The 56,552-nt window shown below is 38.9% G+C and overlaps 2 protein-coding genes across 3 annotated transcripts; one reads left to right on the forward strand and one right to left on the reverse strand.

Moving 5' to 3' along the window:
* Nucleotides 1-10,000: 10,000 nt before the first annotated feature.
* On the reverse strand, nt 10,001-11,723 carry LOC110681443 (paired box protein Pax-6-like). 2 transcript variants are annotated; one of them, XM_021857205.1, is made up of 5 exons: nt 11,609-11,723; nt 10,934-11,386; nt 10,645-10,867; nt 10,438-10,578; nt 10,001-10,320 (listed from the first exon to the last, which is right to left on the reverse strand). In XM_021857205.1, the coding sequence occupies exons 2-5, from the start codon at nt 11,372-11,374 to the stop codon at nt 10,220-10,222; spliced, it is 906 nt and encodes a 301-aa protein (XP_021712897.1). In that variant the 5' UTR covers nt 11,375-11,386; nt 11,609-11,723; the 3' UTR covers nt 10,001-10,219. The 2 variants fall into 2 exon arrangements, with proteins under 2 accessions (XP_021712897.1, XP_021712896.1); XM_021857204.1 differs by having other exon boundaries at nt 10,001-10,323.
* A 130-nt stretch (nt 11,724-11,853) lies between these two features.
* On the forward strand, nt 11,854-29,502 carry LOC110681442. The gene is made up of 4 exons (XM_021857203.1): nt 11,854-12,122; nt 27,958-28,628; nt 28,695-29,079; nt 29,140-29,502. Exons 2-4 carry the CDS (start codon nt 28,007-28,009, stop codon nt 29,360-29,362), a joined length of 1,230 nt encoding a protein of 409 aa, XP_021712895.1. The 5' UTR covers nt 11,854-12,122; nt 27,958-28,006; the 3' UTR covers nt 29,363-29,502.
* The last annotated feature ends 27,050 nt before the right edge of the window (nt 29,503-56,552 follow it).

Raw genomic sequence — 56,552 nt, forward strand, 5'->3', positions numbered from 1 at the left:
GATGTCGGTTTCTGCGTAGACTTATCTGTACTTATCTGGTCGCTGTAATAGGTTAATACATATAATTTTGATACAATTAAAGCAAGATCAGTATATTTCTCACCATTTTTGATGAAAACCGTTGAAGCTAGCGATTTAAACCCACAGAATAAGCACCACCGTGATGAACGAATGTTTACATCTGATGGTGGCGGTGGGTCGAAAACTAAAACATATCGTTTGCTGAAATCATGGCTTGCTTTTTCGACCGGTCGAAAATTGAAACATGGTGTTTTAATTTTCGAACAATTTTAAACGTATAATTAAATGTATTTTTGCTTATTAAAATTAAAATGTTCGGCTTAACAAATTTTATTTAAAATATCGTTTAACTACACATGCAGTTCAACAAGTGTTATGTTACAGAAGACTTTACATTTTCAATTCAAAATTAATCCAAAAGAATCCATTTTACAAAGACTCAAATTCCTTTTGAAATCAATCAGCCAAATCATCCCTATTTAAAGGAGCCCTGAATAAAGATTTATAGATTAAATGCAATATTGATATTACGAGCTGCCTCTACAGTGAAATCCATAGCGACATAAAAAAATATTTTAAATCATGATATTTTTATATATATTTCAAGAAAAAATCCTTAAATAGGAATTTGCTATAGAATTATATGGGAAAAACCCCTGGAATTCTTACTACAATTCCTCTTGAATTCTTCCAAAACCCCTCTGAGATTGTTCTTAGTATTATTTTTGATGAATCTCTTAGTTCTGGAAACCTCAGTATTGTTGAAGATATCGTTCTGAGATTCTTCCAAACAATTTTATAGGACCCTTACGGTATTACTTCTGGAATTTTTCTGGACATCTCACTGTGATTCTCCTAGACATATTTTTGGGATTCTTGCAGAAATCCCTCTGTGATTTGTGCGTGTATCTCCTACCGAAAATCCATATGCAATTCTACTGGATATTTTTAAAGGATTCTTCCAAAGATTTCCTAGGGCTCTAATAGAAATTCTTCTGGAATTCCTCCGAACTCTGAGATTCTTCCGAAAATGTTTCTAAGATTATACCTGGGATACTCCTGGGATCCTTACGAGAATGCCTCACGATTCTAAGATGCTTTTGGAAATCCTTTTGTAATAATTTCGAATATCTTTCTACAATACTTTCGAAAATCCTTCTGGATATCTTATAAAAAATCCACTGTGAATTTTTTCGTCACTTCTAGGACTCTTCCGAAAATCCTGTTGAAATTCTTCCGGATATCTTTGGAGGAATGTTTTTTCGGAAAACCTTAGCGGATACTTTCGCAAATATTTTGTTGATCCTCTGAATACTCCCTCCTAGTTTTTTTTCGGGGAATTTTTCATAAGTTCTTCTGGAATAGGGTCCTAAAGCCCTGTCCCAATTTTAGTGCCAAATGCTTAAGTTTAGGCCAATAATATTTGTTTACTCAATTTTCTAATGTTTTCCGTTGGTTTGAGTCTAAAAAACGTTTTTTTAGATTTTGTCACACCCCTTGGCTTAAACTCAAATTTTGGGTGCATTTTGTTTTCCGTGTCCCTTCCGAAATGTCAGATAGGAACAACCCCAGTGTTAAAACTAAAACCCCTGTGGTGATTTTGTCGACTAAGCGAACGTCAAACATGATCTTAAGTGTCAAGGTTCATTTATGGACCCAATTTTTAAATTAAAGTTTAAACATGATATAGCCGTTATTTGAGCAAGAAAAATTGGTAAAGTAGTTGCAGTGAGATGCTCTTTCGTGTAATTGAATAAAAACAAGATTTCATTAAAAATTTTAGGACCCAATTACTTCTAGGATACTTCTGAGCAACTCTCCTTGATTATTCTTTCGGTGTGGTATCAATCCACATTGTTGGAACCCTATGCTTTCTGTGGCGTTCTGATAACTCTTAGCGACAAACTACTGGTCAAATAAAGTGAAGATGAAACCCAATCTTAAATCAGGCAATCAAGTAGGCATTGCACAACCAACATCTCATTCTTCCAGTAACGTCACAAGCAGGGTGTCATGCTTTAGGTGGTGCTCCCGTTTGCCCACTTCAATTCCAAACTCCACATTTGGCGAATCCTGCCAGTTATTTTATTCGAGTTTTTTTTTCACGGAACCATTATAATTATCTGTGAGCAAACGGGAGTCCACTATTTTTTCAGATACCGCCTAAAAAAAATATACATAGTATTTCGAATAGAGAAAAGTGAGCCGTGTTTTAAAGAAGAAAGGAAAATAAGTGAAAAAAGTGTGATTGAAGTCTTCCGGAGTGCTGTTAAGTGTGGATTGAAGATTATTGGCACTGTGCTTGGTTTTTGGCATGTTGACTGCTAATGCTCTCATCCTGGGTAGGTTATTACCGATAAACCGGAATGTGGTAGCCGATTTCCGTAAGTAAATTAATGTTTTCCCGTATGTTTGTAAGAAGAAGTGTAGGGAGAATATGGCAATTTTTGTTTTCAGAATCAAAACAGTAAATGTTTCGTTTTGCCATGTTTTCTGAAAAGCAATTAAAAACAAAACGTCAAGTAGTGAAAATAAACGCAACAGATACTTGTGCGTGCAAGCGGGCTACTTGGATGCGTTTTTCTAACACGGCATGCCAACACACGTGTCATCAAAGTTCGCTGGAAGGTAGAAAAAAAAACAGATTGTTTGCGGTCACACTACGAACTTCTTCGTTTACTCTTCTGCACCTACCGAGCGCACAGTGGCCGAACTCCATGCATATATTTGTCAAAAGTACAAATCTTAAAAACAAATTAAGTCATTGACAAAACATTATTTTTGAAGGCAATTTGGTGGAAATGGTCGCTTGAACAGAAAAAATCGATATTTCCGGTACATTGGACTTTTTGCCGTTACAGAATTTATTTGGCAACTGATGTTGAAAAAAAGCTATCTTTAAGACAAGTCTGATAAACTGATGGTCTAATTCACTGTTCAAAAAAATTCTTTTCTTCGCACAAAAAGATAGATCTTACGCATTTTTTCAATAAGATGCATATTTCACACTACTTTTTTGAAACCGGTTTTGCTAGAATTTGAGATTTAGTGCAGAAACAGCAGATTCAAATGAACAATATTCACGAATTTTGAAAAAATGGTCAATTTTTGACTGACATCTCTACAGTTAACATGAAAAAAAAATCGAAATATTCACCGGTCAATCTGAAACTTTGGGGAAGTCATATAAGAATCAAAACAACATCGAATGAAAATGAAAAACAAATAACAGATGTATTATTATGTAAAATCAAAGTCAGATTTGCGTCTTATCAAAAAGAAACAGTTTGCTATATTATGTGGTCTATTATGTCTAACAAAAAGTGAAGAAAAATAAATACTCGTTTTTTTGTACACAGCCATTCGCGCAACAAACGTTGGATTTAAAAGTGCGTTGCAGATTTTTCAGGTAGATTACCAACACAATAAAGCAATGTTGAAAAACAAATGGTAAATATGAAAATGTTCAAGAAGATACATGATATGAAAAAAATCGACTGAAAAAAATAGGAAAAAACTTATGATCAGATCTTTTCTGTAAAAGAATGACACAATTTTATTGTTGCGACGAGTATCACAAGATTGTTTCTGAAAAATGTGTTGTTCAAATTGCTATTGAGACTGGTGGTCGCAAATATATTTTTTGCATGTGTTGTAGACTTTGCTACCGCGACTGGTGGTCGACAATTTATTCTTAGCATGTGCTATAGACGTTGCTAGCGCGACTGGTGGTTGCAAATTTGTCCCAAGCAATGGTGGTATACACTCGCTACCACGACTGGTGGTCGCAAATATGTTTCTAGCATGTATTGTAAACGTTGCAGGTGCGACGGGTGGTCGAAAATTCGTATCAAGTAATGGTGGTGTTCTATCGCTACCGCGACTGGTTGTCGTAAATATGTTTCTAGCATGCGTGGTAGACGTTGCTAGCGCGACTGGTGGACGAAAATTCGTCCCAAGCAATGGTGGTGTACACTTGCTTTCACGACTGGTGGTCGCAAATATGTTCCTAGTATGTGTTGTATACGTTGGTAGTGCGACTGGTAGTCGATAATTCGTATCAAGCAATGGTGGTGTTCTATCGCTACCGCGACTGGTGGTCGCAAATATGTTCTTAGCATGTGCTGTTAATGTTGCTAGCGCGACTGGTGGTCGCAAATTCGTCTCAAGCAATAGTGCTACCGCGACTGGTGGTCGCATAATTATTCATAGCAAGTGTTGTTGACGTTGCTAGCGCAACTGGTGGTCGTGAGTGTATCCAAAGAGTATAATATGTAAGGCCAATGATGTTTGTAGTAATTTAAATTTACCATCAAATAGATCAAGATGTGATAAACCAAAACAAGTAAGAAAATGAAACATTGATTCGAGTGAGTATTTCCGTGAAATTACTGCGGATTATGCTAAGAAGATGAAAGTCAAACGCTGACTTTACTTTGTTGAACATGCTTTGCTGTCCATAATAGCAATGTCCGAAATTAGTTCGTCTTCGAGGGAGTCGTAACATAGAATTAGCTCTCAGGTTTCGGAGACAAGCACTTATATCAACCTGTTCAAGAATAGCGGGGCAGTCGGGTATCTCCCTAAGATTCATTCAGAAATTCTTCTAGAATACAAATGAATTTCTTCCAGAAATATTGGCTTAAAATTTACTAAGACATCCGGAAGAATTCCTAAACATTTTCCGGAAGAACTTTACGAAAGAAACCCGGAAGGATTTCCATAAAAATCCAAGAGATTTTCCTGGATAATTCCAAGAAAAAGTCCCAAGAAGATTTTCGGAAGAATCACAGGATCAGAAAGATAACTATAAAAATTTCAGAAGGATTTCCGAAAGAAACTAATGGCCAATTTCTTCACCTTCGCTTAGGCCGTAAACAACGTTCATCCATATGGTTAGGTTTAATACCTAAACGGTGGCGAAGAGTTGTAACGATTCTGTAGTTAAAGGTTGTAAAAACTAGCTCAGATAAATTTATTTGCGATATTTTCTGTTTTTGAAGCAAAATGCTGTTCCATACTACAGACTTAAAATAATAGTGAAACGTGATAAAACTTAGATTTTATCATCATACTCAATAGTTTACAGTTCAATTTTACTATAAGATAGAAATTTCTACATATTTCGACTGATTCATGCTCATTAAATGCGTTCAAATTCATTGTGAGTCTTAAGTGTTCGGAATATGAATCAAAACGGTATACCTAGCAGCGTGAGTTCAAGTCTCGCGTTCAGTATCATAAGGACGTAACTGCAATGATCGATTTCTCTTCATCGATTTTTTCTTTAGTCAATTTAAGCTTCGTGTACTAATCCAAAGAGAAAATCGAGAAAGAGAAATTGATCACTGCTCTAGATACGCCTGTATGATACTAAACGCGAGAAGTCAAGTGTGTGCTAGAATAAGGGTGTAAGTCACATGATCGATTTCTCATCATCGATCCTCTTTTCTGTGAATAAAAGTGACAAGATGCGGGTTTGTCAGTATTTTTTCGTCTCAGGACGCAAGAATGAATCGCTGCCTTATAAAACCTCTGGGACTCTACCGAAAATCCTGTTGGAATTCTTCCAGATATCTTTGGAGGAATCTTTCGGAAAACCTTAGGGGATTCTTTCGGAAATTTTTCTGGTGTTCTTCTGAATACTCCCTACTAGATTTGTTTTCAGAGATTCTTTCATAAGTTCTTCCGGAATTACTTCTAGGATACTTATGCGCATTCCTCCTGGATTATTCAAGAAATCACTGTTTGATTATTCTTTCGAGTATCTCCCTAAGATTCTTTCGGAAATAATTAATTAGAAATTCAATTATTAGAAGAATTATTCCTCTAAAATACTAATGGATTCCTTCCGGAAATCCTGCTGATACGCTTAAAAATATACTTTATAGATTTTTCTGGATTTATTATGGAATCTTTCTTGCTGTTCCGTAAAACCTTCTGAGATTCATCCGGGAATACCATGTCATCCAGATTAGGGTTCCTAGTACCGACCTCTTTTGACGAGTACCGGTTTTACGGTACTGTAACTCTCAGTACCGGTAGTATTGGTAAAATACCGGTACTGGAAGATTTTTTGCTGTAAATATAAAGCATACAGCATTGGACAAAAAATTTTCAACTTTTTCAATGTCGCCAATAAACACAATTTTGCTGTAGCTTATTCTTCGTTTTTATGAATTATAACGCTAACAAAATATCGTCCTTATATGATAATTAGTAAACCGTTTTCTTTACAACTCTTGGAATGTGTTGAAATTCAAATTCTATCGGGCGAGGTGGACCATATTCATTGAAATCTGTCCTTTATCCATCCTCAGTTAACCATTTTATAGAAAATTCGCAAAAGTTGAAGACTTATAAGGGCAAATCGCTCAAAGTTTATAATTTAAGGACTATTTTCATGTTATCACCTTGCATTTAATGCATAAAAGCATGTTCAAAGATCAATTTTCAACTACCATACGTGTACGTATTTTTGTAAGAAAGCTTTAAGACACGGAGAAAGCTCTTTCTGTGTCTATTCGTATGTTACTCTACTTACTGCCCATGCATCGTGAAGGATCAACAATTATATCGCTTTGAACTTAAGAGATTCGTAATACACTAATTATTCCGAACGATTTCAATTCGTTGGTAACCAACTGCTGAATCATTTACATTCAACAACTTCTCCCGTAGTTATTTTTTAATGTATCAGAAAATGTTTTTAACGGAAACAAAATGCAAACAATGAGCGTGCTTCTATCGTTTTTATGTACGGAGATAAAAAATCCTTAGTGCTGTTAGATGTTTATTCGAATAAGCCTTTATGTAATATGTTCCTTGATCGACCTAAGATGGCAATCAACGAACTTTACCAAACATATGTGCTATTTATTGAAAAAAAATCTATTGTTTTAAACGATTTTTCATCAGTACCGAAAATACCGGTACTCAATGCTTCCCAGTACCGGTATTTCGGTACCAAAACTTGGTCGGTATTACCGGTACTTTCAGTACCGGTACTCCCGGTACCAAAACCCTAATCCAGATATCATTTAAGAATTCTACCGAAGGTTTTCCTGGGATTTTACCATAAATCGTGCTGGTATTCTTCCGGAAATATCATTAAGATTCCTCAGAAAATAATTCTAGGCCTCTTCCGAATATCTTTCTGGAATTCTTCTGAATAGCCTTCTTGGAATTTCTTTGGGATTATACAGTGAAACCTTCCATGAGTCGATATTGAAGGGACCATCGCCTCATGGAAATATCGAGTTATGGAACAGAAATCCTTGGGAAAGCTTTTTCGAGGGACCATCGCAGTAACCATGAAATTTTATTTCTAGTATGGTTCCATGAGTCGATATCGAGTCATAGAACATCGACTCATGGAGGTTTAACTGTAGTAGAGTTTCCGGAAGAATCCTGGGATGATTTGTGAAACAGTCACAGAAAGATTACTAAATGAATTTTGGGAGGATTTCTGGCAGAATTACTTAAGGATTTCACTAAAAATCTGAAAGAGTTCCATCAGAATTTTTGAAAGAATTACTAATGGATTTTTTTTTATGTATTTCACAGTGGTAGCCGAGAGAATCCCAGGAGTTATTTCGGAAGAATTCCTGAAAGATTTTCAGGAAATTCCCATGGTTATTGGAAGAATTCACTAAGACATCCGGAGAAATTCCTGAAAATTTTCCGGAATAATTCCAAAGAGATGTCCGAAAGAACTCCAGAAAGATTTACGCGTGAACTTCAAACGGCATTTCCGGAACTATTTCAGAGTAATTTTCATAAGAATATTAGAACGATTTCTGAAAGTCCCAGAAAGCTAACCCGAAGTTTTCTTAAGGTATATCTATTTGAATTCAAGAAGGATTTTCTGAAGATTCCACCCAGGAATTTAGAATATTTCTAAGGAAATTAACAGATAAATCACAAAAAAAGAAGAACCACAGAGAGATTGTATCAGAGTTCAAACGGAATTTCAAAATTCTCCCTGACAAATTTCTGAAAAAAACTAAAGCAGGAATACCGTTATAATTGAAGAAGGATTTCTAGAAATGGGTCAGTAGGATTTCCAAACCATTTCTGAGGAGTTTTTAAAAGAGTTCCTGAGATTTTTTTTTTTTGAAAAATTACGGATGGATTTCCGTAAAAAAAATTGTTAAATAAATCCTCTATATAAATCTGGAAAACTTCAACAGTATTTCCGGAAGTATTCCAACAAGAATCCCAAGAGTTTGAACGGAATAATCTGACAGTGAAAGAATGGATTATATATTATAGTTCCAGACGGATTTCCTGACGGATATTCCTGAGAGAATCTAAGAGGGATATAAAAAACGTCACAGGGACATCCGCGAAAGATTTACTGTAAAATTTCAGAGGGTTCAATATAATAATTTCGGATGGATTCCTGGAAGAAATCCTGAGGAATTTTTGTAAAAAAACCCTGAAATATTTTGGAAAAATCTTCAATAGATATTCAGAAGAATCCCAGATCTTTTTAAAGAATCCCATCTCTCTGGAAAGCAACAATAGAAACATTTGTGGCAGAATTCCAGGGAATTTTTACGGAAGAAACCCGGAAGGATTTCCATAAAAATATAAGAGGAATTTCCGGGATAATCCAAGAGAAAGCCTCAAGAAGATTTTTGGAAGAATCACAGGATCAGAAAGATAACTATAAAAATGTCAGAAGGATTTCCGAAAGAAACTAAGGGCCAATTTCTACACTTCCGTTTAGGCCGTAAACCACGTTCATCTATATGTTTAGGTTTAATGCCTACTTAAGCGGTGGTGAAGAGTTGTAACGATTCTGTAGTTAAAAATTGTAAGAACTAGCTCCGATAAATTCATTTGCGATATTTTCGGCTTTTGACGCAAAATGCTGTTCCATACTTTAGACTTAAAATAATAGTAAAACGTGATAAAACTTAGACTTTATCTTCATACTCAATAGTTTACAGTTCGATTTTACTATAAGATAGAAACATCTACAAATTTCGACTGATTCACGCTCAATAAATGCGTTCAAAGTCATTGTGAGTCTTAAGCCTTAATGAATATGAATCAGAACGGTATAGCAGCGTGAGATTAAGTCTCGCGTTCAGTATCATAAGGACGTAACTGCAATGATCGATTTCTCTTCATCGATTTTTTCTTTAGCTAATTCGAGCGTGTGCTTGAATAAGGGTTCAAGTCGCATGATCGATTTCTCTTCATCGATCCTCTATTCGGTGAATAAAAGTGACATTGTTAGCATTTTTCATTTCAGGTCGTTAGGCAGCAATCATGCGTCCTAAGGTGAAAAAATGCTGCCAAACTTGCGGCTTGTCGCCTTTATTCACAGAATGAAGTATCGATGAAGAGAAATCGATCATGCGACTTACGCCCTTATTCTAACACACACTTGAATTACTGGACCGGGCGAATGCTTTCGACTGTTATTTTAAATTCAATAACTTCGTGTACTAATCCGAATAGAAAATCGACGAAGATAAATCGATCACTGCTGCAGATACGCCTGTATGATACTAAACGCGAGAAGTGTGCTGTGCGCGCGATCCAAACAACGCGTCAACTTTTGCAACACAGTGGGGTGAAATGAGATGTAACTTGTTGTATTTACAGACGAACATTTATGATCCAAAATAGTCTGAACAAATCCAAATTGCAATATATAGGTTGGAACTATCAGTTTGGTGTCAAAGAACGAATTGTAGAGCAGATTGAGTCGCACAACTTTGCTTATGGGAATTATGAAATTTATTACGCATTTTTCAAAGTAAACTGACAAAATACAAGAGAAATCTCACTACCTTTTAACTTATTTGCTCTTTAAAATGGAATTTTTTGCAAACTTTCCGAAACAGAGAGAACTTACATGAACAAATCTATCTTCGGCCTTTTAATCCAAAATCATCAATTCTCAATTTTTACAGATATCAATCTTCTTTAGAATTTCTTTTGAACAAATCAAAAACTTAGCTCTGTTTTCAAATTTATTGTATTCGTTTGTAAGTGCAATTGAGTCCTTGGTCTAGATCGATCTTCCACAGCCCTCAAAGTCTCGCTCAGAAGTAGTTGACGAGTCGCTCCAACCTGTTTAAGAAACGAAAAAATCCCCATTCCCAAATCTAACGACACCCCAAAGTTTGCCAGTTTGCCATAATACCACAGTTGAGAAATTTGTCATTTACCTGATCCGTCACCATCGCATAGTTACCTGTATCCTGGCTTCCGGCAGCTGGATCCGCTCCGAAAGCCGTTCCCTCGCAAACACGTCCGGATAGTGGGTCCGCTCGAATTCTGCTTGGTGAAAAAGGGCAAGCCGTAAGTTAAAACAAAAAATGTTCCATTCTTTTTATGGTCCTAAGCGTCCAAGAACACGCTCTCGAGGACCGACTCGAAATAGCCTATAGTTACCTCGTTCCAAGTTTTCAATCTGTTCGTTGGTGAATGAAGTGCGATTGCGCTGCAGTTTGCGCTTGAGTTTGAGCCGCAGCTCCGAGTCTTCGTCGTCCTCCGAGGAGTACTTGTCGCTCATTTCCTCCAATCCGTGGGTAGCTAGATGGTAGTAGGCGATGATAAGTTATATTGAAGCAAATCAAGTTATTAGAAGTCATGGCCTACCTGGTTTTGGTTGTTGAGCAGCATCTGTTGGACTCTTCAGCGAGAGATGAGAAATGGGGTGCGATGAAAAGTTAAATTGGCCTCCTCCGATGTTCTGACACCAGGTCCAGTGGCCGCTTGTATTGTTAAATAGTTTGATCTTTTCATAAACTGTATCATTGCTTGGGGTAGAAGTTTCCTTATTAGACGCTAGATTGCGAAGCACCCGGTTGATTGATGAGACCTGCAAAGAGTAAGACAATCTAGTTAGCATTGGAAGACTTAAGATATGAAGACATCTGGATCTTACACTCGGGATGTTATCATTGTTGCAAACGCCCTCCGACAATAGTCTATCGCGAATCTCCCAGGCGAAGATACTGGGGCACTCAGCCTTGTAGTCGGAGATCTTGGACACTACGGAGGCCGTGGCAACTCGGGGTTTGCTCCCACCGATAGCCCTCGGTTTGATGGAGCCCGTTTCGTAGTATCGGCCAAGAATCTTGCTGACGCACCCATTGGAAACCTGGAGAATGCGTGAGATATCGCACGGCCTAGCTCCAGAGTGGGCCAGTTCGACAATCTTCTGGCGCGTCGAGTCCGGCAGGGGACGCCCATTGACGTAGACACCCCCCAGCTGGTTAATGCCGCTGTGGCCAGACGCGTTGCAACCGAAGATAGAATTAACGCTCTGGATGTTGCTCTGGATTTGCATTGTTTGCTGCGAAAGAACGTATGATTCGCACAACATCTCTTTTAGATTCTACGCAATAGACACGCGACAGAAAATTTTCAAATTATTAACGGTTGAACGAACAAATCGATTTTTCAAGAAAGGCAGAAAGAGTTGATGTACAGTTTGAAAAATCACATGCAATCATGAGCCGATCAATTTTGCAAACGATTTGTATCGGAAATCAATGCAATTTTAGGCGAAATTTTGAAAATTACTTGAATAAATTTATTCAAACCACGTGCAACCTACCTTGTGCAAAAGCGAGCTGCGAATGTGCTGCCTACCTCCAGGAGTACCACAAGCGAAATGTTTGCAAGCGCGCTTCTCCACCTCCCACGATCACAGTAGGCCAGCGCATGTGTAACGCATGGCACATGCTCACTGCTTCGTTGACAGTTTGCATTGCTTCCATCTCGCTCCCACTCTCCATCCATCCCGCTCCCACCCACAGTGTTTTGTATGGCACGCTGCGATCGAACACCCCTGCTCATTCCACGCAATGGCCATCGAAAGAAGATACCACAAAGAAAAGGGCGACGGACGACCGAAGAAGAGCAAGTGAAATTTTTTCTCCAGTCAAACTGAATCGAGTTGCGAGGCGACAAGCCAGAAAGACGGAAGCTGTCCCGAGTTGAGAAGTAAAAAAGGTTTTTATCCGGACAAAATCCCAGTGCAGAATCGGTGCTAGTGAACGGGAAAGTGGTGCAAATCGTAGATGCGGACCCGCAGCAACCAAAGTGCATAGAAAATAGTGGATTCCAAGGCAGGTTTAGTGGATATTTGCGATTGCAAAATCACGGTCCCAATGGACGTGAAAAATTTTCTCCCTACTCTTTAGGACGGTCGAAACGCGCAGCAAGCCAAGCAGCAAATCAAGAAGAAGCCATCATCGCACTCTTCTCGGTTTGCTTGGATTGCAGTGCGAACGAAATGAAAATCGAGAAGGGCGGAAATTATTTGCAATTAGATTTAGTTTCTATTTAGTTCAAACAATGTTTATCAATTCGGTCGAATGTAAGCGTGCAAATGTAAATTCGACCGATTTCATACAGAACTCGAGAAAAGAAAGAAATATAGTTTCGTTACGATTCTGAAAATACTAGCCTGTAGTTTTGAATTAAAACAAATCGATACTATCAATTCTCGTATATACACTATTGCTATACATTCCGGCCCCACAGACAATTTCTACCTTTCATATCCGAATCAAAATGACACATTGTATTCTATGATGATTCTGTGCTATAATATTTAAACAATTCTGGCAAAACTTAGTGTAACCCAACAATGGCGGATTTGGGTAACAATGATCGTGCTGGACCATCCGGCTGGTCTAGTATTGATTTTTGCGCTCCATCGCAGCATCCCAGAAGAATGGTACGCATTGTGATGCTGCCATGACAATGACCATTCAGGAAGATGTGTGTGCGAAAGAGGCAGAGATAGATAGGAGGATGCGTACAGTGACAGTGAAGGTGCTCACGGAGTAGGCGTGAAATTGCTGTTCAATTTGGATGATTGGATTTGAAACTAATCGCATTCAGTGATCATTGCCAAATAATGCTAAAAACGTGGCAAAATTGTTTAATTTTTTTTCGAATTTTGTTTAATATATCTCGACCACTAAATTTTGGAAATTTAGTTTCAATTGGAGCCAAATTTCAGTTATGAAAATACCCAAAAATATATATATTACTTATCAAAAGTCACATTCCAGTGAATTGTAAATTTGTATTAGTTTTATAATTATTTACAATACTATTTTTTTATTTAAACTCTTTATTTTTTGCTCCAAATCGGATAAAGGAACCTTTTAATGTCTTAAATTGAGTTCAATTTAGGATAATAGAAGTAGATAGTTTTCATTAAAAATACCCATGTTCCCAAAATATTTTTGAAAATTTCAAAATAAATGATTTTATGTTACACCATTTCTAGGTAAATTTTAAATTTTAGAATAGCATAATTAGTACATATTCTTGTGATAACGAACTATTTCAATTTAACTACAGTCAAATATCCATAACTTTGTATTTCATAGCTCTATAACGTGTTATAGCATTATAGTAAAGCTTAGTTACCAGGGCAACCTCGATGGCCCTTCAACATAATTTTGTTGAACTTTGTGTTCTATAACTCGATGGTCCCTTTGATCCATGGTTATCGAGTTATGGAGAGCTAACTGTACTAAGCTACTACCACCTACTTCTAAGATGTTGTTTTTTTATAGAAATATTTATTTTCTATATAGAAAAATCGAAAGTCTACACTGACAAAAGGTATAAAAATATCAGGAATTATGTAAAACTTAAGAAATTGATGCAACTATTTAGCAAGACTGGGAGGTTAGAATTTCTTCGGTCGAAGATCTTAATTTGTTCAGTTCAATGTTTTTTCCGGATCCATTTAGGATCCCAAACAACTTTGCTGAATTTAAGCACGATTGGTTTTGTCTACAGTGTGCGCTTCACGATTGAAATTTGTAGGGACGAATGACCCTCGGGTTAAAGTCCCTCACAAACAACAACAACAACATTGAAATTTGTATTAGATTTGATTTCATGCCTTATTGTACTTTTGATATTTAAGATATTTGATATTGAAATCACTGAAAATTCTATTGAAAACAAATCACAACTTTGTTGAAGCAATTAAGCCGCTAAAATAAATCTAAAATGAAGTTATAGGCCTACAAATCACATGATAAATCACTTGTGCTGCAAACACTGATGAGCATGTAAAGAAACCATAGTTATTCATTGACCGTTGCTTGTTTTTTCAGAGTAAACCATTGTAATATTTTTTGAATAACTCTTACTTGCTCATTGATGTTAAATACTATTGCGAAATTTTAAAATTGAAAATTTACTTCTAGAAAGATTCGCGAATCAGGCGAAACTGACAAAATGTACACAATTGAAGAAAATATAATGTTGAAATTGTAGCTCGATTGTCTATTCACTGCACTTGAACTTTTCCGCTATTGATAATTTAACTATTCAAAAAACGCAAATTTGTAGAAGACGAAACTTCACCTCATGCCAAACCACATACTTTATTGATTACGCCTGTGTTTTTGTTTATCAAAGTGATGGGCGCATCTGAAATCTAAATCAAAACACGGCGAGAGTAAACGGCGACACTGCAAACAAAAAATAAACAAGGCGTACATGGCGGGCTTAATTGAAACCAGAATGTAAACACGGCGCAAAAGTAATAGGCGACACTGAAAATAATATCGATTACAGGCTCATAACATTGGGCGATACTGGCATCCTTGAGTGCGTTTAAGGCGAAACCTTATAATATATTTTTTAGTACGAAATAGCTAGGGAAATTGTAGGAGATGTGTGTGGTATTGAAGAAGATTTTAAAACTAGGTTTATGAAATGTGTATTAAAGTGGAAAGGTTAAAGTTTGACTATATTTTCTCCAATTGGGATTAAAAATTGCACATGAGAATTTCATTGGTTATTTTCTCATTGTTATTGATTTGTCAGATAGGCCCTTATCGCGAATCCCTCTCGACTTTCATGGACACTGCAGTGTTGGCTGTTAATGGTTGTCACATTTATAGAGACATGTTAGCACCTTAGCCTCTTTAGGAAAGTTGTTAGGCACATTATAAAGTATGCTATAGGGTTTTGAAGGTTTACAAAAAAAATGGACACTCAAAAATACAAAAAGTTTATTTTCATACCCTTAAAAACTTCAATAGTGATGCACCGTAGACGAAGCCGATCGTGTCTAAATTTTACACAGTTACAATTGGAAAATCAAGATCTTTAACCCCAATTAACCCTTCTACTGGCAGCTTCATTTTTTAACCACAAAGAAATATTCAAACAACGGTAACTTACTTTTGTAGAATTTTTCCACAAGCCCTCGAAAAACTCTTCTATTTTGCGAATCTGTGTCGATATTGTTCATTGGGCATCTTGTTTTGGAGATATTTAGTAATTTCTTGGGGGACCGACGTTTTGCCATAAATCACGTAAATATCTCAGACTACAGAATTTTTCTCATGATCGGATATTCGCTGTACTTCGATGAGAGTCTGTTGTGAAAAAATGAAGCAAAATGGTGCAACCGTTTTTGAGTAATGAACATTTTTGTTTCTGGTACCAATCTGGTCGTATTAAATTCTTGAAAACCTTAAAAAATATCATTTTGTAATTTTAAGATTTCTTGAAGACAACTCAACCGATTTGTATGGTTTTCAGAGGACCTCCTTATAACATAACATTGTTTAGCTTACATTTTAGTTTTTTGATAAATTGACTGACCGCCATTTGTCAAAGAAATTTTATATGAGGAACGTCGGTCCCCCAAGGAACATCTGAATATCTTCAAAACTATATGACCAATGATCCAGACCTGAAAAAAAATAAAACTTAAAAAAAATATCGAAAACAAAAAAAGTTATCGTTGTTTGAATACTGTTTTGTCGTATAAAAGTGAAGATGCCGGTAGAAGGGTAAATGTTTATGCCGAATAGATTGTTTGCATTTAATATTCCAAATGCATACAAATCAATTCGTTCCTCTGATGGGAACATTCGGCAGCCCTGGAAAAGCCAATAGCAAAAATAATCATGTTGCTTCATGTATAGGGGTGTCACCATGATAGTCATTCGATAGAATTGAAATTTAGGATTCAGTCTTATTGTAATTATTTCTGTCATCACATTTCAACTGGAACAGAGCCAGCTTCTAAACTTCGTGTTGTTCTACAAGCATGTTCACAATTATTAGTAGAGAGATTTGACGATGTTTGTATTCGTATGTCTCGTCAAGCACGGAGATGCACTCTCCAGATTTTCACAAGGGCTAATGCCTGTCACAAATGGGCTCGCTTTCTGGTAAGAATCAGCCGTTTTGTCGAATTCGTTTTTGAACCTAGTTTGGAACTGGCGCAACCTGTTCTGAATCACAGTTTCAACCCCAACATGGTTCAGGTTTGACAGAACCACTATTTGCTCGACGTTGGTTTGTTTATGTCACCGAGCCAGTTCCTAAAAAACGAAAACGACATAATTGTCTGTCTAATAGTGATAAAATCTTCGTTTGCCTTAAAAACTGTTCCAACATTGCTTTTGTTTGCTGTAAGAAAGTAAACATAAACAGATTTGCTGACGAGCTTTTTTTAAATAAACTTTTTCAAAAATCTAATCTTGCGATTTAAGGTGAAACAGTTTTGAATCAACTTCTAAGATTGCACTAAAACTTTAAAGGCACAAATCTCGCGAATAAAGCATCCAACAACTGTGCACTTTTTATTTTGGCTTTGTGCACTAGCAGAAAGCTTAAAATAAGAAGATCAGAAACGTTCTCCAACTATTTCTCTAGTTTAGTGCCTTTGAAAACGTAAGTAGGGGCACAAGTCGGCCATTGTGCCAGCCATCTTTGGATTCTGAGATGTTTCACCTTAATTACGCGTATCAGACATCATCCCTACTGTTCGGATCAGGCAAAGAAACGTCCTTGAATCGACTGGTTGGTGATAAGCCGATCAAAGCTGAAATGTATTCTCGTGATATAATTGGTATTTTAAAAAGTGTTACATTGTTAACTTACAATAGTTGTTTCCGTAGCGTACTTGCCCGCTTCTGTTATAAACTCTCAACTCGGGTCTAACCTTAACAACTGTGCCAAGACTGTTTGTAAATGGAAGCTTTAGTAATAATTTGTGTTAATGTAAATATTGACTTACGAAGTTCAATCGCTTCCTTAGCTTTACAATAGTATTCTTGGCTTCACGGTCTACGTTGGTCCGTATTAGCGAATCTAAATTTAACTCCCAACTGGTTCTCTCGCGTTGTGGTTTACCCAACCTACATAGTTTTATACATTTATATAAAGCAATCATTTAGACCAATAGTTTCTTACTTGATGTAAACTGTAATGTCAGCAGAGGCTGAGTAGACTGCCACCGAATAATAGTTAATTCACTTTAATCTTCAATTCGCTTAACTAATCCACAATTTAATTCCTTTGTAGCTTCTCGCTAGTCATCTAAACAATTTCTATAGCTGTCATATTCTATTGACCATCTCTTCAAGTTAATGTTGACGTTTGGCATTGTTGCCCTTCCAGGGGTTCCCAACACCTACAATTGAAATCTTTGACTGAAGAGCATTTCTAGGGATGCCAATTACGTACCATTCATGCGGGAAAATGTTTTCAATGTTGGATATAAAAACGAACTGAAAGCGCGACTAATTATGAAACATTAATGTCGTCTGAAGAAAACTTTTAAGTTTAGGTGTAATAAAAAACTTAATTTCAGAATCGACCTCGATCTGACAACTTGATAATTACCAATTATTAATTTGCTATATTTATTTGTTTGATAGTTTTAACAACAAGTATTGCCACGAGCTCCTAAGAGATACACAGGAAATTTCAAAAGGTTTGCATGGGACTCTCAAGAGATTCCTAGGAAATTCCAAAAGAAGGTTTTTGGGGATTTTGATGTGCCAGAAATTTCCAAAAGGGTTTTTAATATGAGGTTCCTTTAGGTTGTTATAGAAGTGTTTCTGGTCATCCATATACTACGTGGTAATAAACATGACTGACGACAATAAATAAATAAATTAAAGGGGGAGGGCGTTTGTTGATCTGGTCATAAATCACAGTATATTTTTGCATTATGACCATGAGGGAAGTGGGAGGAGGGTTCTGAAATTAAAAAAAAATGACCAAGTAGTTTATAGACAGCTCTTCAAGGGGTTTCAATAGATTTTCAAGAGCTCCTGAGAACTTCTTAAGAATTGCTTAAATGCTTTAAAATTTTCCAGCGGCTTGCAAGCATCGGCTTCAAGTTCCAATTGGTTCCTATGGTGGTTTTAAGGAGGGTTTTGAAACTTAATATATACATCGTATAAATCCTTGGTAACCTCCTGTGGACCTCTGCTCAGCAGCCCAGGGCTGAACAAAAGTAAAAAAATGAAGAATTTAAAACCATTCCTTCTCATGTATTGGATAGTAATGATTAGGAACAATCATTTAAATACTTAAGCGATGTTGCATTGTGAATTTTGTGTAGGAAAAATGGACCAAATGCAATCATTACCGTTTCAGTTTTGAGAAATTACTCTTTAGGTTCATACTACTGTACAAAACTTTTTCGATTCACATTCTAGTAATATTTCGTTTACATGGACACTAACATCATGCGGTAAGTAGGGAATGAAGCAATGTAAATGCTTATTTCTTAAGAGGGTTTTAAGATTCCCAGAAGTATTCAAGGCGTTACCAAGACAATTGAAGTGGTTTCAAAGGAGGTTTGTAAAGATTTTCGAGAAGTTTTGCGAATTTACCAAGGGTTTCGAGTTCACTGTGAACCCTTGAGAACCAATGAGCCAGCCTGGAAGCCATTCGACGATTGCTTAAATACTCTATGTGGAGTTTCTAGAAATGCTTCCACAGTATTTTGGAAGTTCTGCAAACTTTTTGAAGAATCCTTCGAATCTTCCGAACTCCTGGAAAATTATAGAGGCACCATTGAAACTTCCGAGACCCCGTTTAAACAAGTTGGGCCTGGGAACCGTTTGGAAATCTTCCGGAAACACCCAGAGAGTTTTTGGGATTTTTGAGTTTCTGAAACCTGTGTATATCATTTGGGTACCTAAAATATAGACTCCTCTCGCGGTTATCAGGAAATCTTATGTAAACACTGGAACCTCTGAGAACTCATTGACAATCCAACCGGTGGATTACTACAATATCGTATTTCGGTCATCCAACGCTCAACTCTCATTTTTTGTCGATAGTTCCAACAATTCCAGTGAAAGCAATTGTCACTGCAACTCATCGTGGTTTGTTGGAAAATATTGATGCTAACTTTGAACGACAATCGGTTTCAATCGTTTGTAATTCACTGATCGGGAACCTGTTGATAACTCTGAAAAGCATTTGGAATCATTTTTGACATAAGTACGAAAAGTTAGCTTAGAAAACCTTTGCTTTTAGAATCTTTGACATTATGTGGAAACTCCTGGAAAACTATCGAAATTACTTAAAAACCTCCTGAAATTTCTTCGGAAACGCTAGGAAACCTTTATGTTTTTGATAAGTCTTCGAACTGTTTGATGGAACGCCTACAAGTAAATGAAAACCGAATATAGTACTTTACCATTTAATTCCACTAGAATTTGTATCGTTTGATAGATACGCGAGTTCGACCTCGAGGTTGAAGTATGCGATTCAGTCAAATGATACGAACTCTAGTGGAATCAAACGGTATGTTACTAAATTATATTTTCATTAATTACTTTCTCTTCTTGCTAAGTGATTTATATTTCCAATTCTATACTCAATCTATAAAACATAGCATATTTCTACTAAGTTAAGCAGTTCTATTTGAAATCTGGTTGCCATTCACATGAAATCTAACGATTATAATATTTACACAAAGATCAAGAATATGGTTTTAAAGAAGAAAAGCTTTTATCGATAACTCAAATCAATAGACCCCTTTCGGAAGTCATCGTGAATATGGTCGCCATATAGAAATCCATTAGAACGAAGTACGTTAGGCCAAAGCATGTTAGGTCGAAGATCGTAAGGCCGAATGGTCATTAGTAGAATCTATAGATTTTCCTTCGCAAAAATCTTGCTTCTCAATTGAGCACTTCAAACGTATAGCTCTACAGAATGGTCAATATTCAAAAGAAGGAAAAATCTCATACGACTGTGATCATAGGTAGGTATGTATATGAATTTCAACATATATTTTTAGGTGATTTTTGAAAATTACATGTCTTCTCGAGGAGAATCAAACTAGACAGGGCGTGTTACCGCTACACCATGGGTCCTCTCATAAAAGCAGCTTGAAGTCCAATCAATCTATTGTAAGCAATTTTTTATGGCCACGTTAGTTTTGCACATCTTTGTGTGCTTAATTCTAGGTTTCTACGAACCATGACTCAAATTCATGATGGAAACAAATTCCATCAATGTGTGCTACTAATCCAGCATTCTCTAATTATTAATTATATTTGATTCATTTGTCGGTTATACAAACTTTTCATCAGTGTACCTTTCCATTTATTGTACCTTATGACAAGCAACACGCTTGATTTTACAATTTTCACAAAGAAAACAACTGCCATGCTTTCACTTTGTCGTTGCCACTTGTTGGATTTCTTCCCCTACGATAAACAATACTTACGCTCTGTACTTTCAATATAAAATTTGCACAATGCAAAACAATGGAATCGCATAATGTCTCTTCGGCCACTGCAAACGACACGCTAAGAGTCTGTGTTCACATCTGACATTGCGGTGTCTTTCCCCCAAAAACAAACAAGGCACTCTAAGGTTTCGAGTAGACATTTGTACACCACAAAACACGATTGTTAAAATTCTCAATTTTTAACATTTAAGATACTGCCAGAGCTCTCCTCCCCCCACGGCAAACAACACGCTGTAAGCGATCAATCTGACATTTGTACCAATTATCCCCTCTACCGGCAGCTTCATTTTTTAACCGCTAAAAAAATATTAAAATCGCGATAACTTTGTTGTTTTTTTTTTATATTTTTGCACAGTTTTTTCACATGATATCAAAAAACTCTTCCAGTTCAAGATTCCGAGTCGATATTAATCATTGGTGAGCGAGTTTTGAAGATATTCTAATGTTTCTTGGGGGACCGACATTCTCCATATAAAATGTCTTTAGCGGCCATTTTGTTTTTGGTTAATTTATCAAAAAAATAAATAAAATTTGTACTATATATGCCAGGTAATGAGGAGCTACTCTGAAAAACATATACAATTCGGTACAGTATTCTTGGAGAAATCTGAAAATTACGATATGAGGTTTTTTAGAGTTTTCAAGATCTTTATTTGTCCAGTGTGGTACCAGAAACATAAATGCTCATTATTCAAAGACGGCTGCACCAAATTGCTGCATTTTTTCACAACATACTCGTATTGATGTATACTACTTCGCGTTAGAAAATGGGTTAACCACCGTGCGAAGTTTGATTTTTGACCAACATACGGCGGAGGGCATAGATGCGGACTAGGGTGCCAATGAAAATCGATTTTTCGAATTTCAAAAAACTGTAGTGCTCAAAAGTTTTGTCTCCTCGAAAAAAGTTCCCATGCAAAATTTGAGCTCAATCGGACTTCATTAAGTGGACCCCCAAAGCGGTCAAAGTTTGGCTTTTTTGACCCATGAAAAATCTCCAAAGGTACATGAAATTTCCGAAATCGAAATCTTTTTTTTTTTGATGCCAGATATCTTAGAAATGCATGAAACGTCGAGATCTGGTGTTATTTGGAAAAATTTTTTTTTTGAAAAAATCGACCTTTTGGGACTTAGTAAATTTTTGAGTTGGGGGAGTGAATTGAATTTGAAATGAACGATTTGAATTCAATTGCTGAGAAATTCAAGGCAATAGTATTGAAACATATACTATATCATTGTTGGCCATTGAAAGCATATTATATGTGATATTTCATTAGGGTGGTTCATTTACTCTCCATTAGGGTGGTCCTTTTTGTTAAAAAAAATGAATTTTAATTGAATATTGAAGACAATAGTATTGGAACAACTCTCACATTATCGTAAGCCATTTTCTACATTTCATATGTGGTATTTTATTAGGGTGGTTCACTTATTTTCCATTAAGGTGGGCCTTTCTGTCGAAAAATCATAATTTGAATGGGACATTTAAAACAATAGTATTTTATCACCTCTTTCATCATCGTAGGGCATTTCTTTCATTAGATTCGTGATATTTTATTAGGGTGGCTCACTTATTTTCCATTGCTGTTTGCCGAAAATTAAAAAAAATCAAGAATTTTTGAATTTGATCCTTTTTTTAGCACAACAGTATTTTAACACCTCTTTTATAATCGTAGGCCATTGTCTTCATTTTTGTTTAGAGAGGCTTTAAATTCCTCTGAATTCATGCGCTTCTAGTTCGATTTGATATGCGACATCATCGTAGGATACTGTTAACATATTTCATTAGGAAGTTTCTCTCATTTTCCATTAGGGTGCATCATTTTTCGTATAGTTTGAAACCATGATTTCTCACAAAAGTCTCGTCCACTTTCCTTAATTATGGTGTCATTGTATAAATTTCAACCTTAATATCTACAGACCAAAAGATTATGGTGTGGACTACTACATAATATTTGCAGAATGTTCGACGAAAAATGTAAAGGTAACTTAGTTAAAAACAAAAGAGTTTTCTAGAAAGCCTCTCATTGTTAGAAAGGTCCTTTTGAAAAGTTTTGCGTAATATTCATTCGGAATGCAACACTTCACTAAGCTGAACCAGTTCGGAGTCCTCGTCGCATACAAAATCCGCTTGCTACTTCGTGATTTCAGATGCACTCATCTCAGAGCTCAAGCATTGAGCCTCAGTGACCTTTCCAATTTAGTTTTGCAAATTCCGAAGGAAATTCCAGAGAAAATTCTGAAGGAAATTCTAGAGGAAATACCAAAGGAAATTCCAATGGAAATTCCAGAGGGAATTACGAAGGAAATTCCAGTGGAAATTCTGAAAGAAATTCCAGTGGAAATTCCGAAAGAAATTCCAGAGAAAATTCCGAAGGAAATTCCAGACGAAATTTCTCAGGAAATTCCAGAGGATATTTCGCAGGAAATTCTAGAGGAAATTCCGAAGGAAATTCCAGAGGAAATTTCGAAGGAAATTCTAGAGATAATTCTGAATGAAATTCCAGAGAAAATTCGGAAGGAAATTCCAGAGAAAATCCCGAAACAAATTCCAGAGGAAATTCCAAAGGAAATTCCAGAGATAATTTCGAAGAAAATTCTAGAGAAAATTCCGAAGGAAATTCCAGAGAAAATTCCGAAGGAAATACCGAAGGAAATTCCAGAGGAAACGAAAATTATAGAGGTACTTCCGAAGAAAATTCCGAAATAATTTCAAAGCTTCAAAAGAAATTCCAAATGAAATTCCGAATCAAATTTAGCATGAAGCTCCAAAAGGAATTCCGAAGGAAACTCCAGAAGAAATTTCGAAGCAAATTGCAAAGTAAATTTCGACGAAAATAACGTAGAAAATTCCAAATCAAATCCCGAAGGTACCCGACTAAGGGTACATAATAAAATTATATCAGCATATGTTATTATGTTATAAGTTTTTTTCGATCATAGGTTGTTACAAACTTGATGCAGGATGTTGTTAAAATAACTAAAATTATAACAAAAAGTGTATGAATAGTAACATAAACATAACAAAATGTGTTTTAATTCTATCAAAAACATATCAAACCAAGTTATAATGTTTAATACAAAGTATCAAAATTATAATACTGTTCGATATACGATAATATTGTACATTATTGAAATGTATAACTATCTATTTATTTTGTTATAAAGTTGTTAAAAATGAACAAAAAAATATCTTAGAGGGAAATAAAACACATTATGTTATATTTCTGTTTTATTATGTTCTATGGATGACGGAGCCTAACAAAATTATATCATAAAATGATATGCAAATCATATTCTGATAAAATTTTATTATATTTCTGTTACAAGCCTCTAGTCGGGTAGCTCCAAAAGAAATTCCAAACGAAATTCCAAAGCAAATCCCGAAAGAAATTCCAAAGGAAATTCTATAATAATAAATCCGAATGGATTTTTGAAGGATGTTCCGAAGCAAATTCCAAAGAAAACTCGGACGAAAATTGCGCAGAAAATTCCAAATGAAATTCCGAAGCCAGCTCTAAAATAAAATTTCAAAGGAACTTCCGAAGCAAATTCCAAAGGAAATTCCGAAGGCAATTCAAGAAGAAATTCCAAAAGAAATTCCAAAGGAAACGCCGAAGAAAATTTTGAAGAACTGAAGAAGGAAATTTCGAAAGTAATTCCTAAGAAATCCAAAATAACTTCCTGAAGCAACTTACTGAAAGAAATTCATGAAAAAATTCCAAAGGAAATTCTGAAGTAAATGAGATATGAAGTTCCGAAGAAAACAAAGGAATTTCAAAGGATACTCCTAAGAAAATTCCGAAAAAACAATTCGAACGAAATTCCAAAGGAAATTCCGAGAAAATTCAAAGGAAATTCCGATGAAAATTACGTAATACAGTCCAAAGGAAAATTCCGTAAAAAATTCCAATCAAAACTTCTAAATAAAATTCCGAAATCTCCATAGGAAATTCCAAAGGATATTCCAAAGGAAATTCCGAGGAAACTCTATAACAAATTTTGAAGTAAACTTCAAACGAAATTCCGAAAGAAATTTCAAAGAGAATTTTGAAGGAAGTAATAAAGGAATTCCAAAGGAAATTCTGAAGAAAATTTGTTAAGTAGCAACTCAAAGAAAACTGCAAAGGAATTTTAAAGGATACTCCTTAGGAAATTTCGAAGGAAATTCCAAAGTTAATTCTGAAGGAAATTAAAAAAAATCCAACGGAATTTCCGAAGCAAATTTCAAAGGAAATTCTGACGAAAATTGCGTAGAAAATTCCAAAGGAAATTCCGAAAAAATCCAAAGGAAATTCCGAAGAAAATTCCGTTGAAATTCAAAAAAAAAAAATTCTGAAAACTCCATAGGAAATTCCATAAAAAAATTCAAAGCAAATTCCGAACGATATTCAAACAGGAATTTCTAAGGAAATATCGAAGAAAAAATCACAGCTCCAAAAGAAATTCAAAAGGAAACTTCGATGGAAACTTTCAAAATATAAAGCAAATCCCGAAAAAAAATAAAAAAACTGAATAAAATTCTTAAAGAAATTCTGAAGCAAATTCCAAAGGACATTCCGACGACAATTCTGAAAAAATATACAAAGCATATTCAAAGCATATTCAAAAGGGAATTTCTAAGGAAATTCCAAAGAAAATTCCAAAGCAAATCCCGAAGCAAATTGCAATAAAAAAAGGAATTTAAAAGGAAATTTCGTAGAAAATTTCTAAGGAATTTTCTATGGAATATCCAAAGAAAATTTGTAAGGAAATTCTCAAGAAAACTCTGTAGAAATTCCAAAGAAAATTGTAAAGGAAATTTCTAAGAATATTCCGCACTAAATTTCAAAGGTCCAAAAGAAATCCCAAATGAAATTCCGAAGAAAGCTCCAAAGAAAATTTCGAAGGAAATTCCAAAGTAAATTACAATGCTTCGAAAGAAATTCCAAATAATATTTCCAATACAATTCTGAAGGAAGCTCCAAAGATAATTACACAGGAAATTCCAAAACAAACTCTTAGGAAATTTCGTAGAAAAGTCCAATAAAAAAATTTAAAAGGATTTTCGAAGGAAATTCCGATTAAAATTCCAAGGGAAACTCCAAAGAAAATTCCGTTGAAAACTCCAACGAAAAAATCCATATGAAATTCCGACGAAATTTCTATAAGAAACTTTGTTCCATCTTTGAAGAATAAACGAGAACTGATTGTTAAAACTGGAATTGCCTACGTTGTCACAATCGAATCGGGTGTACTATAGCAAGCAGAAGGCAACGTACTTTTGTTTCTGGAATAAAGGAGCCCAAGGCTGAGAACTTTTTTTGCAAATATAAACTAAACACTTTTGTTGCCCTTCATCGTCGCCCACCAAGCTATTGTCATAATTTGAATACGTCAAAAATTATTTCATTCCTTTTTTATCTGTGTTTTGATTATGGCAGTTGGAGTTGTGCTTCACTGAATTCACTGATTATTGTTGTTGGAACGTTTTATTTTAACTATTCAAAAGAAAACCTTAATGAAAATATCTTAACGAAGAGTTGCATGCCAATGAAGAATCATGATTCAAAACTATACAAACAAAGTTGATTTGTTAGATCTGTTGAGAATATTTTTGTTTTTAATTTACAAATTATAAGGGTGATTATGCAAAACTGAGGACAATAGCCCCAATGAAATATCACATATTATATGTTAACAGTGGCCTACGATGACATAGGAGATGTTTAATTACTCTTGTATTTAATATTCCATTCAAATTCTAATTTTTTTTTAAAAGGACCACCGTAATGGAATATAAGTGAGCCTTCTTAATGAAATATCACGAATCTTATGAAGGAAATGGCCTACGATGATGAAAGAGGTGATAAAATACTATTGTTTTAAATATCCCATTCAAATTATGATTTTTCGACAGAAAGGCTCACCCTAATGGAAAATAAATGAACCACCCTAATAAAATACCACATATTAAATGTAGAAAATGGCTTACGATAATGTGAGAGATGTTCCAATACTATTGTCTTCAATATTCAATTAAAATTCTATTTTTTATTTTTTTTTATTTTTTAACAAAAAGGACCACCCTAATGGAAAGTAAATGAACCACCCTAATGGAATATCACATATAATATTCACTCCACCAACTCAAAAATTTACTAATTCTCAAAAGGTCGATTTTTTCAAAAAATTTTTTTCCAAATAACACCAGATCTCGACGTTTCATACATTGCTAAGACATCTGGCATCAAAAAAAAAAAATTCGATTTCGGAAATTTCATGTACCCCCCCCCCTTTAAATCTCCAAAGGGGGGTCAAAAAGCCAAACTTTGACCGCTTTGGGGGTCCACTTAATGAAGTCCAATTGAGCTCAAATTTTGCATGGGGAGCAGCAAAACTTTTGAGCACTCCTTTTTTTTGAAATTCGATGGCAAAATTTTTCCTATACATTCCATTGGCGCACTATAGCAAAGTGACTCGCGACGCGGCGAAATTGATCAAAAATCGAACTTCGCACGTTGGTTCATTCATTTTTAGTCACGAAGCAGTAAATTATTCCGTGGAGTGAATATCCGAAGACGATAAAAATTCTGTAGCCTGAGATACTTACGTGGGTTATGGCTACGCGTCGGTCGCCCAAAAAAAAAATGAAATAAATGCCAGGTATCTTTCCACAAATCAGTAGAAAACTGGTAGGATCGCCATTGTGGAGTTTGGATAATCACCGGGAAAGCAATTACTCTCCGCGCGATGCTTACACAACTTACCCAGGCAAGTGTCGGTTCGCAAGTGGAGCAGCATGAATGCATCTTGTGTGCAAGTGACAATAGTGGTTTACACAGAGATGCCAACCAGTTTGCTGTGATCAATTCTATTGCTATACTGCTTCGCGTCGAAAAATGGGTTGATCAACGGGCGATGTTTGATTTATGACCAACTTCGCCGCGTCGTGACTCGCTTCGCTATAGTGCGAATCTATGCCCTCCGCCGTGTGCATTATGCGCAATATTGAGAATCGAGTTGTGACGCGACGAAGTTTGTCAAAAATCAAACTTCGCACGTTTGTTAACCAATTTTTGACGCGAAGCAGTATACTCTCGAACGCAGTGAATTTTGTATTTCACACATGTTTATTATAAATGCAATCTTGTTGCATGAAACCAATAACTATGGAATTATGAATTTATCGGCTTAGATTATCGATACTGGGAGATTCACTTCGTTTAGACAGTTGTTCAGCTTCTTGGTAGACGAGGGGTCCATTGATTTGAGCCAGCAATATTTTTCGATCATATTCATATTCCAATGATTGATAAAAATATATTTATTACTGAGATTTTGTTTGAATGACAACCAGATATTCGCTTGAATTGCTCACTTCCAACCTGCTTCAATAAAGAACCATTTCCCCGATTCAGGAATCTGTTTCACGCACCTTCCATTCGAAGAATCCTCACCGCATGAGCAATGTCGTCGAAGCGTAAATCACCGCCAAACAAACTGTCAAACGCTGGATCCCCACCGTCCCCATCGGGAGGAGGCGTTCAAATCGAAAAAAATAATTTCCGGAAAATCTCCCTAAAAAATGAAGACCTGATCAAATCGTCCCCGGTGAAGGAACTGAACTGCGCCTTCGACGCCAGTTTCCTCTCGATGCAAAAGATGCAAGCCCAGATGGAACCGAAATACGTCAAGAACGAACACAGCGAATACATTATGAGCCATCATCATGCTCAACAGCAGCAACATCACCATGCCCACCATCAACAGCATCATCCTTTTGGGGGATTTGGAGCGGGTATTCCGGGTGGACTGCATCCGGGACTTGCCATGGACGGAGATTTCCATCATTTGCCATTTTTGAACGTTGCGAGCTACATTTTGAAGGGTTCGGACCCGCCGGGCCTTGGCAAGCAAGATAACTATCACCTAGCGATGAACTTGGACAATTTGAACATCTCGAACAGTCAACAGCAGCAGGATCCGATGGCACAGCAGGCTGCGCCCAGGAAGGTGAACAACTTGATCCTGAACCATTTGAAATCGATCGTGGATAACTTTGATAGCTTGAATAATAATAATGTCAATGGTAAGGTTGATCGTTTGAAGTAGGCTTTGAGATTAGGAACTGATGAGCATTTTTCGGGAATTTCAGATAAAAGTACAACTACTCCGCCACCAGTGGCCATTCCGCAGCAACAGTCAACTCTCGGTGCCAATAAGAACTTAGCCATGGATGATTGTGGACCCGTTCCTCAGTCGGGTGGAATCCCCATGATGAACAACCACAACTCCGAAAAACAGAACTACGAGGGTTTCCGTTCGCGGTTGGACGAACGCCTCAGCAATCTACATCTCAGCAAGCGGGAAATCAATCTGATGCGGCTGAATCTTAGTCTACTGGATTTCCCGAACGAGATTCCACCGAGTTTGTTGAACAGTCGCCATAACAACTACGATCAACGTGGATCGCCGCATGGCGTAGATGATCCGAACTGTAGTTCGTCACAGAATAACATGAATATAAAATTGATAAAAAGGTTCGTTTATTTCCTCAGATAGTTCGATTGCATCCTTCATATCCTTCGTCTACTTTTCAGAAGCTTCAAGGAGTCCCTGTACGAAAAGGAGAAGAACATCAACCGGCTGATCATGTACTTCACCATCTGGCGCGAGATGCTCCTGAAGGCGGAGTTTGTAAGGCTTAGGGGATGCCGCCGTAACAGCGCAGCGCCCGGAAGTGGATTAAAACAGCGCGATACCGCGAACAATGTGATACTATTGATAGTTCCTTGGCTTTGCAGATCTCCAAAAATTCTATGACGGCATACTAACCAATAATGGTTTTGTTTTTAATTTCAGCTCTGAAAATCAATTAACGCCGTTGCGCGCGTGATACTATCAAAGTCTGTGCGGATTCTAGGTGAATCGATCTGATATTTGTATTTCAACATGTATTTGTTTTGTTCGATGATTTTGGAAATGTTTATGGTTCGTAATAGTAGTTTACGCAACAAGTTGCAGAATGATGGTTTTTACAGCACGAGTCGTACATTTATCCAACGAGGCTTTCCGAGTTAGATAATTCCGACGAGTGCTGATAAAATTGAGCTCTGCAACGAGGTGCGTACATATATTTTTTTCACGATTTTGTAGAAGACCACTCAAGGGAGTCATAAATACAATTGGGATGCATTTACCATTATTTCACAATTTCGGTAAATTATTGTGTTATGATCCCAATTAAAACAGTTGTGTAATGAAAAAGCGTTACTTAATAATCATTACAGATGCGTTATGACTGTTACCACACTGCATAATTCAATGCAGGCCGTTTCATGACAGGCTGGCGTGATAAAAAACAGCCTATTACGATGAGCAATTGCAAAGCAATAAAAGCAACAGCAACAGAATTTTCAGTGCTTCCTGACGTAACGGAAAACAGCCTATAATGAACGATAAAGTAGTTTTTTGCGATTTCTAATCGTGAATAATAGACGCATTAATCTGTCATGAAAATTATTCCTGCAGATATTTGCGTGGGCACTCGTTGTACAACGCTTTTCATTATGCTACTCTTTTGAACGATTACACAACTATTTTCAGAAATTGTAAAATAATGGTGAACGCATCTCGATTTCTGATTTTTTTGCAATTTCGTAAAAGGCCACTTGAAGGCTTTCACGAAATTGCAAAAAATGTCGATGCAGAAGTCTATTTTTACAACACTCGTCGTAATTATCCAACTCGGCAAGGAAAAATTTAGGACTTGTACTGTAATAAGTTGCAGAATGATAATTTTTACAGCACGAGTCGTACATTTATTCAACAAGGCTTGCCGGGTTGGGTACTTATTACGAATGCTGTAAAAACGAGTTGCGTATAACATTTTTTTTGCAATTTCATAGAAAACTACTTCATTACGCAACTGGTTTCAGTTGTGCTATGACTATTACGATACTGCCCAATTCAGTGCATTAGAGTAGGCCGTTTCATGACATATTAGCGTGATGAAAGCCCGACTATTAAGATGAGACATTGCAAAATAGTAGTTTACGCAACAAGGTGCAGAATGAAGATTTTTACAGCACGAGGCTTTCCGACTCGTGCTGTAAAAATCGAGTTCTGCACCGAGTTGCGTACAACATTTTTTGCAATTTCATAAAAGGTTACTAGTAATATCAAAACTGTTTTTTCATCAATTTGCACATGGCCGTCCGTATCCATGTTTGAAAAATTAATTGCGAATTCTTAAAAGTAATTCTCCTGATTCCAAAAACTACTTCATGATATTCTCAACATGTATTTTCATGGATAAATCTACAATTGTTTCCTAAAAGCCTTCAATATTTTAAATAGTTTATTCCCCAGAGATGATTTTTTCAGAGATTTCATCAAGAATTTATCTATGAGCTATTGTAATTTATAGCCCAGGCATTTGCCTTTAGTGAATTTGTAATTAACTACTCTATGAAATTGTGCTAGATTTTTTCCAATAATATAAAAACATGCTTTTCAGAGAGCTTTACAGTTCAGGTGTTCTTACATCTGGATAAGGGCATAGCTGTCCCATATGGATTTTCGAAACATGTTGTGGAATAGTATGAGTTGGTGCAGTCCCATATTTAAAAATAAATATATATGAACTTTCAATCCAAATAGCAACGGCAAAACGTGAGTTCAAGTTAAAAAAAATTTCTGACTAGTAGAAACAAAAAAAGTTATCTGTGCTGTTGTGTTAAATGAATATGGCACGGTACCAGAAGAATATGAACATTTGCCTCATTCCCAGCAATACTGGAGTGACCAGGGATCCAGCTGAATGTTACATTTTGTCCTACTATTTTTCTCTCAATAGCTTGTATCCAGGGATGTTTAGATCGACCACCGGCGAGTGCCTCCAGGCAGCTGGCTGAGTCGGTCAGTATGATGTTTTTCGCTTGGCCATTCAGCTTCGATACTGCCATCATTAGTGCAAACGCTTCAGCGGAAAACACACTACATGTGTCAGGTAACCGGTAGCTAAAGTGACTGTCGTTCATAACTATTCCTGCGCCTGTTTGATCACCATATTTTGATCCATCCGTGAATATTTGTTCGTGAGTACGATATCGGACGTTGACAAGTTCTTTGTACTTTTGAACGGCAACGCTGTGGTTTGTTCCAGCCCTTATGGTGCGCTTGAGCTCGTTATCAATGTTTGGTGGTGGAACGTACCATTCTCTATCGGAGGATCTAAGAGTTTCATGAATTTTTGGAAAAGACCATCCCGTTTTTTCCAGAACGAGTCTTCTTGCCCTTTGCACTACGGGGTAGTCGTTCGCTTCTTCATTTTTTTCAGCTAGTCGAACAGCCAAAACGCATAGGCGTTGAATCAAGGCTGAGTAGAAGTCTGTCCATCCAGTCTCAGCCATAATAGATGTTATAGGGCTAGTTTGGAATGCTCCAGATGCCTGTCGAGCCACATCGTTATATATTGGTTCTAAAGTGCATTGCATTGCATCGAAGTTAATGCTCGTAAGTCCTATTCCAAAATAAAGTTTGGACAAGATCAAGGCTGATCCTACTTTCAGTAAGCTGGATCGGCTACTTCTTTTTAATCGGTATCCAAGAATGCGTATGATGTTCAGCCTTTTTCGGCAGCTTTGTTTAACGGATGTAAGGTGTTTCAGAAAGTTGAGCTTGCAGTCCAGTAGAACTCCGAGAACTTTCATGTACCTTGTGTGAGGGATTGGGTTAGAATCAATCTTGATCGCCTTACCACGTTTTCGATGATTTAGGTGGCAGATATGTAGTAGCTTTGATTTTGTAGGAGCAATAGTAAAACCTATATTCGAAGACCATTCGACAGCAGCTGCAACCGCTTTTCTCAATTTACTGCGAATTGTGACATGGTTTTTACCCTTGACAATCAGAATGACATCATCTGCGTAGAGTAGAATTTCAGTGTCACCAGGTATAGCGTTGAAAATTGGTTGCATAGCTACTAAGAATAGTGTGACAGACAAAATGGACCCTTGTGGAACTCCGTTTTCCGCTCTTCTAAGGCTTGACAGTGATCCGTTAGCAGCTACCCGGAAGAATCTGTCAGTAAGGAAGCTAGAAATGATATTCATCAGTCTCCCTGTAACCCTCCATTTTGTCAAAGTGTGAAGGATTTCTGGTCTATACGTTGTATCATATGCTTTTGATATGTCAAGAGATATGATCTCGACGTGTTCGTCGTTTTGGAGATTGATTATAGACTCCAGTTTGGCAAAGTGGGAATCGACTCCTTTCCCAGCACGAAAAGCGTGTTGTCGAGAGTCTAGTTTGCCAGTGGATTCTAGCTCTGTCATAAGACGGCGGTTTATAATCCTTTCGAACAATTTTCCGAGGCAACTTAAGAGTGTTATCGGCCTGTAACCCTCAGGCTTGCTGCGATCCGCACCAGGTTTCGGAATGGGGATAACAGTACCAATTTTCCACTGCGCAGGGAAGCACCCGCTGGCCCAGATACGGTTAAATAGTTCTAGAAGGGCAGTTTTTCCCGAAAAAGGTAGCCTTTGGAGTAATTGGTAGCTTACATTGTCAGGGCCAGTAGAAGATCCAACGCGTCGGTCGAGTGCCCACATCAGCTCTTCCACAGTCAAATCCGTGTTATATCTTTTGTGAAGATTGGGACGTTGAGTTACGCACCTCGTGCGCTTATCTTTTTTGTGCTTTTTTCGGAATCTTTCAGGGTAGTTTGCATCTGACGACTTCTGCTGATATTCATCAGCAAGAGCATTAGCTACCGTTGGACCGTTGTTGGTGTGTCCAGTTTCCAGATTCAACGATATTGTATTGCGTTGCCGTTTACCCTGTAGCTTGTTAATTTTATTCCAAACCTGACTAGCTGGAGTATCTGGGTTTATGCTTTCGACGAAGGCGTCCCAACTACTTTGTTTGGCTTCATGGATAGCTTTTCGGCAAAGTGACCGAGCTTCCTGGAATTGTTTAAGAGCGACGATTTTTTGTGGATCATCATCACCCAGACGACGGAGGGCCCGTAGGCGTTTTCTCCTGGATTTTATTGCTAGGGCCACTTCTGGATTCCACCAAACAACAGATTTTTGTCCGATGTTTCCTGAAGTTTTAGGAATGCTTGCTTCAGCAGCAGTTATAATCCTATCAGTAAATTCGTCTACCGATAGAGTATATCCAGGGCGTAGTGAATCAGTTGTTAGCTGTTCGTATAGTTGCCAGTTAGCTTTTTCGAAGATCCATCTGCTCCGGCATTTAGAGGTAAATTGATTACAGTACGTTTCGAGGAGAATAGGTAGATGGTCGCTTCCTGAATAGTCTAGTAGTGTTTTCCAGCTGAATTTGTCTGCATGTGAAGTACTGCAAATGGAGACGTCTAAGGCCTGGGATGCTCCTGTGACTGGGTCGATACGAGTGTGCGATCCATTGTTGAGTACCACCATATTGTGACGTACAACTAGGTCTAAAATACCTTCGCCTCTAGTTTTAGCTCTCGATGAAGGTTGAGTTATTTTGCTGCCCCATGCGGCATGATGAGCATTCAGATCCCCCAATACAAGAATGGGTTTTGGAAGTTCTTCCAAAAGATCTCCAAACAACTTTACTGCATCTTTCTCCGAAGGTGAAAGGTATACTGAAACCACTGTGATTGTTGTTGGCGCGAATAGTTGAACTGCTACGGCTTGAATGTTGGATTGGAGCCATATTCTCTGGAAAGGGGTGCCATTTTTTATGGCCATTCCGGCGCCTTGTCTTCCATGTGTAGAGCTTTGGCTCAGAAGCAGTTCATATTCCTTTCCTAGGCAGCCAGGTGCAATTCTATTGTAGTCAGCATTAGTTTCCTGTAGGCACACTACCAAAGGCTGATATTTTTTTATTATAATCTGCAGTTCAGACAGATGAGTGCGGAGCCCACAGATATTCCACTGAATGGCAAATGACGATTCGGTTCTTTGTGCTGTTAGACTACTGGCTTCTGAGTCATCCGAAGCTCGTGACGGCGATCGTGGCGAGTTGATGCCGTTCATTTGACTCGAGGAACGGGGTGAGTCAGCGTCTATTGAGAACCTGGTGTTTCTTGGGGTTGATGGAGGTGCATTGGATTTGCATGTGACGTCATGGCTTGCCTCGGTTTGATTCCAAGAGCATGATCGGAACTCACCCATACTTTCTTGTTCTTCCGTCCCCAGAAATGTACGGCTGGAGTATGCTACAGAACTTTTTCCTTCTCGTCGAGCCACGCTGGTAGGCGATGCGTTGTTGTTGTTTCGATGATGGTAGTGGATTTCTTGACCTGGGTTGGTGGGAGGTATAACTGGGTTGAACTGTTTTGTTTGTAAGGAATTTGAATGAATACTTGCCCGGGATAGCGGGCAGACCACGTCGACTGCCGCCAGAGGCTCTTCGGAATGTTCCGGAACTTCTCTGGTCAGGGTCGACGTGGTAGGCCTCCCGCTTGGCGAATCATATGGTATTGATGGTCTTGTTGTCTTAGTTGGGTTGCTGCATTGCGAATCGGAAAACGTTGGGGATCTTATTCTTTTTGTTGTAGTTACGGTTGTTGTTGTGCTGCCTTGGTTGGTTGTGCTGTGGGATACGCTAGTGGACGATATGCTGCTGTACACTGCCGGTCTGATGGTTGCTCCTGAGTCTGGTTTGGTTTGAGGGGTAACAAGGTTGAACTGTTTTTTAGGTATATAATTAGTGGAGGTACTTGCCCGGGATAGCGGGCGGACCACGTCGACTGCCGCCAGAGGCTCTTCGGAATGTTCCGGGACTTCTCTGGTCAGGGTCGACGTGGTAGGCCTCGCGCTTGGCGAATCATATGGTATTGATGGTCTTGTTGTCTTAGTTGAGTTGCTGCGTTGATTCCAGGAGGACACACGCAGTGTAATGCGTTCGTGGCTGTCCCCATTCGATATCCACCGGATATGCTCTTCCATGCTTGGAATGGGGGAGGTAACAATACACTCTCCCTCTCCTTGTCGAGGTTTGCCGGTTGGCGACATAGTGTTCTTTACTGTCGGTCTGGTGATTGTGTCTATGCCTTGTTTGGAGGAATTAAAACCGAATTTGGACTGTTTTATACATACATAATTTGAAGAGATACTTGCCCGAGAGGATGGGCGGACCACGTCGACTGCCGCCAGAGGCTCTTCGGATTGTACCGGGACATCTCTGATCAGGGTCGACGTGGTAGGCCTCGCGCTTGGCGAATCAAAATAGGTTCTGCTAGTTGATGGTTTGCTAATATGATTGTTAATTCTATCGTATTCTTCAGAAGTAAGCGAAGAAACAACGTTGTTTCTGCAGCGATGTGAAATTCGTTCTTCCATTTGCGTGTCTTTTTCCATAGCGGGGTCGTCGTTTTGAAAATTCGTGAAAAACTCTCTTTGGTGATTATTAGCCATAATTCGTCTCGATGTTAGTGGGTTTATTGCCTGTTTCCGGTTGTGCAGATATACGTTTGCCCCGGTTGTTGATGACTTCGGTGGGTGACGTTTCGATGGGCCTTTTTCCGCTTCTACTACGAGTTTGGACGTCGTAATCCAGTTTGTTGCTTTTGCGAATCTCTCGCCGGCGGGCCGGAGGCGAGATGAAGGATTGGTCCTTTCGAGATAGCCGGTCGGTATTGGAAACAGATTGGGTTGTTTGTGATACAGATCTCTCACTGGAAGCTGAAGGTCGTGGCTCTTGAGGTACTGGCGAGTGGTTTTGTGCGGATGGTTTTAACAATTTCTTCAAGTTGGCGAGTTCCTTGGTCAGCACGGCAACTTGTTTTTGAAGTGCGGCTATCACTTGGTCTTTCGCGGCCAGTTCTTGATGCATTTGATTTTGGATAATTCCAGCGAATGTTTGCTTTTTGGTTTCTTCGGCACAAATACGTCTGGCTTCAGCGAAGGAAATTCCTTGATCAGTTTTGAGTCGAATGATCTTCTCTTCCTCTTTGAATTTCGGGCAGTCACGTGACGTGACTTGGTGATCCGTTTTACAGTGAAGGCAGTTGGGTGGATTAACACACTGCTCTCCTTCTGGTACGTCATGTGGGGTTGAGCATCGCAAGCAAATTGTGGTTTGTTGGCAAACTTTTTTCGAGTGACCATATGCAGCGCAATTGAAGCAAAGCAGGGGAGAAGGGTAGTAAACACGCACTTTGATTCGCATGAGGCCGAAGTACACATGATCCGGAAGAATTGTACCACGGAACGAAAGAACAAGCAATGGAGTGTTTCTCAATGCTCCATTCACTCATTTTTTTTATTCTTCGCACAGCTTGCACACCTTGTGATTCCAAAAACTCCAGGATTGATTTCTCATCTCTGTTTATGGAATCTGCATCAAACACGATTCCTTGTACCGTATTAAGTGTTGGATGGGGCACAATCTCAATTTTCGTGCCGTCAGTCAACTCAGTCATTTTGGACAGCTTTTCTATGACATTGGCAGAACTGGCACGCAGTAGGTAACGCGACCCACGACCTTCGCGGGTTGCATTGAGTGCTCTAGCTTCTTTTGTACCCACAGCTAATTCAATTGAGGTTCCCACAATGAAAGTGTCCGGCAGAGGTGTATCCTGAGTTCTTTGACCGCTGGTTTCCGTGTCATTCACTTTTCGCCGAAGAACTAACACCATCACTTGGCCCAAATCATTAGGACTAAGCATCCAGTCGGGCTTGTTTCTTCTAGGCTGTAATCCTACTGCGCCCCCGTAGGGGCCAGAGGAGCCTCCGGACATTTGTCCGGGTCAATCACTCACTGGTTAGGTATCGGGTTCAGTTTTCGAAATGAAGATGAAAGCGATCGAACTATCAAAAAAGTTTCCGTTTTGGGACAACTAGCCGATCGGGACAATGTGTTCTGTTCTCACTATCGCAACAACGTATGTATGGGTGAAGGGTCACACCGCGTGATATTTTCACAATCAGTTCACTGTTTATTAATCGACTTTTCGGCTCGATTCACCAGAACTTCACTTCACAGAGGTACACTGTAAGTAGAACTTTCACGTGACCACTAATGGTGGTATTTTCGAGCGGTAACTTAGATACAACTTGATGATAAAATCGGAGCGATTTGCACTTATTGTTGTACTTTCGTATCCCGAGTACGATGATGATTTTGCTTTTAATTTTGAGTTAATTACTTGTAGAATCCAAAAGTGAATATCTGAACAAATTCCTGAAGGAATATCTGAAAAAAAAATAACCTGGAAGAATACTTGAAATAAAATTGAAAAAATAAAATCATCTTAAATCTTTGAACAAATTTAAGAAGGAATATTTGAAAGTATTTTTGAAAGAATTCAAGTTTTTATTATCACGCGAAAAATAATAATGTCAACTTATTGTACAGGTAATCATAATTTACCGAACATAACCAAATGATTTTAAATTTGAAAATTATGGGAACGTTAAAAAAAATGGTTGAGAATTCTTCGTATTTTATGGCTTTCTTCTAGAATGTTGAATGTTGAATGAAATCTCCCTGGATTTCATTTTCGACTAGTTGACCCGGCTAAGGTTGTATTGCCACCCAGTAGGTTTTATTATTTTAATTTACTCCAAATCTCTACAGTATCTACTTCTCCAGGGATTCTTCAAAGAATTTTACAAAAAACTCTAGGGATTCCTTTAGGAGGAACTATCAATCACTACTGTATTTTCTAAACCAGTTCCGATGGAGCTCCATTCCATTACTCCAGGGGTTTCTCTAGAGACCAGGAGTTTCTTCAAGAAACTCCTTCGAAATTCCTAAAAAAAACTTCCAGAGATTCGTCTAGGTATTTCTGCATAAATTTAGCAATTTGTCCAAAAATTATTTCAGCAATTTTTTCAAAAAAATATTTTTGAAAAAAAAATTCAGCAAAATCTTAACATAAATTCTTCCAGAAATTTGTCCGATGATACTTCTGGGATTTCTTCGAAGATGACTCTAGATATGTATCTAGAAAATTCTTCAGAAATTTCTCCTAAGAGTTCCTCCAAAAGTTGTTCTAGGGATTTTTTCAGGAATCCTTCCAGAGATTTTCCCGGGAGTTCCAAAAAACTCCGACAAGAATTTCTCCAGAGATTTTTCCGCTAGTGAATTCTCTCAAAAATTTCTCTAGTGACTCCTCCATAAAATCCTACAGGGATGGGGACCCATTTCGCATAAACACGTTTCGCATACAGACGTTTGGCATAATGGACGCTTCGTATAAAGCAGTTTCATACAAGAACAGGTAGCATTTTAAAGAAGGCATGTAATTATCATTATGCCAAATGTCCATTATGCCAAACGTCCGCATGCGAAACGTCCTTATGCAAAACGGCTTTATGCGAAATGTCCCACCCCCGTTTTTTATAGTTTCCATTAGGGATTGCTTCTGGAATCCTTCCAAGTATTTCTCCAGAAATTTATCTACGGATTTATTTAAAAATTCTTGAAGGAATCCCTGGAAGAACTTTTGGGATCATTTCTGATGAAATTCCTGGAATAATTTATGATGGAATCTCTTGAAGAATTTCTACAGGAATTATTGGAAAGATCTCCGAACCAATCTCTGAAAAAGTTCATGGAACGATGCTTGGAGATATTTCTGGAAGAATTTTATTGAAAATATTACAGAAGGGTTCCATGGAGAAATCAGTGGAAATATCTAGAGGAATCCCTGTTGTTTTTCTGAAGAAATTCCCGGAATATTCCTTAGAGAAATCCCTGGCAGAATCCCTATAGGCACACCAGGCAGAATTTCTGGAGAAATTGCTGAAGGTACTCCAGGAGACCTATCTGACCCGGTCAAACAAAAATCGGGTTGCGATCAAAACTTCTTTGTGAAGGAATCTCTGACGAAATCGTTGTATTTGTCACTGAAGAGATGATCTTTGATAAATTTCTGGTAAAATCCCTGAAGAAATTTTCAAAAAAATCCTGGCGAAATCTCTGAAAGAGCCTTTGTAGAAATTTTCTGTGAAATTTGTGCAACTTACACAAACGTTTGTGCATTGCACGCAGTGTGTTTGATTAAGTATTAAGAGAAATTGACGAATTACTACAGTGATACCTCCATGAGTCGATGTTCCATGACTCGATATCGACTCATGGAACCATACTAAAAACAAAATTTCGTGGTTACTATGATGGTCCCTAGAAGCAGCTTTCCAAAGGATTGCTGTTCCATGACTCGATATTTCCATGAGTCGATGGTCCCTTCAATATCGACTTATGGAGGTTTCACTGTATAAAGAATGCAGAATAGCCTTTACACTTGTACTGTTTTTGCTTCACATCGAGTTTTTCACCCATTTGTATCTGCTAAAAATGCTATATGAATTTACAAACCTTGATGTTTTATGAGTTTTATACTTAGTGCTGTGGAACTTTTGGATTGTAGCAAGCAAACGGGAGTACCATCAAATGCTCAACAACGCCACCGATAGCATAGGCTTTTGACAAGGCAGATGTTGAGCCACACAAGTGCTATTGCCTGAAAATGTCGAATTCAATGCTAAAAAATGGCAGAAATCTACATTCTTCGGAAGTGCCGTGGTAACAATTATTTCCTGGTCCATATTATGGATCACTAGTTAGAACTGCTAATATTCAGTATTTAGAATAAAAAATCAAGAAACATGTTTTCCAAAGATGAAATCTTACTAAATCTAAGCGAACGAGCATTTTTATACTATGACATTTGAATTTTACCACCTGTGGGAGCTTATGAATGCTGACAGTACTTCTTACAGAAACCGACCAAATAATGAAAGTTGTGTGGTACCAACTAAACATTTGTCAAAAACACCGTTATTTTGCGGTTGAATGTTGTTCTTAACATTACAAATGGTAGAAGACAAATATTATGACTTGGCAAATATATGTATTACGTCAACGTTTATGTTTTGAGTGAATTATACGAAGTTGAACGCCAAAGTGATCCGTAACTGTGTAGGCACGGTATAACTCAAAAAGTAAAAAAACTTGTAAGCGTTTGGTCTTCATATTCTGTTTCAGAGACCGTGATTTTAGTAAGTAACAGTATTTTCATTACTATGGATTATTGTTTACATAGGTGATCAGTGCTATACCGAATCAGCCACATCAAAAAATCGATAGAAATATATTTTTAGCTTTTAAGAGGTTTTATGAGCCGTACATTTGGATTTTATCAAATATTCAAATTGTTCACTTATCCAATACTCTCGAAACCACTAAGAGACCAATGTTACCTAAGATAACTATGGACATCTCTGATGAATTCTCTATAAAAAATTTGACTTTATTCACTTCAAGAATTTTTTTTCAAGGATCTTAGGCTCTTTTGCAGAACCACTGAGTGACCAACATTCTTTTATAACTAAAGACATCCTTGATAAATTATCATCAACTATTGATGAGCCGACCTCAGTCATATCAAATATTTGATTTCATTACTTATTCGCAAATCAAGTGTAACGAGGCCGCTAGGTTCACAATTTTATTTGAGATAACTATAGATATTTGGGGGGGGTCTGTAGCCTTGAGGTTACGCTTCCGCTTCATAAGCGAAAGGTCATGCGTCCAGTCACCAGAAGACGCCTCACGGAGGACCGTGCACATCCATCCTCCGTCAGTATCAGATGGTGACTGAGACAAACTTGACCCTCTTCGCAGGCAGCTAGCCTCACTAATAGCAGAGCTCTCTCCTACCTGCTCGGTGTGAGAGTAAAAAGAGTAGGAGAGAGTGAAACTAGATGTAAATATAGATAAGTTGAAAATAGATCAGTATCGATAAAGAAGCTACAGATCAACTGAGTCCGGCACAGTAGTGGCCACGAGTACGGAGTGCCTTAATAATAATAATAATAAAAAAAAAACTATAGACATTTATGATGGATACTCAAGAAAATTTGGGTTGTAAAATGGTGAGTCGACAACCAGGAAGGAGCGTCCAACATAGCTCTGGTCATCGCAAGTCCCTACCTCACGCTTCCTCGGGTCTAACGATGACAAAGACCGCCAGCTAAGGGTTGCGTACTTAGCTGGTAGTGTAACCTGGGCACTGTTGTCCTTCTGACATCAGCTAGAGTGAGGGGGTGCGTCCCGAGCGTCTGTTCACCAGGAGGTTCAAATAGCGTCTGTTCTGGTATCCAGCGGCTGAGTATGAAATGTTGTATCACGTCAACTAACCTAAGGTGGCAGCCCCATCAACGTAATGTAGGTAGCGCAACCCCGGTAAGGTAGCATACCGAATTTCTCACCTACCACGAAAAATGGAGAAAGAAGAAATAACGAACGATATTTTCGGCAACCGACCTGGCAACGAAATAAGGACTATGAATGGAAACTTGGTATCTGGAATGTCAGGACGTTAAATGAACCCGGACGAGCGAGCCTTTTGGCTCGTGAACTGCAGAAGGTTGGAGTGGGCGCGGCCGCCATTTCAAGAAGTGCGGTGGCCTAGATCTGGAGAACGTGAATTCCGGGTGGTTGATCCCATCGCCAACACTACGTTCAAATATAACATCTACCACAGCGGCGGCGATAAGGCAGAACATGGAGTCGGTTTCATAGTGATCGGGAAGCAGATGAAACGCGTTATGAAGTGGAAACCGATTAGCGAACGAATCTGTGTACTGAGGATACGGGGCAAATTCTTCAACTACAGCCTGATCAACATCTATGCACCGACGAACGACAAACCTGATGACGTGAAGGACGCGTTCTATTAAGGCCTTGATAAGGCCTATGGAGAGTGCCCAAAACACGACGTGAAAATCGTTATCGCAGATGCGAACGCGCAGGTCGGAAGAGAGGACTTTTTCCGTCCGATCATCGGTAAGGAGAGTCTTCAATCCGTTACCAATGACAACGGCCTACGACTAGTGACTTTCGCTGCTGCCAGGGGGATGGCCATCTGCAGCATCTACTTTGCACGCAAGGATATTCGGAAGCACACCTGGAGGCATCCAAATGGTGATATTTGCAACCAGATAGACCATATTCTGGTGGATGGCCGACATTTCTCAGATGTCATCGATGTTAGGAGTTTCAGGGGTCCTAACATTGACTCGGATCACTACCTCGTTGTCAGTAAAATTCGAGACCGATTATCAATTGTAGTGAATTCAAGACCACAGCGAACAATGCGATTCAATATCCAGCGCTTCTCAGCAGACGGTGTTACAGCTGAATACCACCAAAAGCTGGACGAGCGGATAAGTGAGGTCAATGTGAGCGAAAACCTCAACAATCTATGGGATGCAATCCATGGAGTGGTGAGTGAAACAGCGCGAGAAGTGATAGGTACTGCTCGAAGACGCCCCAGAAGCGGATGGTTCGACGAGGAGTGCCAAAGGGTGACGGATGAGAAGAACGTGGCCAGACGTCGGATGTTAGTGTCTGGTACCAGGCTGAACAGAGAGCGGTACAGGGAAGCAAGATCAGCCGAAAAGCGAATCCATCGCAGGAAGAAAAAAGAGTTTGATGAGAACGTGATAGCCGAGGCGCAAAACTGTATGGAACAGAACGATATGCGACGATTATATGAAACTGTCAATGGCGTGCGGAGAAAGTCAGCGCCGTCTCCCGTCATGTGCAACGATCGTGAAGGTAATTTGCTGACAGATAAAACGATGGTGGCTGCCAGGTGGAAAGAGCACTTCGAAACGTTACTGAATGGAGGGAACGATAGAGCATCGGAGAACAGAATGAACATCGACAACGACGGTCAAGCTGTGGAGCCTCCATCTCTAGATGAGGTTAAGAAGGCGATTAAAGAGCTGAAGAACAACAAGGCTGCTGGGAAGGATGAGCTCCCGGCCGAACTTCTCAAGCACGGTAGTGAACAGCTGCATAGAATAATTCACCATATATTACTAAGGATATGGGAGGAAGAAGAACTGCCTGCAACGTTGGAAGGATCGAAATCAAGTATACGTGTTGCGGATGAGATTTCCACATCCTTCGTAACCTTAGACGGATTGAAGCAGGACGATGCACTTTCAAACCTATTGTTCAACATAGCGTTAGAAGGAGCAATAAGGAGAGCTTGCGTGCATAGGAATGGCACTATTATCACACGTTCGTATATGCTCCTTGGTTTTGCGGACGATATCGACATAATCGGGCTTGATCGCCGAGCCGTGGAAGAGGCATACGTGCCTTTTAAAAGGGAGACAACGTGAATTGGGCTCATTATCAATACCACGAAGACAAAGTACATGGTCGCTGGTAGACATCGTGGGCCCATAGGTGATGTTGGTAGTGAGGTGGTGATAGGTGGTGATATATTGGAAGTAGTTGAAGAATTTGTGTACCTTGGAACTCTAGTGATAATGATGTTACCCGCGAGGTTAAAAGGCGTATTGCAGCTGCGAGTCGGGCTTTTTACGGACTTCGTAACCAGCTAAAGTCCCGCAGCTTACAGACGAAGACCAAACTCGCGTTGTACAAGACTCTAATTCTTCCGGTAGCTCTGTACGGCCACGAGTCTTGGACGTTGAAAGAGGTCGACCGGAGAGCTTTTGGGGTCTTTGAACGTAAAGTGCTGCGAACAATACTCGGCGGTAAATTGGACAATGGCATCTGGCGGCGTCGCATGAATCACGAGTTATACCAAGTCTATAATGAAATGGATATTGTTAAGCGTATTAAACACGGCAGGCTGCGGTGGGCTGGGCATGTAGCTCGCATGTCGGAGGAACGTCAAGCTAAACAAATATTCAGCAGGGAACCAGGGAGAGGCCGTCGCCTCCGTGGAAGGCCGCGCACCAGATGGCTTTTTGCAGTTGAGGAGGATTTAAGGTCGCTTAACGTTCAGGGCGACTGGAAGCGATTGGCCCAGGACCGGGTCCAATGGAGAAGGCTTCTTCATTCGGCGTTGATTCAACGCAATAGCAAGGAATTGTTGCCCATCAAGTATCAAGTATCAAGTAGTACTCAAGAAAATTTAAAAGATATGTCAGTTGTGTCAAATGGCTCTATTTCATCAACTATTTAAATTGATCGTTTTTTTTTTTGATTCTGTATGAAATTCTGAGAATTTCTGCTGTTCTATCATATGTTTGAATTGATCACATTTTCAAGTATCCCGAAACCTGTTATGGAACCGCCAGATAGTCAATGTTACTGAAGATATCTCCTTTGAATTATCCATGGAATTCTGTATTTTTTTAAGTCCCGCACGTCCCAATTCTATGTAATTAATGAATTGTCCACTTTTTCAGGAAACACGAAACCTCATACGGAATCACTGGGTAGAAAATATTACCTTCAATTACTAAATACATCTCTAATGGGTTCTGTTCGATTATTATTAAAAAAAAAAAAAAAAAATGATGTGTCGTATGATATTGTCAACACCGCTGGGCAATAATAACGGGGAGCCGGAAAGTGATGAACGCAAAACGTCAGGGCAAAGTACAAGAAGAGGAATCATACAAAAATAAGAAAAAACAAGAAACCAGTCGAGTTTAAAGGATCGTGAATTTATTAAAATTATATTTTCCAAAGTTAATCTATTTTCTAACAGTTCAAAAATCAAATTTGAAGTGGGAATAACCTACGATTGTTACTGAGGAAGTAGAATCGGAAAAACAAACTAAAATCAAGCGGACAATTAATGGATTTGAAGTAAATTAGTATCTGAAATCGTGAAGAAATCAGTCGAAAAGTAGAGGGAACGCAGAGCACGAGGATTAGAAAGGAAACTACTTTTTTGAGCTGACCGATAAATTGGAATCTGCTTCAAGATCAGTTCCCGAAGTCCGAACAAACTCAAAAAAGTATGAGTCAGTCGGATCTAACCTCAAATCTCTCCGATACGGAAGAGCTGGATTTCACGATTACGCCTTGTTCGGCCTGTAACAAGACATCGACAACGAATGAACCAATGGTCGGTTGTGACGCGTGCAACCGATGGTTCCATTATCGATGCGTAGGAGTGACCGAAGCCGTTAAGAAGGAGAAACGATGGTTTTGTCCTGAGATCGTATGCCAAGAAACGGCGAAGAAAGCTAAAAAAACTAGCAGCAGGAAAAACTCCAATCGTTCCAAACCAGATCAAGTGCAGGCGGCCGTGCAAGGAACTGCCCAGGAACAAAAATTGAAGGCAATGGAAGAGGAATACGCGAGACAGATGGAAGATTTAGAAAACGAGAAAATCCTCCGGGAAAAGCAAATGGAACTCCAACAAGCCCTGAAGGAGAAAAGGCTGCAGATTGAAAGGGAGTTACGAGAAAAGGAATTGGCCCAGGAAAAGCTTCTACTCGACCGAGCCCTTGAGGAAAAAACGGAGCATTTCGAGAAGATGAAGACGATGCGTCTGTCGTATAAGAAGTGTATGGACGGTTTGGATCAAGAAATGCAGAACATGCGACGAAGTTACGAGGAAGCTCAAGGGAAGAAGCCCGAAAGGCCCCATCCATCCGGCCTTACCAACGAAAAGCAACGCGATTTACCCAAATCAAACGTAGTGAATGAAGCGATGTTCAGAAGGAATAACGATCCGGGAAGCGTAAATCACTTGAAAGCGCTGAATGACGAGTGTAGCAGCGATGAGGAAGATGACGATGACGAAGAAGATTACTATGAAGACGAAGGTAATACAGAACGCATCACAGGCGGTAGCAATACAACTCCCTACGGGCTGGGGCAGCAGTGTAGCGGCCCTACTAAGAGTCAACTAGCCGCGCGAAGTGGTGTTTCCAAGAAGCTGCCGGTATTCACAGGGAAACCGGAAGACTGGCCACTCTTCTATGGCTCGTACGTAGCGTCGAATCAGGCTTGTGGTTTCAGTGACGTGGAGAACCTCGTTCGACTCCAAGAGAGCTTGAAGGGGCCTGCTCTCGAGAGCGTAAGAGGGCAGTTGATTCTTCCTAAATGCGTGCCGAAAATCATAGAGAAACTGCGTCAGCTGTATGGCCGTCCCGAATTGATTCTTCAAAGTCATCTGGAGCGTATACGAAAACTAGATCCTCCAAAGCCAGAAAAATTAGCGTCGTTCGTTCCCTTTGGAAATGCTATTGAGCAGCTCTGTGAACACCTGGAGGCTGCAGATTTGCAGCAGCATATGGTAAACCCAATTCTTATTCAAGACCTGGTGGATAAGCTACCAGCCAACGATAAACGTGGTTGGGTTCGGTATAAGAAATCGAAAAAGCAGGTGACTTTGCGGACATTCACCGATTTCGTCGGAAGAATTGTCGAGGAAGCATGTGAGGCAAACGTCTGCTTGGAACAAGATACGAGATTTGGGAGAAGTAATCGCAATATTAACAGTAGTGGCAGAAGCAGAGCCATGGAAAATGGTGTATTGATGAACCATGAAGCTACGAATAGCACTGCAGGGATTCCGTCTGATAGATCTAGACTGAAGGCATGTAAGGCATGTCAGCGCACCGACCACCGTTTGCGATTTTGCGAGGATTTTCGAAAAATGAACTACGCTGATCGAATGCACATCGTGACAAGATGGAAATTGTGCAACATTTGTCTTAACGACCACGGAAATGCGACATGTAAATTTAAGATCCATTGTGACGTCGGTGGTTGCCAACAACGACACAATCCGCTTCTTCACCCAGCGGGAGGCGCTTTCGGTACGAGTGTGCATATTCGAACCACCGTATCAGTGCTCTTCAGGATTATCCCAGTTCGGTTGTATTGCGGCAATAGAACAGTCACCACATTAGCCTTTCTCGATGAGGGCGCTTCGGTTACGATGATCGAAAACGAGCTGGTGGACAGTTTAGGCTTGGTAGGAGTTCCGGAGAGGCTAACGATTACCTGGACTGCGGATATTTCACGAGTTGAGAAAAGTGCGAAGCGAGTCAGCGTGTGGACATCGGCCATCGACGACCACGAGCGACTTTTATTGGATTATGTGTACACCGTGGAAAGTCTACGCCTTCCAATGCAGTCACTGGACGCTAGGACACTATCAGAGCAGTATAAGCACTTACGGAATTTGCCTATAACCTCATACCGAGATGCTCGACCTGGTATGCTCATCGGACTCAACAACCTCCACACGTTCGCGCCCATTGAAGCAAAATGCGGCGCACCGGGTGAACCAATTGCGGTACGGTGCAAGCTAGGGTGGACCGTATATGGACCAAGGAAAGAAACCGCATCAAATTCGAACGCAGTTGTAGGATTTCACGATGGTGTCAGTAATGAAGATCTGCATGACCTAATAAAAACGCACTACGCATTAGAAGAGTCAGTGGTTACTGTAAAACGGGAGTCGCGTGAAGATGAAAGGGCTCTAGATATTCTGCGACGAACAACTAAACGGATTGGAAATCGATTCGAAACTGGCCTGCTGTGGAAAGATGATGAAGTGACCTTTCCCAACAGCTATCCAATGGCAGTTAGAAGGCTGATGCATCTGGAACGAAAGCTGGCAAAGGACCCGGAACTATATGAAAATGTTCGCAGGCAGATTGCAGAATACCAACAAAAAGGCTATGCCCACTTAGCATCGGAGGAGGAAATATCCGGAACAGATCCGCGTAAAGTTTGGTATTTACCACTCAACGTTGTTTTAAATCCTCGCAAACCGGGAAAAATTCGCTTAGTTTGGGATGCTGCCGCAAGCGTAGATGGCGTATCTTTAAACTCGCAATTGATAACAGGTCCTGACATGTTGACTCCGTTGATCTCTGTTGTCAGTAGATTCCGTGAACATAGAATCGCGTTCGGAGCTGACATTCGCGAAATGTATCACCAGTTGCGAATTATCGAAGCCGACAAACAAGCACAGCGTTTCTTGTTTCGGATGAATAAGGAGGACTCGATTAACATTTACGTCATGGACGTCGCTACATTTGGGTCGACATGCTCCCCATGCTCGGCCCAATACGTCAAAAACCAAAACGCAATGGAGTACGCCACTACATATTCAGATGCCGCGGCAGCAATTATCGACGGACATTATGTAGACGACTATTTCGATAGTGTGGAAACTATCGAGGAGGCAATTCAACGAGCAAAAGAAGTTAGCTTTATCCACGCTCAAGGAGGATTTGAACTTCGAAATTGGATTTCAAACGCGCCAGAAGTTCTTCATGGTTTGGGAGAGATAAAGGCTGCTCAGCCAGTTCACTTCGGTCGAGCCAAGGAAAGCGACAGTGAAAGAGTTCTTGGAATCATATGGAGTCCAGACCGAGATAGCTTTTCGTTTTCGGCGGAGCACCGGGAACATCTTCAAGTATATTTAAGCCTTCAGAAAAAACCTACAAAAAGGATAATTTTGAGCTGCGTCATGGGATTTTTTGATCCGCTTGGACTCCTTACGCCGTTTACAGTCCACGGGAAAACGCTTGTTCAAGATCTTTGGCGAACTGGCTGCACCTGGGACGATGAAGTGAACGACGACTGCTGGATGAAATGGAAACGCTGGATCGGACTACTTCCCGAAGTAGAGGCGATAAGAATTCCACGCTGTTATTTCGGAGACGCGCCATGGTCATCCGTTCAATCGATTGAACTGCATATTTTTACCGACGCCAGTGAATACGCCTATGGCTGCGTCGGCTATCTGCGAACGGTCATCGAAGGAGATGTTCGATGTTGCCTTGTAATGTCCCGCTCAAAAGTGGCGCCACTCAAACGGCAATCGATTCCGCGTTTGGAATTAATGGCGGCCGTTTTGGGTGCACGAATGCTGCATACTATCCTGAACACTCACTCAATCAAATTTCAACGCCACATTCTCTGGACAGATTCCCAAACTGTGCGCAGTTGGATCCTCTCCGATCAAAGCAAATTTAAGCAATTTGTGGCTTTCCGCATAGGCGAAATTTTAGAATTGACTAGATCTACAGACTGGCGTTGGGTTCCGTCCAAATTGAATGCAGCGGATGTCTTGACAAAGTGGGGAAGAGGCCCACCATTGCAAAGTGATGGTTCCTGGTTTGCCGGTCCTACTTTTTTGCTCGATCCTGAAGAAAATTGGCCTACACAAGCACTATCAATTGAGGAAACAAATGAGGAAGTACGTGCCGTTGTACTACATCATGAAGCGATTATGGTGGAGAAAGTAATCAACAGTGAAAGGTTTTCGAGGTGGACGAGGCTTCTAAGAAGTACGGCAACAGTACTTCGGTTTATCGATAACTGTAAAAAGAAGAAGGATGGTCTGCCATTATTCACATCGAAAGCTACCCTGAATCAAATGCCCATGATTAAAGGAGAGAGACTGACGATTTGTCGACCTCTTCAACAGGAAGAGCTACAACGAGCTGAAAACATTCTATGGAAGTTGGTGCAGAACCAAAGTTTTCCAGATGAAGTGGCGATACTTTTGCAAAACCGAGGAATAAACGACGGCCAACGACCAATGTCCATAGAAAAATCCAGTACTCTGTACAAATTGACGCCGTTTCTGGACGAAAATAGCGTTATCCGAATGGGCGGTCGGATGGAAGCTTCAGAATCTCTTCCATTTGATATGAAGTATCCGATCATCCTATCTCGTTTCCATGACGTCACAAGAAAGGTAATACTACATTTCCATGAGAGATATGGACACGCAAATCAAGAAACTGTCGTAAACGAACTTCGGCAGAAATTCCGTATTCCAAATTTACGTACTACAGTTGGCCAAATCGTACGAAGTTGCTGCAAGTGCAAGGTTATGCATTCACGTCCTCGCGTTCCAATGATGGGACCTTTACCAGTTCAACGAATTTCACCGCAATTACGTCCCTTCAATGCCGTAGGAGTGGATTATCTAGGTCCTGTCGAGGTAACCGTTGGCCGTAGAATCGAAAAAAGGTGGATAGCTCTTTTCACTTGTTTGAGCGTCAGAGCTGTTCACCTAGAAGTAGCCCATTCACTATCATCGCAATCATGTCTAATGGCAATCCGAAGATTTATATGTAGGCGTGGATGTCCTGAAAATTTCTTTTCGGATAATGGAACCAATTTCAAAGGGGCCAGTAAGGAGTTGCTGAAACGTGTCGAAGTTGATTCCGCTGAGGCAGTAAGTAGTTCCACGACAAAGTGGAACTTTAATCCTCCAGGAGCTCCGCATATGGGCGGGGTCTGGGAAAGAATGGTGAGGTCAGTCAAGGAAGCAATGTTGGCACTGAACGACGGAAGAAAACTCACCGATGAAATTCTGATGACGACATTAGGTGAAGCCGAGGATATGATCAATACGCGGCCCTTAACTTACAAATCACTTGAACCTTCTGAAGTTGAAGCCATTACTCCCAATCACTTTCTGCGGGGGACAGTACGCGACCTAGACCTTAACCGGAATGGACCCACGGAGTTGTCTGAAGCATTGAGAAACATGTACAAACGGTCGCAATACTTAGCAGATAAGATGTGGGAGCGATGGTACAAGGAGTATCTGCCCACCATTAACCAACGCACCAAATGGTTTGACGATCCGAAGGCTCTTCAAATCGGGGACCTTGTATTCGTGATGGACGGAAAGAGTAGGAAGAATTGGACAAGAGGCATTATCGAAGAAGTGTTTGCAGGACAGGATGGACGAATAAGGCAAGCGAACGTTCGAACTGCTGGAGGCGTTTTCCGACGAGCAGCAGCAAACTTAGCGGTGCTGGAAATACAGGATGGTAAATCCGGGTTCTCAGGCGAGCTGGTACCGGAGTTACGGGCTGGGGAATTGTCAACACCGCTGGGCAATAATAACGGGGAGCCGGAAAGTGATGAACGCAAAACGTCAGGGCAAAGTACAAGAAGAGGAATCATACAAAAATAAGAAAAAACAAGAAACCAGTCGAGTTTAAAGGATCGTGAATTTATTAAAATTATATTTTCCAAAGTTAATCTATTTTCTAACAGTTCAAAAATCAAATTTGAAGTGGGAATAACCTACGATTGTTACTGAGGAAGTAGAATCGGAAAAACAAACTAAAATCAAGCGGACAATTAATGGATTTGAAGTAAATTAGTATCTGAAATCGTGAAGAAATCAGTCGAAAAGTAGAGGGAACGCAGAGCACGAGGATTAGAAAGGAAACTACTTTTTTGAGCTGACCGATAAATTGGAATCTGCTTCAAGATCAGTTCCCGAAGTCCGAACAGATATGGTTCCATCAAATCTCGGAACATGTTATGGAACCACTAGGTGGCCAATGTTGCTTTTGATACTTGAAGATATCTATGATGAATTCTATATGAAGTTTTACATATTTGGATGTATTTCACAACTCAGCTCTACCAAGTTTTTAAAATGGTCACTTATCCGGAAATCCCGGAATCTGTCACAAAAGCGCTAGGTGGCGAATGTTACTTTAGGTAACTGAAAATATCTCTTATGAAATTCTGTATGGAATTCTGCAAACTTTGATGTGCCACACTGTTCTGCTCTATCATATGTTTGGATTGGCCACTTCTCCGGGAGTTCTGGAACCTGTTCCGGAACCACTGGGTGACCAATATTGACTTAGGTAACTAAGTGAATATCGCATGAATTCTGTATGAAATTCTCAAAAGTTTGACGCGTCGCATAATGCGATTGCATCGAACGAACGAATTGAACACTTTTCCGGAAATCCCGGAACATATTACGGAACCACTAGGTGGCCAATGTTGCCTTAGATAATTGAAGGCAAGTCCAATGAATTCTGTGCGAAAAAAAGGAAAAAAATTGATAGGTCGCTTGATATGGTTCTATCAAATGATTGAATTGGCCACTTTCCCAGGACCCCCAAGAATCTGCCATGGTAACCCATGTGGACAATATTTCCATACTCAGGTGGCAACGACTTAGATCGATATGTTATAAAATTCTGCAAAATTTGATGGGCCGCACGAATTGGCTCTACCAAAAACATAAATTGACCACTAATCCGGATGCCGTGGGAACCGCTCAATGGCCTCCGAAATTGGCCCCTTGGCCACTTGGTAACCAGTAGTGCCCTAAACAACTAACCGGTTGATTAGATACCAATGACTGCGAAATTTGTAGATCAAATTCTTGTACAGCCCTTCAGAATTGTCCTAGAATTTTTTTTCAAGCCGGAAATTCTTATATTTCACAAAAGATTCAATGTCACCAAATGTCATAGCAATAGGAAGTAACAAACAAAAGTTGTGACGCTTTGAAAGTGCCTTTCGGGTCATATTGACCCGAACACCGTAACCGTAAGGTTAAACTTAACTTTTTTTGAACACCTCAGGAAGGTTAAAAATGCTTAAAATTTTCAGAAACTAAAAAACAGTACATAATCACGAGCGACGGGTACCAGTAATCGTTTCAAAACTATAAAACAGTTTTAAATGTAAACAGATAAATGTTTAAAATGTAAATGTTTAAATGTTTTAAATGTAAATGTGTAGCTTTAAATTTTTGAATGTATTTTTTAAGAAACCCAAAAAAACTGGTCAATTCTCATCACAATAGACTGTTTATTACGTAAATCTTCAATGGAACCGCTTGCTTTCATCCACTAAATTATGCAGTGTCGTAAGAGTCATTAAGCAACGGATTTTGGGTTCTGACTCATTACATAATGCTTTTTGATTATGTAACGGTTCACCGACATTACCCGAAATGCAATTCATCGGAAAACCATTACCCGGAAGGACCATTTACCGGAAATGTATTTTTCTAGATGATAACTGAAAATTATTTGGAATGATCACCAAAAATAATGGAAAAAGGAGGTTCTTGCTTAAATTTTACGTAAGTATCGAAGAGAAGTCTAAGATTTCTTCCTTCTTTAAAAAATAAGCTGTTATTATCTGCACAGCTTGTCATTGCTGAAATTACTTACTGTCAGCCCTGTCGTCGTAAAATTTGAGCTACTTAGTCGTCACTTTTTGTGGTGGGGAGGCTGTCTTTCTAGTCTATAGGGCGCTTCTATTCCTTAACGTTTATTAGGGCATTTCGCAATAAATGTGTCAGAAAATCTAGGGAGTTGTTTGAAATGTCACACCCGATTCTACCAACAATTTTTTCAACCCTCCCCTTAGGGTTCTGGCAAAAGTTCCTCATAAGATTATTTATAAGTCTGTTTAATGAACCGTTTCAAAAATTTCAAGAACAATTGTTTAATTTAATCATAAAAAAATCTCTCCATAGTCCTAAAAAAATCTTTGAAGATCCTTCCATAGGTTTCCAACAACTTTTTCTTAAGTTGATGAAAACACCACTCAAATTCTTAAGAGTCTCCGCAATCTAGCAAAGGTTCATGTTGAACAAGTTTCATAAAATATACCGGCAATATATTTTTTCTCGGAAAATTTCTTAAGATTTTTTACAAAACTGCAATTTTGTAACATATCAATTCCCAAATTACTCCAAGAAAATTATTTATTAACTTCTTGAGAGATTCACGGTAGCTAAGCAAATCAAATTCTAACTATTAAAACCAGTGATCACGCCTATCACTGTTGTAGGAAAAATGCATTGAAGCTCTAAATTTACTGTAATAGCAGCTTGTATGAGCACGATTGATTTGGAAAACTCACGCACTCTTTTTTTTCTGTCTTTATTAACGAGATTTTTAGCCCTGGGCTAGTTCATCTCGGGACCAACGGCTTTACATCCCTTCCGAAGGAAGTCGTGACTATATATTTTTTGTTGTTAGTCACTATCTTGGGGATGGAATTCGATCCCAGGTCCTCGGCGTGAGAGGCGTATGTTCTAACCACTACACCAGGGCCGTCCCCATATTCTGATGGGGTTGGCATGAGTGCAAAGGCTACTTGGTGAGATTAACGCATTTTTACTGCTGTCGTGAAGATGTCCACGTTAGTTTTGTGAAATTTAAGCCAACTAGTTATGATCTCTAGCCCTGTCCAGAAATATTGAAAACAAAAAAACAGTATTTTTCTTCTTTTTGGCATAACGTACCAATTGGGACAAAGCCTGCTTCTCAGCTCAGTGTTCTTATGAGCACTTTTACAGTTTTTAATTAAGAGTTTTCCTTGCCAGTGTACCATTTTTCCATTTATCGTGTGGTAAACACGAAGATACTCTATGACCTGGGAAGTCGGTAAAATTTCCAACCCGAAAAGATCCTCAACCGGTGGGATTTGAACCCACGACTCTCAGATTGGTCTTGCTGAATAGCTTAGCGTTTACCGCTATCTGTGGTCTATCAAGTATAACTAGCTGTTTTTTCCAAAAAACATTCAGGGAAATATATATGATTTCATCTAGAATTTCGCCCAAGAATTGTTCTGTGAAGACTACAAGTGGCTCATTAAAAAAATCGAGAGATTTTTTGTTGCAGATTTTTGAATTGGCTTTTCAAGAGTGTCATATCTCGTTTAGGGAAGCCCTCGATAATGAGCATAAATTTCATTAACTCATCCGGCAGTTTCTTCAAGCCCTTCTCCTGAGATTACTCAGCGATTACACTAGAAGCTCGAAGGTCTTTTCCAGGGAAATTTAACAAATTGCTTTAGATTTATTATGAATGTTCGTTTTGAATTTTAAAAGGAATTTACGAAAGAAATTCTTTACAAGATTTTTGAGGGATTTTTCGAATACAACTATTTCTTGGAAAATACATTAAGGAAACTGTTACATTATTTTTAGAATAACATTTATACCATTTTTTAACAAAACTTCAAAAGAAATTTCATGAAATAAATAATTGGAGTGATTTTTGTAGGAACAATTCGAGAATTTTTTTTTTTTTGATTGGATTGGATTGACATAATAACAGATGAAAGATATAAATATAACGTCAAAATTTTATTGCTGACACTTCCAAGCCAAAGCAAATTTTGATGTTTGCAGATCTTATGAATAGCTTGCTCCTATTGGTAAGATCTTACAAAACTAAATATGATATGCCAGTGGTATTCCAAGGGCAAATTTTAAATATACATTTTAGATCTTTCATCTCTTTTGTCTACCGTTTTGATTCCTATTACGGACACTTAAGGCTTCAGTGAAGTATAACTCAATAAAAAGCATCTAAAAAGCCCTAAAAACGCTTAACTTTCGAATGATGGGTGAAGATTTCAAATCTACAACATGGACAGTTTTAAATAAATAGAAATATGTGGACTCTTCATGATTTTTATTCTGGACGCTTCCTTACTTTTGCCGCATATTCCGGTCAATTTGATTCGAATTCAGAAATGTTCATGAAAACAAGAAAAAGCATAGTCAAATCATCGATTTAAATTTTCAAACTATTAAAGACGCGTCTCAAGCAGCTAGGAATTATAAACTTGTATAGATATCTATGGAAAATGCTCATAAAACGAGCCTTAAAAATGAGAACTTGTGTATGGCAAACATTGAAATATTTCGCGTGAAATGTTCCCCATATGAAGTAGAGCGTCCGTAATTCGTAATATGAATCAAAACGGTATCAAGTTAATATAATTTTTTTTTATCCATATCAAAATTTGCTATCACTAAGCCTTTTTTGCCTGCTCGGGATCGAACGAGTTCTTGGAAAATTACAATCACTAGATGCTTGCATAGTTAAACTGGGTTCAAATCCAACCAAACCTTCGTGATTAGTATCGTATGTTCTTCTACAATCCATATCTTGAATTCTGAAATCAGTGTTACTACTTTGTCTGGATACCGAGCCAAAATCAAGGCTTAAAGTTTTGAGTTATGACAAAAATCTGCGTGAGCTATTGGGATTGGAACTTAAAACTTATAACCTTCTGTGGTATTGGATTATTCAATGGCTCAATAGCTCGTATGGCTTAAGCGCTCATCTAGCAAATAACAGTCGTGGTTTCAAATCCTTCCTGAGTACGAGGATTTTTCCCAAAATTTCACTCGTAATTTGTTAACTATTGTACCATTTAAGCAGTTTAATGTACTATCATGTCCAATAACATTTTCATTTTTTTCATGTGCAATCTGTTTTCAGGCATAAGAAACTTGAAACTTGAACTTGCGTAAAAAAACTGGAATAAATACGTAACACCAGGACAAGTTTAAGCGAATGGCGTAAGACTTTATGGTCAAATACTTCATTAAAATTTTTGAAAAGATGTGAAATTTGACTACAGTAACATTAAGTTAACAAATAAAGCAACTTGTGAGCGTTGAAAAACTTCCTTCATTTATGAATATTATATTCAA

This window comes from Aedes aegypti, unplaced genomic scaffold (genome assembly GCF_002204515.2).
Source record: "Aedes aegypti strain LVP_AGWG unplaced genomic scaffold, AaegL5.0 Primary Assembly AGWG_AaegL5_hic_scaff_920_PBJ_arrow, whole genome shotgun sequence".
NCBI classification, from domain to species: domain Eukaryota; kingdom Metazoa; phylum Arthropoda; class Insecta; order Diptera; family Culicidae; genus Aedes; species Aedes aegypti.

Coding starts and splice junctions, on each gene's coding strand:
- LOC110681442 (XM_021857203.1), top strand. CDS start 28,007: ATGTCGTCGAAGCGTAAATCACCGCCAAACAAACTGTCAAACGCTGGA. Junction 28,629..28,694: donor GAATAATAATAATGTCAATG/GTAAGGTTGATC, acceptor CGGGAATTTCAG/ATAAAAGTACAACTACTCCG. Junction 29,080..29,139: donor AATATAAAATTGATAAAAAG/GTTCGTTTATTT, acceptor TCTACTTTTCAG/AAGCTTCAAGGAGTCCCTGT.
- LOC110681443 (XM_021857204.1), bottom strand. CDS start 11,374: ATGTTGTGCGAATCATACGTTCTTTCGCAGCAAACAATGCAAATCCAG. Junction 10,579..10,644: donor TGCTCAACAACCAAAACCAG/GTAGGCCATGAC, acceptor ACTACCATCTAG/CTACCCACGGATTGGAGGAA. Junction 10,324..10,437: donor GATTGAAAACTTGGAACGAG/GTAACTATAGGC, acceptor TTTTTCACCAAG/CAGAATTCGAGCGGACCCAC.